We start from the raw sequence: 64,971 nt of genomic DNA, 5'->3' as shown, positions 1-64,971 counted from the left end.
CACGTGACTTTTTTGATCGCTTTTTATTCCGATTTTTGGGACGCAGAATGAACAAAAACCAGCGTTTCATGAATTTCTTTTGGGGGGGTGCGTTTACACCATTCCGCGTGCGATAAAATTGATAAAGCGGTTTTATTCTTCGGGTCAGTACGGTTACAGCGATACCTCATTTAGGTCGTTTTTTTATGTTTTGTCGGTTTTACGCAATGAAAACTATTTTATATAAAAAATAATTATTTTTGCATCGCTTTATTCTGCGAGCTATAACTTTTTTATTTTTTCGCTGATGATGCTGTGTGGCAGCTCATTTTTTGCGGGACAAGATGACGTTTTCAGCGGTACCATGGATATTTATATGTGTCTTTTTGATCACGCGTTATTACACATTTTGTTTGGCAGTATGAAAATAAATAAATATTTTTTGCTTTGTTTTTATTTTTATTTTTTAAGAGGTTCGCTAAAGGGGTTAACTAATGGGACAGTTTTATAGGGCGGGTCGTTATGGACGCGGCGATATCTAATATGTGTACTTTTATTGTTTTTTTTTTATTATTTCCAAAAAATGGATTTATTTGGGGGAATATTTTTTTCTTTTTTCTAATTTATTTGGTGATTTTTTTAAATTTATTTTAAAACTTTTTTTTAGTTTTTTTTAACTTTATTAAATAGTCCCAGGTGGGACATCACTGTCCTGTGACAGATCGCTGATCTGTCACATCACAGATCACTGTGACAGATCAGCGATCTGTCACAGGCACTGCAGAAGGCTTCCTCATGCCTGCGCTTTGCAGGCACTGAGGAAGCCAGCTTCCTGCAGGCCCCCGAAGGCCTCCGTCGCCATCTTGGATTCGGGGGCCTGCAGGAAAGGAGCCCCCCGCAGCAGCGCTGCACATTGCGCTGCCGTGGGGGGCTCAGGGAAGCACGGAGGGAGCCCCCTCCCTGCTGATGCTTCCCTTTAACCCCCGGTACACCGCGATCATGTTTGATCGCGGTGTGCAAGGGGTTAACGTGTCGGGGACGGTCCGTGACACATTGTGCCGGGTGTCAGCTGTGATAATCAGCTGACACCCGGCCGCGATCAGCGGCGCTCACCACGTGGGCGCCACTGATCGCGGTAGACGTACTATCCCGTCCATGGGCATAGGGGCCCGGGTCCCATGGACGGGATAGTACGTCTGATGTCAGGAAGGGGTTAAAGTAAGATTTATATGATACCGTTACCTGCTCAGATCTATAAACTACAAAGCCAAATAACAGCGTACGTAGAATGTGCTGACAGTGTTCAGAAGGGAAGGAGCGCCATTTAGCTATTTGAATAAAGATCTTGCTGAAATAGTTTGCAGACACAATTAGTGATGAGCGAGTATACTCGTTGCTCGGGTGTATTCCAAGTATTTTGGCGTACTCGGAGATCTAGTTTTCGTCATCTCAGCTGCATGATTTGTGACTTGTAGACAGGACAAATACATGTGGGAATTCCCTAACAAACAGGCATTACCACATGTATTCAAGCTGTCTAGCAGTCGCAAATCATGCAGCTGAGACGACAAAAACTAAATCTCCGAGCACACCAAAATACTCGGAGGACATCCGAGCAATGAGTATACTCGCTCATCAAAAGATATCCACCATGAACATGCTTGGCACTACCTTCTCTGCTTTACATATCCCAAGGATTGCCTTGCTCATCGCCCTTTAACACCGTTACATGGACCTAGACTTACACAGGGACCCCTAGGCTTGGACCATGGTGTTACCTGCTATTCCGTGGTATTAGATGGCAAGAAGAATAGTCAGGTAGCTGGGTCAGACCCAGAAGGACAGAATACAGAATCAGAAGACACAAGAGTTGTCAGTAAACGGGCCACGGTCACAGCAGAAAACAAATACACAAGCCGGGAGCTGAGCACAGAGGACTGAACCAGAGGAGAACAACGCTGTATCTGGCAGATTCCGGCCATGTGCTTTGGGCTTTAGTAGGGTGAGGTACTATCCAATTGGCTGAAGTAGGGAGCAGATTACTCCAGCTGGACAGCAGGAACAGATCCCAGACGAGATTAGACACACCATATGCAGAAGCCCTAATATAACTAAATGAGGCTGGTTTCACATTTGCGTTTTTTTTTGCGCTGGAAAAAACGCATACGTGCGCATGCGTTTTTTCCCCTATATTTAACATGGGTGCGCTTACGTGCGCATTGGCATACGCACGTATGCGTTTTTTGTGCGCTGCATTTTTTGGGGTGTGCGATTTTATTTTCAAGATGCAACATGTTGCATTTTTTGGTCCGACCAACTGCTTAAAAAGAAACGCATGCGCACGTTTTGCGCAAAAATTGACCATTATGGCCTATGGATGAGCATACGTGCGCATTAGCAAGCGCATGTATGCGTTTTTTTGGCGCATGCGTTTCTTTTGGTGTCCACTAGTTAGACTAGTTATAAAATTCCCAACCTAAAAAAAGGCTATATAAAGGAGGTGTCTGCCAACACTGTACCACAACTATACAGACACACTGGAGAGCAGAAATTCTGCAAGAAACGAACCCATCTTCAATCCCAGCTTCAGCGTCAAGAATGTGAGTATTATTACATATAATAATGTATGCCTGTCCTTTTAAATTGTATATGTACTAATGCGTTTTATTATTTTTACATGCAGTATGTCTTCGGAATCTGAATATTCCCCATCCCGGCAGGAACTGGCGCAAGCAGACCGTGAGGTGATTATTTTCGTGCGTTTGGTAAGTATATCTGCTGCTTCTCCAAATCTCTTACGTTTTTTTTTTTTTTTCAGACATCGTCATCTTCTGCGGACGTGACTACTGAGGGCGAACAGCAGGAGCAGCCAAGCCAAGTCCCGGTGGTGATACGTAATGTAAGTATCAAATTATTTGTGATGTTCTTTATTTTTTATCTTCTATATTTCCTCTTTTCTGTATCTCTTTTGTAACTTTTTATTCACTCAAAATTCGAATATTCTAATGAATGTGTTTTGTCTAGGTTCCACAACGAGATGAAGACGTTTGCCTGGATAATGAGCAGCTTATCCGCCTGGTCCAGGAGCGTGGTCCGTTGTGGGACAGCTGTGACCGGCTGTACAAGGACAATGTGGTGACCCGGCGGCTATGGAATGAGGTGGCCGCAGCATTGATGGATGGCTGGGACAGCGCCACTGCAGCCTCCAAAAGGGCGTTTTACCTTTGTTATGCTGCAGTGACTAAATTTCATGGGAAGCCTTGGTAACTTTAGGCTGAAACCCCGGGGCCCCTGCGGTGTCCCTCAGACTAGGGGAAACCCTGTCTGTCCCTCAACCCAGGGTTTATACTGAAGGTGTGCCTGCCTGGGCCTCCACCCTGTCCTTGTCTCCTGTCCAGCCCTAAGCTGAACCCTCCACCCAGTGAGGAGACCAAACACCAGACCCCACAAATAAGTATGGACAGGGATAACGGAAATACACCACACCGCGTACACACAGGGGAATACAGTAATGTGCAAGGGCAACCAAATAATACAACACAGGGAGGCAAAATGGCAACAATGGAAAAATACTACTCCAGCAACCGTATGCTCCTTAGACCACCACTCCAGACCGGTATCGCTTAGCACATGCAAGAGCTATAGTAGGCGACGCCCATAGTCACACAGGGCAATTTAAAGACAGAGGGCGTGGCTAAGCCCTCAGCCAGAATGACAACCTGGTTAACCCAATCCAAGCCGGATCGGAAGACCAACCAGCGCCGCTGAGAACCATGTGGTAGGATGGGGTATTACCACTGTCTGCCGGACACCCTGGTGCGAACAGTATCCGACATGACAGTACCCCGCCTTCTACGAGGGACCCCAGGAACCTCACAATGTCGAGGACCCGGCTTGTCCGGATGGCGGCGATGAAACACTGTAATCAGTCGGTCCGCATGTATGTCCGAGGCCAGCACCCAAGTCCTCTTCTCAGGACCATAGCCACGCCAGTGGACCAAGTACTGTAGAGTGCGACGCACTACCCGAGAGTCAACCACCTTGGACACCTCAAACTCCAATGTGCCATCCACCAAGACGGGAGGTGGTGGCACGGGAGAAACATCAACAGCACCCACGACTTTCTTAAGTAACGCCTTGTGAAACACATTGTATCTTGTATACGGCAGGTAACTCTAAATGAAATGCCACAGGGTTAATAATTGCGGAGAATGATCCTAAAAGGACCAATGAACCTGGGCCCCAACTTAAGCGATGGTATTTTGAGTTTGATGTTCCTTGTAGACAACCACACCCAATCACCCACACACAGGTCCGGACCAGGCACATGTCTACCGTCAGCCACACGTTTATACCTAGAACCTACATTCAGCAAGCGCTGCTTTACTCTCCTCCAAACGGATGACAATTGTGCTCCCAACTGGTCCTCCTCAGGGACACCTGCAGAGCTCCCTTGGCGCAAGGTACAGAATTGGGGATGTTGACCATAAACACAAAAGAAAGGAGATTCCCCAGACGATTCCTGATAATGATTGTTTATCGCGAATTCAGCCAGAGGAAGAAACGCCGACCACTCTTCCTGATTGTCAGACACAAAACAGCGTAAGTATTGTTCTAGGTTTTGGTTCATACGCTCAGTATGCCCATTTGACTGAAAGCCGATGAATGAGACAATTTAATCCCTAGGCGTGAACAAAAAGCTCTCCAAAATTTTGCCACAAATTGTGTACCTCTATCAGATACAATGTCAGACGGGACACCATGAAGTCTGACCACCTCGCGAATAAATACCTGAGCAAGGGTCTTCGCATTGGGCAAAGATGGTAAAGCAACGAAATGCGACATTTTAGAGAACCGATCAACTATTACCAGAATGACCGTGTTCCCAGCCGAGGAGGGCAAATCCGTAATGAAATCCATGGAAATCTCAGTCCATGGCTTACTGGGCACACAGAGAGGATGCAATGTGCCAGCAGGACGGGAGCGTGGTGTCTTGGCCCGTGCGCACGTGGTACAGGCTGACACATATGAGGCCACGTCCTGACGGATTTTGGGCCACCAAAAACGACGTGATACAAGTTCCAGAATGCCCTTAACTCCTGGGTGACCTGCCAGGACAGTATCGTGATGTTCCCCTAACACTTTTAAGCGTAGGTGTAGTGGCACAAACGATTTATTAGGAGGCAGATCTGGCGGTACCTCCTCCTGAGCATCAGCAATCTCTGCCTCAACCTCTGTCGTGAGAGCCGAGACCACAACTCCCTTTTGGAGGATAGGCACCGGATCATCACGTGGCTCTCCACCCGGGAAACATCTGGACAAGGTATCCGCCTTAGTATTCTTAGAACCTGGTCGGTGTGTCACAAAAAAATTGAACCGGGTGAAGAATAACGCCCAGCGAGCCTGTCTGGGGGACAGGCGTTTAGCAGACTCTAAATAAAGCAGATTCTTATGGTCTGTTATAACAGTAATATGATGGACAGCCCCCTCCAAGAAGTGTCGCCATTCCTCAAATGCCAACTTGATGGCCAACAATTCCCTGTTACCAAAATCGTAATTACGCTCGGCCAGCGACAGTTTCTTGGAGAAGTAGGCACACGGATGCAATTCGCCCAAGGATGGACCCTGAGACAGTACCGCCCACACACCAACCTCTGATGCATCCACCTCCACGGTAAATGGTAGGGAGACATCAGGCTGAACCAAGATGGGAGCTGAAGCAAAACTGTTTTTGAGGAATTCAAATGCGCGCACAGCAGCCTCAGACCAGTCAAAAAAATTGGTACCTTTTTTAGTCATGTCGGTGAGCGGTTTAGCAATCATAGAAAAATTCTTAATAAATTTCCTATAATAGTTGGAAAAACCCAGGAATCGCTGAAGAGCCTTGAGATTATCAGGCCGATCCCACTGCAGCACCGCTTGCACCTTAGCGGTGTCCATTTTAAACCCTGAGGTGGAAATTACATAACCCAAAAAAGGTAATTCTTGGACGACAAATACACATTTCTCAAGCTTGGCATAGAGCTTGTTTTCCCTGAGCAACTTCAACACCTGCCTAACATGCTCTATGTGTGCATCACGGTCGCGTGAGTAAATAAGACTGTCATCAAGGTATATAATAACAAATTTCCCCAAGAGATGAGAAAAGACATCATTTATGAAATGTTGAAATACTGCTGGCGCGCTCGTCAACCCAAATGGTATCACCAAATTCTCAAAATGACCCTCAGGGGTATTAAATGCCGCCTTCCATTCATCCCCTTGACGGACTCTTATGAGATTGTACGCCCCCCTGAGGTCAAGCTTGGAAAACCATTTGGCACCAGACACCTGGTTGAACAAATCGGGTATCAGTGGCATCGGGTAGGGGTCATGAACCGTAATCTGGTTGAGTTCCCTGAAATCCAGACGCGGGCGTAATCCGCCATCTTTCTTCTTGACAAAGAAGAACCCCGCCGCCAATGGAGATGATGAAGGCCTGATGTGCCCTTTGCTTAGACTTTCTGCAATGTATTCTTTGAAAGCTTGCCTCTTAGGACCTGAGATATTAAACATCCTGGCTTTTGGTAACTTGGCCCCCGGTTTTAACCTAATAGCACAGTCATAGGGTCGGTGCGGTGGCAGCTCTGAACAACCTCTTTCAGAAAATACATCAGCAAAGTCCAGCAGTGGCTCCGGGATGCTGGGAGTCACAGCGAAGATACACGTGGCCAGACAACTCTCCTAGCAGTATCTGCTCCACTGAATTATGTCCTGGGTTTTCCAGTCAATCACCGGATTGTGCATAGACAACCATGGAAACCCCCGAACTATCTGAGCAGGTAAATTACTGAGCACCTTACATGTTACCCGCTCAGAGTGTAGGACCCCAATGTGGAGTTTTACATCAGCCACAAACTCTTTAATCTCCCCTTGTGAGAGAGGGGAGGCATTGATGGTAACCACCCGGATAGGATTAGGCAGCGTCTCCACCTTAAATCCCGCAGTACGCGCAAACTTTTCATCAATGAGATTAGCGGCTGAACCACTATCTACAAATACAGTAATCGACAGCTCTTGGCCCCCGATAACTACCTTGGCAGGGAGCATACACTGGGAGACCACCACGGAGGATATGCAAAGGCTCAGACTAGACTCCTCCAAACCCTCTGAGCCTAGCAGTTTTCCGCCGGCATGTCTTTCTTAGGTACCAGGGGGCAAGCATTAATAAAATGTCCTTTTTTGCCACAAAAAAAACAGACCCCTTGCTTTCTGGGCAAGGGACATTAATGCTTGTTATTATGTGTATGTGATATACCAGCAATCTGCATAGGTTCCACGGATTCACCTGGGGCGACCTCACCAGAGACTGCCCCTCCCCCCACAGGCTATGTCTCCTGCGACCTCTGACGAAAACGGCGATCAATGCGTACTACAAGCACCATAGCAGCCCCAGAGAGGCGGGAGTCTCATACATTAGCAGAGTTTGTTTAACCCTTCCAGAAACCCCATGCAAAAATTGACTCCTTAGTGCAGGGTCATTCCATTGAGTGTCCACAGCCCAGCGACGAAATTCCGTACAATAATCCTCCGCCAGTCGCTCACCCTGGAGTAGAGAGTGTATTTTAAACTCTGCTAAAGCCAGTCTGTCAGGATCGTCATAGATTAAACCCAGAGCAGAAAAAAAAGGTCTGCAGACTCAAATGCTGGTGAATCAGAAGGTAGTGAAAACGCCCATGCTTGTGGGTCACCACCCAGCAAGGAAACTACCAAGCCCACACGCTGAGCCTCATTTCCTGAGGAGAGAGGACGCATGCGAAAATACAATTTGCAGGATTCACGAAATACAACGAACTTACAGCGATCACCAGAGAATCGTTCAGGGAGAGGTAACTTAGGTTCAGCTGCCCTGGCTGCTGCCTCAGTTTGCACAGCTGGAACTGAGAGGCCTTGTTGCTGGACCGCCCCCCTCAGTTCAGTGACCTGAATGGACAGAGCCTCCAGCTGCTTGGTTATGGAGACTATAGGATCCATGGTAAATAATCCTCTTTTTTTTTTTTGGGCCGACTATAATGTCATGGGAAGCCTAGGTAACTTTAGGCTGAAACCCCGGGGCCCCTGCGGTGTCCCTCAGACTAGGGGAAACCCTGTCTGTCCCTCAACCCAGGGTTTACACTGAAGGTGTGCCTGCCTGGGCCTCCACCCTGTCCTTGTCTCCTGTCCAGCCCTAAGCTGAACCCACCACCCTCCACCCAGTGAGGAGACCAAACACCAGACCCCACAAATAAGTATGGACAGGGATAACGGAAATGCACCACACCGCGTACATACAGGGGAATACAGTAATGTGCAAGGGCAACCAAATAATACAACACAGGGAGGCAAAATGGCAACAATGGAATATACTACACCAGCAACCGTATGCTCCTTAGACCACCACTCCAGACCGGTATCGCTTAGCACAAGGCAAGAGCTATAGTCGGCGACGCCCATAGTCACACAGGGCAATTTAAAGACAGAGGGCGTGGCTAAGCCCTCAGCCAGAATGACAACCTGGTTAACCCAATCCAAGCCGGACCGAAAGACCAACCAGCGCCGCTGAGAACCATGTGGTAGGATGGGGTTTTTCCGCTATCTGCCGGATACCCTGGTGCGAACAGTGTCCGACATGACACTATTGTCCTTGATGGCACTGTTGGGTTTCGGGCTAGATATATTCTAGCAGGAAACCCAACAGTGTCATCTTGCTCAACAGTGACTGCTTTGGGTATTGTATTGCTGTATTTTGCCGCTGTGACTATTGTCCTTGATGGCACTGTTGGGTTTTGGGCTAGATATATTCTAGCAGGAAACCCAACAGTGTCATCTGGCTCAACAGTGACTGCTTTGGGTATTGTATTGCTGTATTTTGCCGCTGTGACTATTGTCCTTGATGGCACTGTTGGGTTTCGGGCTAGATATATTCTAGCAGGAAACCCAACAGTGACTGCTTTGGGTATTGTATTGCTGTATTTTGCCGCTGTGACTATTGTCCTTGATGGCACTGTTGGGTTTCGGGCTAGATATATTCTAGCAGGAAACCCAACAGTGTCATCTGGCTCAACAGTGACTGCTTTGGGTATTGTATTGCTGTATTGTGCCGCTGTGACTATTGTCCTTGATGGCACTGGTGGGTTTTGGGCTAGATATATTCTAGCAGGAAACCCAACAGTGTCATCTGGCTCAACAGTGACTGCTTTGGGTATTGTATTGCTGTATTTTGCCACTGTGACTATTGTCCTTGATGGCACTGTTGGGTTTCGGGCTAGATATATTCTAGCAGGAAACCCAACAGTGTCATCTGGCTCAACAGTGACTGCTTTGGGTATTGTATTGCTGTATTTTGCCGCTGTGACTATTGTCCTTGATGGCACTGTTGGGTTTCGGGCTAGATATATTCTAGCAGGAAACCCAACAGTGTCATCTGGCTCAACAGTGACTGCTTTGGGTATTGTATTGCTGTATTTTGCCGCTGTGACTATTGTCCTTGATGGCACTGTTGGGTTTCGGGCTAGATATATTCTAGCAGGAAACCCAACAGTGTCATCTGGCTCAACAGTGACTGCTTTGGGTATTGTATTGCTGTATTGTGCCGCTATGACTATTGTCCTTGATGGCACTGTTGGGTTTTGGGCTAGATATATTCTAGCAGGAAACCCAACAGTGTCATCTGGCTCAACAGTGACTGCTTTGGGTATTGTATTGCTGTATTTTGCCGCTGTGACTATTGTTCTTGATGGCACTGTTGGGTTTCGGGCTAGATATATTCTAGCAGGAAACCCAACAGTGTCATCTGGCTCAACAGTGACTGCTTTGGGTATTGTATTGCTGTATTGTGCCACTGTGACTATTGTCCTTGATGGCACTGTTGGGTTTAGTGATAGCATATGTCGTGCATGAAACACAATTGTTCATGTTGTTGGTTTGTTTTTCCAACAGTGGACAAAGTCCGAACACGTTGGCGCTCGATCAAGGACCGCTTCAACAGTGATGTTCGTGCTGAGGGCCAGGTTCGCAGTGGATCTGCGTCAAGGACAAGAACAAGATACCGTCACTATCACGCGTTGCAGTTCCTAAGTCCGGTCCTTGCCACCAGATCGTAAGTATTATAATTTTTGGGTTTTTATTTATATTAATCTGTGTTTTTCTAATCCACAGCTGATGCTTCTTGTAAAGGCATGATAGTAATGATTTTCCTTTCTTCCACAGCACCTGGAGCAGCACCCTGCAACCTGGCCCTGGAGCGGTCCTTCATCGGACGTCCTCTGACCTGTCCCAGCCATCCGACAGCCAGGAAGCACCTTGCAGGTCAGCCACACAGACAGCTAGTGACCAGGAAGCTGGTCCATCAGGTGTTCCCCTGTCCCAGGTCTCTGCCACTGGTTATGCAGGCACTATCTGCCAGCGGCAGAGGGCCTTGGACAGGAATGTCTTGCCTGAGTTTATGCACTTGAGCGAGGCCTTTAATGCCAGCCTCAAGTCGCTGTCCGACAGATAGGAAAGCGGTTTTTCACTCATGGAACGTGGTTTTAACCACATGCAACACCGCTTCCTGTCGAACAGCGCCTTGACCGTCTGGAGGCCGACCTCAACAGACCAGCGCACCATTTTTTTAGTAAGATTGAAAAGGGCATGGCGGAACACCTTAGTCCTGAGCAACAGCTGATTGTGCTGCAGGCCTGCAACAATGCTTTCTTGCAGGCTATGCAGCATAATCGGTATGGGCAGCAGTCAGTGGTGTCATTTCCACCTGTGCCACCATTGACTCGCTTCACCTCACTACCGACTTGTGCTGCATACCACTGCACGGACACCTCTATTCAAAGCCAGGACACCCACCGTTACACCACCACAAGTCTGAGTGCAGCTGGTCACTTCACCAACACCACCATGGCAAGCGCTGCTCCTGTCTGGAGCACCACCGCCACCCCCATGCATGCTTGGAGCACAGCCACCACTACGCAAATGTGGAACAGCCCTGCCACAAACACTACAACATGTAGTAGCCCTGCCACCACCACTCCGCAAACCTGGACCATCACTGCCGCCACCAGTCCTCCTGCAAGGACGAGCACTGCCACTGCCACCATAGAGCATCAGCAGCTGCAGCAGCAGCCACAGCAGCAGCCACAGCAGCAGCAGCCACAGCAGCAGCAGCCACAGCAGCAGATGGGGGACCCACATTCGTTATTTGCTCCAAGTTCAATGCGCCAACAATCAAGGTGGGCATTGGGCCCAAATAGGTCCAGGAAGAAAAGTTTGTGTAAACAAGCACTTCGGACCAATGTACCTGAACCTCTTTCATCTCCTCAACCTTTTCTACTTCAAGTCCCATAACTGGACTCCCTTCCCCCACAAGTTTTGTTGCCCCTTCCCCTAGAACACCTTCTTCAACTGTAAGTTCTGCATCTTCCCTGCATACCACCAACTTGCAACCATATACCCCCAAACGCAGAAAAAAATAAAGTTTTGTTTAATTTTTCTGTTTCAAAATAAATTAAAATTTCTGGTTCACCATAAGTTTGATTAATGTTTTTGGCGCCGCTCACACACACTGCACCGTACACACAATGCGACTTTAACTTTGCAAGGTGTCATAAAAAGTGTTTGGAGGATTGGCTGTTTTTACCATCCTCATTTCACTTACTGTGATTCTAGGCAAGGGGGATTATTGATATACCTTGTAATTAACAACATACTCTTGTGTGTTGAATCCACTCATGGGTAAAATACACATCATATGTTAAATACCAAGGCATAGTATAGTCATACCAAGGCCTAGTATAATTGTTAAATACCAAGGCCTAGTATTATAACTAGAGTTTTAACGACTAGGATCTGGTTTTCGGGCCAAAAAAAGGCAAGTTTATTGCGAAACATTACCACAATGGGAAATAAAAGTTGGAATTGAGCTGATTACATTCATCCACTCAATGCAGACTTTTATTCCCCATTGACTTGCATTCGGGTTAGGTTTTGAACAAATCCTTTTTTAACACTAGTTGTACAAGTTTCATTTGAAAAAAATTTGGTTTCCTGAAACCCGATCCTACCAAAGTCGCTCAAATGTCATAATCATAACTATTTATCTATCAATCATGGCCTGGTTATATTGATCAATCATGGCCTGGTTAATACACATATCATATTTAACCTGCAGCTTTGCTTACGTACCAATATATTTCACGCAGACTAGCGATGCTGCATTTTAACTCATATGTGTATTTACCTGCCCAGGTGTGAGAACATCATGAATTCACAGGTATACATGGGAATTTTTTTATTTTATTGGAGTGTAAAAAGCATAGTGCACTCGGTACTGGTAGCAAATCAGGTTTTTTATTAACATTAACAAACAAAAACATTTACACCATTTCATCTTGCCAGTGCACCCGTCCTACATCAGAGACAAAGTAGACCGCAAATTGGTCCCTCATTTGGCCAACTTCAACGGATGACCTGAGAGGGTGCTGAGTGAATTCAGGCAATGGGTTAGGAGCATCATCATCGAGTTCAAAGGTCGGGTGCTCTTTAGCTATCACAAAATTATGTAGAACCACACAGGCCTTCACCACCTCATCGACTGTTTCAAGTTTAAGATTAATGGCTGTGCCGAGAATTCGCCATCTTGAGACAAGAATCCCAAAAGCACACTCGACAGTTCTTCTGGCCCTGGTCAGCCTGTAATTAAATATTTTTTTGGTGTGGTCCAAGTCCCGGCTGGAGTAGGGTTTCAATAGGTTTGCGCACATTTGAAAAGCCTCATCCCCAACCATTACAAAGGGCAGTGGCGGAGCTTCGGTGTGGGGAAGAGGCCATGGCATAGGGAAATTAAATTGTTTGCCATACAACCTCCGGCCCATGTCTGAGTTTTTAAAAGCCTGTGAGTCATTACCATGGCCAAATGCTCCAATGTCCACTGCTACAAACATACATCCGGCATCCGGATGTCTTCCAGGTGCAAAAATTAAAGATGTGTCTGACAGGATATCAGGACTCTTCAGACCTACAGATGACTACCCATTCCTGCTACTACATGTGGGGACAAATGACACGGCAAGAAATGACCTGGAAACCATCTGCAGAGACTTTGAAGACTTAGGCAAGAAAGTGAAAGAACTGGGAACGCAGGTGGTCTTCTCTTCCATCCTCCCAGTGGATGGCCATGGAACAAGGAGGTGGAATAAGATTCTGCAGGTGAATAACTGGCTACGTCGATGGTGCCATCAGCAACGATTTGAATTTCTGGATCACGGAGTGAATTACCTTTACGATGGACTACTTGCTAGAGATGGGGTGCACCTTACGAAGACTGGAAAACATGTATTTGGAAGTCGCCTTGCTACACTTGTAAGGAGAGCTTTAAACTAGAACAACATGGGAAGGGAAGCAAAAGACCAGAAAAAGCCATACACCTGACAAATGCTATTGAGAACTCTGCTATTAGAAGTGGAAAGGAAGAACAAAGACGAAAGAATCTAATTAATAAAAATATTGGAGAAAGAGAAACCAATCACAAACTATAATGTTTCTATACTAATGCACAAAGCATGGGCAACAAACAAGGAGAATTGGAACTACTAACACAGGAAAAGAAATATGATGTCATTGGAATCACTGAAACTTGGTGGGACAATACACATGATTGGAATACAAGACTAGAAGGATACAACTTATTTGCAAGAAACAGACTTGATAAACGAGGAGGAGGTGTTGCATTGTATGTTAGAAACGCGTATATCTGCACAGAGATTGAAGCTTCAGAGGGAAGAATACAAGGATAGAACAATGGAAAGGACACCATTGTAGGCATTTACTACAGGCCGCCTGTGCAAGCTGAAGATATGGATGAACTCTTTATGCATCAAATGGCCAAGTTCTCCAAAAAATATGACATAGTTGTCATGGGAGATTTCAACTATCCAGACATTTGTTGGGAATCTCTCTCAGGCAAAACTAACAGGTCAAGGAAATTCTTATCCTCTCTTGCTGACAACTTTATCTTCCAAAAGGTAGGGGAGAAAACAAGGGGAACTGCTACCTTGGATCTAATCCTTATAAACAGGGAGGAAATGGTTGAGGAGGTAAAAGTGGCTGGGACCCTAGGAGGTAGCAACCATGCTATTTTAGAATTTTGGATAACTAGAGGAGGAAGACCTGTGAAGACTCAGACGTCAAGGTTAGACACCTCGCCACAGCCGGAGATCTAAATAAGCCTAAAGAGAGAAAAGGGAAAAACTGACTGCCCCAGAGCAGACCCCAAAGCAATAGGCAGCCCCCAACATATAATGACGGTGAAATGAGATGAAAACTCTAACACAGATAGAAAGATAGGTTGAGCAAATGATGGGGCCCAAGCTAACTAAAAAGGACAGGACAGAAAAGCTGCTGTCTGCAATCCGAGAAAACCCTGCTAAAAATATTACCAACACAACTAATAAGCAAAAAGGATCCTGAAGTCACTAGACTTCAAACCCTATATCAGCAATCAGAATATTCTGAAAGCAGAGCAAAAGAGAACACTGATCAAGGAATAAGAATACAGCACATCCCCGGCCGGGGATGGCTGAACTCAAAAAACAAGGTAAACAAAACCAAAACTAATAAGTTCAATAGCAGAGCAAAAACTTATCTTTGAGAAGCAGAAATCAGACTGGTCTCCAAGAATCCAGCAGAGAAATCACCAGCCACTCAGAAGGGCGTCGGCTGCCTTATATCTAATCTGAAGTTCCTGTTACCCAGTCACAATCCACCTGATCAGGTGTTTGATTTCTTTCATCCAAATCAGCCTCACTACATTCCTTCACCAGAAGAGGGTGATCCTCGGACACAAACGGTGAATGTACAGATAAGCTCACAACAGAAAATCTTGAAAAATGAAATTCTCAAAGCACAATTGTTAACAATTCCAAAAAGACGGAAGAATAGGAAGCATTTAAGGAAACCAGGATGGATGAACACAGAACTTAAGCACATGCTAAAAAGGAAGAAAAAAATGTTTATAAAATGGAAAGAGGGAGGCATATCTAAAGAAGAATATAATGCTGCCTGCAGAACCTGCAGGGCACAAATCAGATTAACTAAAGCTGAAAATGAATTGAGGCTTGCAAGAGATGTCAAAAGCAATAATAAAGGATTTTGGGGATATGTCAAAAGGAAAAGAAAAGTCAAAGATGCTATAGGATTTTTACAGGATGAAAATGATGAAATGGTAAGACAGGATGTTGAGAAGGCCGAAATTTTAAATTCCTATTTTGCATCTGTTTTCTCTCAGAAAGGAAATGTAACATCAACTGTTCTTCACTGTCCTATTAAGGGAATAGAAGAATCCAGGATATCTATAAACAGAAAGAAAGTGAGGAAACACTTAGCTAACCTATATGAATTCAAGTCTCCAGGTCCAGATGAATTACACCCCAGAGTACTGAAGGAGATAGCAGAAGAAATTTTTGAACCCCTCTCTATAATCTTTGAAAATTCTTGGAGAACAGGAGAAGCCCAGAAGACTGGAGAAGAGCAAATGTTGTTCCTATCTTCAAAAAGGGGAAGAAGGTGGACCCAGGCAACTCTAGGCCGGTGAGTCTGACTTCTATACCAGGAAAGATGTTTGAACAAATTATTAAACAACATGTATGTCAGTACCTTGATAAGAATGAAGTGATTAAACAGAGTCAGCATGGGTTTGTAACTAATAAGTCATGTCAGACTAACTTAATTTCCTTCTATGACGGAATCACTGATTGGATGGATCAAGGAAATGCTGTAGATATAGTATATCTTGACTTCAGCAAAGCATTTGACAAAGTATCGCATACAATCCTTATTGAAAAAATTACTAAGTATGGAATGGACAAGGCAACTGTTAGGTGGATTCATAACTGGCTTAGTGATCGGACCCAAAGAGTGGTCGTAAATGGCTGCACATCCAGTTGGACGAAGGTCTCAAGTGGGGTACCACAGGGCTCTGTCCTGGGCCCTGTATTGTTCAACATCTTTATCAATGATTTAGATGAAGGAATTGAGGGTAAACTGATTAGATTTGCTGATGACAAAAAGCTAGGAGGGATAGCTAATACTAGAGAAGAGAGAGAGGATTCAAAAAGATATAAATAAACTGGAGAAGTGGGCAGCAACTAACAGAATGGTTTTTAATAGGTTAAAATGCAAAGTACTACATCTGGGCAATAAAAATGAAAAAAGCATATACAGAATGGGAGGAATAGGGCTAAGCAACAGCACATGTGAAAAAGACTTGGGTATACTAATAGATCACAAACTGAATATGAGTCAACAGTGTGATGCAGCAGCAAAAAAGGCAAATACAATTCTAGGATGTATTAACAGAAGCATACAGTCTAGATCACGTGAAATCATTATTTCCCTCTACTCCTCTTTGGTCAGACCTCATCTGGAATATTGTGTCCAGTTTTGGGCACCACATTTTAAAAAAGACATCAAGAAACTGGAGCAAGTTCAGAAAAGAGCGACCAGAATGGTGACCGGTTTGCAAACCCTGTCTTATGAGGAAAGATTGCAGGATTTGGGAATGTTTAGTTTGCAAAAGAGAAAACTGAGAGGAGACTTAATAGCTGTCTACAAATATCTAAAGGGCTGTCACATTGTAGAAAGATCAACTTTATTCTCATTTGCACAAGGAAAGACTAGAAGCAATGGGATGAAACTGAATGGGAGGAGACACAGATTAGATATTAGAAAAAACTTTTTGACAGTTAGAGTGATCAATGAGTGGAACAAGCTGCCACGAGAAGTTGTGACTTCTCCTTCAATGGAAGTCTTCAAACAGAGGCTGGACAGACATCTGACTGGGATGATTTAGCGAATCCTGCTTTGAGCAAGGGGTTGGACCAAATGGCCCAGGAGGTCCCTTCCAACTCTACGATTCTATGATTCTGAAATGGCCATGAGTACTATTGAAAAGTACTTTTTGTAATTATAGTACTCAGATCCCGTTCTTTGGGGTTTGATGATCCGTATGTGTTTACCATCAACAGCTCCCAAACAGTTGGGGAAATTGCAGCCTGTCCAGAATTTGTCAGCAATTTCCATCCACTTTTCAGTGGTGGGCAGGGGCATAAATTCTGGACAAAGAACATTCCAGAGAGCCCGGCAGGTGTCCGCAACAATTCCAGACAAGGTAGAGATTCCAATACGGTACTGGAAGTGGAGTGAAGATAGGGTTTCTCCAGTCGCCAGGAATCTGCAAAACAGAGAAAGAATTAAAATTAATATTTCTGTATATGGTTTTGTAAAACTATAAAATAAAATATTAGTACATTCACGAAAAATAATTAGCCAAGATTTTGAATAGTACATGTAAAAAAAAAAACTATCAGACCCCACCACTTGGTTTTTAAAAATATTACGTACCGTAATGTCACCAGTAGCCGTTCCTCAGGAGGAATCGCACGACGGAACTGTGTGTCCTGTCTCCGTATGGATTCTTGGACACGACCAAGCAAATCCCTGAAGCTTTCTTGGGACATCCGGATATAATCTGTTAATTTCTCCGGGTTTGCCTGTAGCTCACTGTAGAGGGTGTGGTATGCGCCATGGCTCTCCCGGAGTTCAACAATCGGATGTATCCACATACGCCACCGCTGCCGTCTTCACTGCCTCTCTCTCTTCCTTTGTTCATGGCAAGCAACTGCATACGCCTGAGCCATCGCGATGTCCAAATCCAAGTTGAAGTGAAAACTCTTCCAGCGCAGATCCATGTTGACACGAGAAAAATCAAGCAAATGTGAAGAATACTGTAGACAGAGTCTATATATTAACATACCACACAGCCACTGACGTCCCATTGGTCGGGTGTGTTGGCAGATTGTTTTTTTTTTTTTTTGGGTGTGGACAAACAATCTTGAAAAAACGCATATGCACTAAAAACGCACTAAAAACGCATACAAACGCATAAAAACGCTGCGTTTTTTCCTGCATGCGCTTAAAAATGCTTGAAAAAAATGCAGCGTTTGTATGCGTTTTTTCCATGCGTTTTTATGCGCAAAAAACGCGCAGCAAGAAAACTCAAGTGTGAAAGTAGCCTGACAGAATAGTCAAAATCCCCATAAAGTGATTCCATTTTATAAATGAATTCACTGAGGGTTATAATCTATACACATGTGGTCAAAATTGTTGTTACCCCTCATTTAATGACAGAAAAACCCACAATGGTCACAGAAATGACTTGAATCTGACAAAAGTAATAATAAATAAAAAATCTATGAAAATGAACAAATGAAAGTCAGACATTGCTTTTCCACTATGCTTCTACAGATTTTTAAAAAAAAAAAATAAAATACATGAAATGGGCCTGGACAGAAATGATGGAACCCCTGAAAATAATGTGACAAAAGGGACATGTTACATCATGGTGTGTCCACTAATTAGCATCACAGGTGTCTACAATCCTGGAATCAGTGAGTGGCCTGTATAGAGGGCTACAGATACTCACTGTGCTGTTTGGTGACATGGGGTGTATCACACTCAACATGGACCAGAGGAAGCGAAGGAAAGAGATGTCTCAGGAGATTAGAAAAAAAATTATAGACAAACATGTTACAGGTAAAAGTTAAAAGACCATCTCTAAGCAGCTAATGTTCTTGTGAGTACAGTTGCACATATTATTCAGGAATGTAAGCTCCACGGGACTGTAGCCAACATCCCTGGACGTGACCGCAAGAGGAAAATTGATGACAAATCAAAGAGACGGATAATATGAATGGTAACAAAAGAACCCAGAAAAACTCCTAAACATATTAAAGGTGCACTTCATGCTCAATGAACATCAATTTCACATTGCACCATCCATCAGTATATGAGCCAAAGTGGACTTCATGGGAGACGACCAAGGAGGACACCATTGTTGAAAATAATCATAAAAAAGCCAGACTGGAATTTGTCAAACTACATGTTGACAAGCCACAACGCTTCTGGGAGAATGTCCTATGGACAGATGAGACAAAAATTGAACTTTTTGGCAAAGCACATCAGCTCTATGTCCTCAGACAGAAAAATGAAGCATATCACGAAAAGAAGACTGTCCCTACTGTGAAACATGGAGGAGGCTCTGTTATGCTCTGGGGCTGCTTTGCTGCATCTGGCACAGGGTTTCTAGAATGTGTGCAGGGAACAATGAAATCTCAAGACTGTCAAGGGATTCTAGAGAGAAATGTGCTGCTCAGTGTCAGAAAGCTTGGTCTCAGTCGCAGGTCATGGGTCTTGCTACAGGATAACAACACAAAACAGACAGCTAAAAACATGCAAGAATGGCTAAGAGGAAAACAATGGACTATTCTGAAGTGGTCTTCTATGAGCCCTGACCTAAATCCTATTGAGCATCTTTGGAAAGAGTTGAAACATGCCGTCTGGAAAATGCAACCTTCAAACATGAGACAGTTGCTCTTGAGGAGTGGGCCAAAATACCTGTCGAGAGGTGCAGAAGTCTCCTTGGCAGTTACAGAAATCGTTTGATTGCAGTGATTGCCTCAAAAGGTTGTGCAACAAAATATTTTAGTTAAGGGAACCATCATTTCTGTCCAGGCCTATTTCATGAGTTTTATTTTTTTAAATTCTGAGGAAGCATGGCTGAAAAGCAATGTCTGACTTTCATTTGTTAATTTTGATAGATTTTTTATTTATTATTACTTTTGTCAGATTCAAGTTATTTCTGTGACCATTGTGGGTTTTTCTGTCATCAAGCGAGAAGTACCAACAACTTTGACCACGTGTGTAGGAGGAGTGAATATTTTGACTCCACAGCCACTTTCCAGAAATGAATACGCAGTGGATGTTGGAGAGTGAAAATCACACATTTGCCATTTTCTTACCCAGCACATAGTGCCCAGATTGTGCTCCAGGAGACACACACCGCAAATTAAGCAGATTCTTCTCACTATAATATTACTAAATACAGGGATCCTAAATGTTGTTTGCGCACACTGCAAGACTCCGAAGTGAGAGCGGATTTTGCTGGATTGGTTTATGGAAACCTTGTTGCTTTTCAACAGCCTTTGAGCCACTAATAGTGTGGGAACCTCTGTTTTTCCATTGACAGATGATGGACCTGAGTGGGGACTTGTTTTTTGTGAGATGAGAATTGGTATTATTTTCGCCTACATAACATTGATTGGTTTCTTTTTATTCAATATTTGGGAGGCAGAATGAACAAACAGTTGAACACCGCACACTACTGGTTCATCCAACAAGGTTTTCTATTAGACTGTGAACTGTCATGGTCTTGATAAAAATAAATAAAGTTTTTTACATAACTTGCCATTTTTATGGACAGTGTAAGCAGAAATGTTCAAAAATATAAAACTGGGATATTTTATTAAAAATAATAATTGTATTTTATCTTAGCAGATGACTGTACCAGGAGATCAGAGGGACAGCTGACATCTTCAATTTTTAAATCTGATGATCTTGAGATCCTACAAGATACAACTGAAGTGATTGATATTACTCCAGATATACCATCATCCATTCACAGCAAAGATCTGTTATCTGATCCTATGAAACAGGTCCCATCTTCAGATTCATTACCGACTACTAAAGAAAATCAAAGTCACAAAAGAGGCAATAAAAAACAAACTGCTCCTACAGGAAAGAAGTCATTTTCATATTCAGACTGTGGGAAATATTTTACATGGAAATCACATTTTGTTAACCACATGAGAATTCACACAGGGGAGAAGCCTTTTTCCTGTTCAAAATGTGAGAAATGTTTTGCACGTAAATCACATTTTGTTACTCACCATAGAACACACACAGGGGAGAAGCCTTTTTCCTGTTCAGAATGTGGGAAATGTTTTAACCAGAAATCACATTTTGTTAATCACCAGAGAACTCACACAGGGGAGAAGCCTTTTTCCTGTTCAGAATGTGGGAAATGTTTTAGCAATAAATCAGATTGTGTTAATCACCATAGAACTCACACAGTGGAGAAGCCTTATTCTTGTTCAGAATGTGGGAAATGTTTTGCACGTAAATCACATTTTGTTACTCACCAAAGAACTCACACAGGGGAGAAGCCTTTTTCCTGTTCAGAATGTGGGAAATGTTTTAACAATAAATCAGATTGTGTTAAGCACCAGAGAATCCACACAGGAGAGAAGCCTTTTTCCTGTTCAGAATGTGGGAAATGTTTTAACAATAAATCAAATTGTGTTAAGCACCAGAGAATCCACACAGCAGAGAAGCCATATTCATGTTCAGAATGTGGGAAATGTTTTAAATGGAAAATAAGTCTTGATAGCCATCAAAGAACCCACACAGGGGAGAAGCCTTTTTCCTGTTAATGTGGGAAATGTTTTAACCAGAAAGTGCTTCTTGTTAGACATCAGAGCAGTCACGCAGAGAAGCTTTTTTCATTTTCTTAATGTGGAAAATGTTTTACTTGGAAATCAGTTGTTAATAAACATTAGAGACTTCACATGGGGAGAAGCCTTTTTTATGTTCATAGTGTTGGAATAATTTTAACCAAAACTGAATCTTCTTAAATGGGTTGTCTCTTGTCATTCCTCATGTTTGCTGACAAAAGGATAAAACTAAACTTTATTCCAAATGTAAAACTATACCCATAATTCACCCCCTGAAGGTTAGTCAGTAGGTGACTAATAGAAAAAACATGTACCCCACAGTTCAGTATATAGGGTGAGGTGACGTATACACACTCACTCTCCAAGCCTCTCATTTCTACGGGTTTCATCGTCCTCACCAAAGATGACTCATCAGGAGACTATTTAATATTGACCTACATTCAAGCGAGACTAGACAAAAAAAACTAAAATCATGTATCATGTTATCCGAAACAGTCAGAAAACTAGACACATATTGGCAGATCCCAGACCTCAAACTATATACTGTGTAAGTTTATAAGCTCCTCCAGTGTCAGGAATAGATAGAATGTGACAATACAGTATAATTCTTGTGTTTTTCTCCTATAGGGACTGCCCTAGTTTGGTAATGTAACTGCTGTTAATTAGTAGTGCAGACAAATTGTCCTAGACTAAACTCAGTCTTCAGACGGCCCAATATGTACCACTCAGGAAAACTTACCTGCTCCAAAGATCATTAGCAGCTTCTAACTAATGGCCATGCTGCGGTCTGTCAGGGAATGAGTGCAATATCGTTATAAAGACTAGAGATATGTGCAGTCATAATGTCTGGGAGATCTGTGCCATTATTTAGTATGAATATGGAAATTATCTCTGAAAGGTAAGTGTTCCCTGAGTGGTATATACTGTATTGTCACATACTATCTATTCCTGACACTGGAGGGGCTTATAAACTTACACAGTATATAGTCTGAGGTCGCCCAATATGAGGCTAGTTTTCTGACTGTTTCGGATAACATGATACATGATTTCCGGGTTTTCTTCGCCTAGTTCCGCTTGAATATAGTTCAATATTAAATAGTCTCCTGATGAATGAATGAATCCAATGAATATTCATTTCTCTTAAGTAGCGGCACACGTGACCGCCGGCGGCAGCAGCAGGAAGCCAGTGGCTGACACTGCGCGCTACTGAAGAGCAATGAATAATCACCGCTATCTCCAATGAACAGTCCCGGTAAGTACTCCGGCAGCTGTGCTCTGCTTATGAGCAACGCATGATGTCCCTGCCATGTGCTGCTTACAAGCATGAGGCTGTGTGCCCAAGTTGCATTTTTTAAGCGTTTCTGCCTCGGCGGAAAAACTTAAAAAACGCTATAAAAACGCATTCCCATGCAATCCTATGGGAATCACCAATTGCTGTGCCCATGCCGCATATTTTTTCTCTACGGAATCACATCGCGGTAAAATCCGCAGCATGTCCATTAATTTTGTGGAATCGCGGCAATTGCGCCACCATAGGATTGCACTGAAACGCTCACTTTACGCATGTGGCTATGCCCACCATGCGTAAAGTGAGCGCTTCATGTGCGGATGGTACCCAGGGTCTGGAGGAAAGGAGACTCTCCTCCATGCCCTGGGTACCATATTCCTGTGAAAAATAGAAGTAAAATAAAAAATCGGGATATACTTACCCTCTGTCAGCCCCCGGAGTCCTCCCGGCCCTCAGCGGCGTGCCAGCAAGTTCCGTTCCCAGGGATGCATTGCACAAATGACCTTTGCAACATCACGGTGACATGACCGCTACGTCATCAGACATCATTCGCGCAATGCATCCCTGGGAACGGAAGTTGCTAGCAGCATCACTAAGGACCGAGAGGACTATGGGGGCCGACAGAGGGTAAGTATATCTCTATTTTTTTAAAATTATTTACTGAACGGTAAACCACTGGGTAAATCTGACATGGAGAAGGACTTGGGGATCCTAGTTAATGATAAATTTACCTGGAGCAGCCAGTGCCAGGCAGCGGCTGCCAAGGCAAACAGGATCATGGGGTGCATTAAAAGAGGTCTGGATACACATGATGAGAGCATTATACTGCCTCTGTACAAATCTCTGGTTAGACCGCACATGGAGTACTGTGTACAGTTTTGGGCACCGGTGCTCATGAAGGATATAATGGAACTAGAGCAGGTACAAAGGAGGGCAACAAAATTAATAAAGGGGATGGGGTAACTACAATACCCTGAGAGATTAGCAAAATTAGGATTATTTAGTCTAGAAAAAAGACGACTGAGGGGCGATCTAATAACCATGTATAAGTATATAAGGGGACAATACAAATATCTCTCCGAGGATCTGTTTATACCAAGGAAGGTGACGGTCACAAGGGGGCATTCTCTGCATCTGGAGGAGAGAAAAGGTTTTTCCACCAACATAGAAGAGGATTCTTTACTGTTAGGGCAGTGAGAATCTCGAATTCCCTGCCTGAGGAGGTGGTGATGGCAAACTCAGTCGAAGGGTTCAAGAGAGACCTGGATGTCTCCCTGGAGCATAACAATATTGTATCTTACAGTTATTAGGTTCTGTAGAAGGACGTAGATCTGGGGATTTATTCTGACAGAATTTTATAGGCTGAACTGGATGGACTAATGCCTTTTTCTGGCCTTACTAACTATATTACTATGTTACTATGTTCTCCACCCAGAGTCTCAAGATACATTTCTTAGCTGCCAGCAGAGCAATATGTACAGCATCGGGAGCAGAACAATATGTATGGCATCGGGAGCAGAACAATATGTGCGGCATCGGGAGCAGAACAATATGTACGGCATCGGGAGCAGAACAATGTGTACGGCATCGGGAGCAGAACAATATGTACGGCATCGGGAGCAGAACAATATGTACGGCATCGGGAGCAGAACAATATGTACAGCATCGGGAGCAGAACAATATGTACGGCATCGGGAGCAGAACAATATGTACGGCATCGGGAGCAGAGCAATATGTACGGCATCGGGAGCAGAACAATATGTGCGGCATTGGAAGCAGAACAATATGTACGGCATCGGGAGCAGAACAATATGTACGGCATCGGGAGCAGAACAATATGTACGGCATCGGGAGCAGAACAATATGTGCGGCATCGGGAGCAGAACGATATGTACGGCATCGGGAGAGGAACAATATGTACGGCATCGGGAACAGAACAATATGTACGGCATCGGGAGCAGAACAATATGTACGGCATCGGGAGCAGAACAATATGTACGGCATCGGGAGCAGAACAATATGTACGGCATCGGGAGCAGAACAATATGTACGGCATCGGGAGCAGAACAATATGTACGGCATCGGGAGCAGAACAATATGTACGGCATCGGGAGCAAAACAATATGTACGGCATCGGGAGCAGAACAATATGTACGGCATCGGGAGCAGAACAATATGTACGGCATCGGGAGCAGAACAATATGTACGGCATCGGGAGCAGAACAATATGTACGGCATCGGGAGCAGAACAATATGTACGGCATCGGGAGCAAAACAATATGTACGGCATCGGGAGCAGAACAATATGTACGGCATCGGGAGCAGAACAATATGTACGGCATCGGGAGCAGAACAATATGTACGGCATCGGGAGCAGAACAATATGTACGGCATCGGGAGCAAAACAATATGTACGGCATCGGGAGCAGAACAATATGTACGGCATCGGGAGCAGAACAATATGTACGGCATCGGGAGCAGAACAATATGTACGGCATCGGGAGCAGAACAATATGTACGGCATCGGGAGCAAAACAATATGTACGGCATCGGGAGCAGAACAATATGTACGGCATCGGGAGCAGAACAATATGTACGGCATCGGGAGCAGAACAATATGTACGGCATCGGGAGCAGAACAATATGTACGGCATCGGGAGCAGAACAATATGTACGGCATCGGGAGCAGAACAATATGTACGGCATCGGAAGCAGAACAATATGTACGGCATCGGGAGCAGAACAATATGTACGGCATCGGGAGCAGAACAATATGTGCGGCATCGGGAGCAGAACAATACGTGCGGCATCGGGAGCAGAACAATACGTGCGGCATCGGGAGCAGAACAATACGTGCGGCATCGGGAGCAGAACAATACGTACGGCATCGGGAGCAGAACAATACGTACGGCATCGGGAGCAGAACAATATGTACGGCATCGGGAGCAGAACAATATGTACGGCATCGGGAGCAGAACAATATGTATGGCATCGGAAGCAGAACAATATGTACGGCATCGGGAGCAGAACAATATGTACGGCATCGGGAGCAGAACAATATGTATGGCATCGGGAGCAGAACAATATGTGCGGCATCGGGAGCAGAACAATATGTACGGCATCGGAAGCAGAACAATATGTACGGCATCGGGAGCAGAACAATATGTACGGCATCGGGAGCAGAACAATATGTACGGCATCGGCAGCAGAACAATATGTACAGCATCGGGAGCAGAACAATATGTACGGCATCGGGAGCAGAACAATATGTACGGCATCGGGAGCAGAACAATATGTACGGCATCGGGAGCAGAACAATATGTACGGCATCGGGAGCAGAACAATATGTACGGCATCGGAAGCAGAACAATATGTACGGCATCGGGAGCAGAACAATATGTACGGCATCGGGAGCAGAACAATATGTTCGGCATCGGGAGCAGAACAATATGTTCGGCATCGGGAGCAGAACAATATGTGCGGCATCGGGAGCAGAACAATATGTACGGCATCGGGAGCAGAACAATATGTACGGCATCGGGAGCAGAACAATATGTATGGCATCGGGAGCAGAACAATATGTATGGCATCGGGAGCAGAACAATATGTGCGGCATCGGGAGCAGAACAATATGTACGGCATCGGAAGCAGAACAATATGTACGGCATCGGGAGCAGAACAATATGTACGGCATCGGGAGCAGAACAATATGTACGGCATCGGGAGCAGAACAATATGTATCGCATCGGGAGCAGAACAATATGTACGGCATCGGGAGCAGAACAATATGTATGGCATCGGGAGCAGAACAATATGTATGGCATCGGGAGCAGAACAATATGTACGGCATCGGGAGCAGAACAATATGTACGGCATCGGAAGCAGAACAATATGTACGGCATCGGGAGCAGAACAATATGTACGGCATCGGGAGCAGAACAATATGTTCGGCATCGGGAGCAGAACAATATGTGCGGCATCGGGAGCAGAACAATATGTACGGCATCGGGAGCAGAACAATATGTACGGCATCGGGAACAGAACAATATGTACGGCATCGGGAGCAGAACAATATGTGCGGCATCGGGAGAAGAACAATATGTACGGCATCGGGAGCAGAACAATATGTACGGCATCGGGAGCACTGTATATGTTATTATTTGATTCACCTATCAGGCTAATGAAATGAATATCACATGCCTGTACATTTTTGGGTATCCCACCCTTCCAGATTCTCTGCGTGTATTTAATTACCTCGGCCCAGAATCTTTGAATAATTGGACATTTCCTCAAACCATGTAATAAATTGGCCCTGTGTAGACTACATTTTGGCAACTAGTAAGATAGTGAGCAGGTGCACAATTGTAGGTAAGATTAACCCTAGAACGCATAACCATAGAAATCTACACTTTCACATATCTGGGGCCTTTTAGGCCTGTGTGCAAATAACATGGAATAACTCAAATAAAAATATTTTTCAAAGTTTATTTGAAAATTGCAAAGTAAGGATGCATTCCCACTAGCGCTGGGGTCCGCCAGGAGGGGATCCGTAATGGATCTGACCTCCTGGTGACCCCAGCTAAAGCTGGCGGAATCCTGGCATTCCAGAAGCCTTAACTGGAGTTACCAGAAGGTCAGATCCATTACGGATCCCCTCCTGGCAGACCCCAGCGCCAGTGGGAATGCAGCCTAAATTGTGAATATTTCAAAACATTATAATTATGCGCAAAAAATAACAAAAAAGTAAGTACACGGGCTTAAAACACCCAATATATGCATTCTATATAATTCTTTATAATAACAATTTTTTTGGTCTAAATGTTTTTTATATAAAAGTTGTAGTACAAATGGTGCAGGAATATTTCTGTTCAAACTTTCCTTTTCAACTTTACTGATGACCCCAACAATTTTCACATGTTATCTGTTCGGAAGAATGTTCCTTGCAGACATTTTGTCCACAAGTAGTACAGACACGCTCTTATTTCCTTTCCTTCTTTGCTGGACAAATATAACAACGCTTTCTTTTTTTTTCTCTTGACTCTGGATGTTCCTGAAAATGTATACCACATCGGCTCATAGCTTCCGTAGATTGCCTTGGCAAGCATTTCTTGTTGCTTCGCTCCATCATGGTAGGCATTAAAAGTTCATAGCAAAGTTCCGTCAAGAATAGACGTCTCTTATCCTTCCTGTTGTCATGGAATTCTAGATGAGTTTCACTATAAACAATATAGGTGTTGAGGGCTGACACACCAAGCATAATGTAAAAAATGACTACAGGCCAACATTTTGTCTGCCTCTTGCACGAAAACTCTCCAATCATTTCGTCCTTCTTGTCGTTGTAGTCCAACTTTGGTGCATTCTGACCTGTGTCTTAAGTCTCTGTCTCAGTTTGTAATACTGTGTGAAGATGTCTTTTTAACACTGTTTTGTACCAGTAAAGCAAGATTTATACCTAGTTCTTGTTATATTTATGGATTTTTTGCTCCATTTTTTCTTGTGTGTTTTAGTTATTTGGGAGCTCCATAGGGAATTATTCCCCATTTATATCCTGGGGTCACACCAGTATTTATTGCCATAGAGAATATATATTCTGTACTTGGGATCAAGTTATTTATTTTCCCCTAAAGGCAAGAAGTTGCACTGTCACTAGAATGGTAAGGCTTTGTACAGTTCTTGATAAAAAGATTCCAGATGTAGCTAATAGGGGCTAATTTACAGTATCTGTTTCCAACCTCACAGGACGAGTTCTCTTATCAACAAAACGAAGGCTTCTCCGAATATTCTCAAATCTATGGACTGACATTGTAGCTTTATAGTGGGGATCTGAAAAAGGGTCCAGGAATAATTCTCTGATTGGAAGGAACATTGTACGGTTTTGTACACCCTGCCAGAAGAGTAAGGGCAACATAAGCATACAGTTCCTCTTTTGTTATATTTTTCCATGTTTTTTTTCTTCCTGAAGCGATACGTTTTCCTTCAAAGTTAGTACACAAAACTACCTCATCTACAATATCATCTGAAAAAAATGTACAGAAAACATCTCTTTTGGGCAAGAATTGTGGAATTCCTACAGCTCCTTGAGCAACTCTTGCAATATTATGTGATGGGTTGCCTCCAAGAACCCCAGCAGTACTGTTCCAAAAAACATTAGTTTGGGATGCTCTATTTATACGTTCTGCTGGATCCACTACTTCTTCATCATCTGTAGAATCACTGGACGATGAAGTAGAGACATTATCTGGTGGCATGTACTCTTCATCAGACAAAGAAAGTTCACTGTTTTCATCACTTTCAAAAATGATTGCTTCAATTTCTTGGTCAGTCAAACCCCTGGATGTAGACTGCGCCATTGTAACATTAGATGTCAGTAAACTAAAATGAAAAAAAATAATGATTACAATTTACAATTAGGGTTGTACACTCTTTGTTAGCGTGTGTGCTAAGGGTAAAGTGCAGACCCCTCCTCTCACCTTCAGCAGGTTACCACTTTCTTTTAGGTGCAGTAGAAGCCTCTGGATTTTTGTATCTCAGAAAGTTTCTTTTTCCTGAAACAAGAAAGCTGACGCCTTCCTCCAAAGTCTCTTCAGCAAGTAGCACACAATGAACAGGATGTTGTCTGTCCTCCTGCTCCTGTGTGTTCAGGACCTGTGATGACATCGGAGACGCATGACTTTGTGAGGGAGCCTCCTTCCCAAGATCACATGACCATGTAGTCAGGCAGAATACACACTCTTCACAGCAACAGCAGAGTCATAAAGACTGAGCTATAAAAAAATACAAAGTTGTCAGGAACACCGCACTGAACTTGCTCACGAGCCAGTGCGTATGTCCTGAGTAAAGCAAACAGTGCTCAAAGATACCTGTGGAGCAGGCAGCAGTCAAGTAGATGTGTACTTCATAGCCGCAGGACCTGAAGCACGTGACTGCTAGGGGCGTGGCCTAAACTCCACAGAGCTAGGAGCTGCAAGATAACCCCTAGCAGGGTAACTGCGAGACAAAGTTACCAGGGGGCATAGACAGGGAGAATAGTCAAGACTAGAGTTGAGCGAAATGGGTCGAAAAATTTAAAAAGTCGCCGACTTTTGGCAAAGTTGTGTTACATGAAACGAAACCCGACCCTAGGATGAGGTCGGCCACGAGGTCGGCGACTTAAGGGCCAAAGTCGCATTTCAAAAGTTTGTTTTGCGCTCTTTTTCAGCCAATCAGGATCCACGGACACTGTGGGCAACGTGATGACATAGGCAGGGGTCACCACCATCTTTCAGAAGGGCATGCAAGTGATTGGCTTGCTTTGGTGGGTGTTACAGGGGGTATAAAAGGGCGTGCACGCCGACCGCCATGTTACTCATGCTGATCTCAGAATAGGGAGAGCTGCTGCTGATGATTTTGTAGGCAGAGCGTTAGGCAGGGAAGAAGACACCAAAAACTGCTTCTGCTGCTAGCGATTTTGCCTGTACAACACACCAGTCACTGTGTGTGCAGTGCACGTGGAGGCTATATTTTGCTGGATCAGCGGTGTTGGTTGTTAGGCTGCCTTCTAAGGCTTCCTGACAGCTGCATTGCTGTTTACCCACTGCTCTGCAATCTGCTTTTTTAAAAGCAATCCCAATTTTTTTTTTGTCCTGGTGAGGTACTGAGCGTGCATTTTTTCACACCATACAGTGGTGTACACTCCTCACACAGTACCATGTAACAGCTGTTATCACAGCCACAGTGAAGCTATCTGTGTGTCACTCTGTAAGGATAAGTCGAGGACATGTTCCGTTCTTACAGACCTGCACCTTCTAGTTTTGTCGAGCTTTCAAACAGTTAAATATATTTGCTGTTTGATCACATTCAAAACTATAGAGAGACAGTGTGTGTCAGTCCGTATACTTAAAAAACACGGAGCTTGACAATTTTATGTACACCGGACAGCCGTGTACATGCACGCTCCTCTCTCAGTACCGTGTAACGGCTGTTATCACGGCCACAGTGAAGCTGTGTGTCGCTCTGTAAGGATAAGTCGAGGACATGTTCCATTCTTACAGACCTGCACCTTCTAGTTTTGTCTAGTTTTCAAGCAGAAAATTTATTTGCTGTTTGATCACATTCAAAACTATAGAGAGACAGCGTGTGTCAGTCCGTATGCTTAAAAAACACGGAGCTTGACAATTTTACGTACACCGGACAGCCGTGTACGTGCACGCTCCTCTCTCAGTACCGTGTAACGGCTGTTATCACGGCCACAGTGAAGCTATCTGTGTGTCGCTCTGTAAGGATAAGTCGAGGACTTGTTCCGTTCTTACAGACCTACACTCTAGGGAGATTCCTATTCTGCCCAATTCTATATACACCTTGTAGTTTCTCATACACTAGCCAATTTCTGCCTGTGACATAGCGCTGTGATATTCACTGGGCCTCACACAATCCAAAAGTGTCCAGTGTCCACAAGTGTGTGCTGAAATTCAAAATCTCCGTTATCCTCTAGTCACATTTTTCACACCTGCGACATCAAGCCTGTGACATAGCGCTGTGATATTCAGTGGGCCTCACACAATCCAAAAGTGTCCAGTGTCCACAAGTGTGTGCAGAAATTCAAAATCTCCGTTATCCTCTAGTCACATTTTTCACACCTGCGACATCGAGCCTGTGACATAGCGCTGTGATATTCAGTGGGCCTCACACAATCCAAAAGTGTCCAGTGTCCACAAGTGTGTGCAGAAATTCAAAATCTCCGTTATCCTCTAGTGACATTTTTCACACCTGCGACATCGAGCCTGTGACATAGCGCTGTGATATTCAGTGGGCCTCACACAATCCAAAAGTGTCCAGTGTCCACAAGTGTGTGCAGAAATTCAAAATCTCCGTTATCCTCTAGTGACATTTTTCACACCTGCGACATCGAGCCTGTGACATAGCGATGTGATATTCAGTGGGCCTCACACAATCCAAAAGTGTCCAGTGTCCACAAGTGTGTGCAGAAATTCAAAATCTCCGTTATCCTCTAGTGACATTTTTCACACCTGCAACATCGAGCCTGTGACATAGCGCTGTGATATTCAGTGGGCCTCACACAATCCACAATCTAAAAGTGTCCAGTGTCCACAAGTGTGTGCAGAAATTCAAAATCTCCGTTATCCTCTAGTGACATTTTTCACACCTGCGACATCGAGCCTGTGACATAGCGCTGTGATATTCAGTGGGCCTCACACAATCCAAAAGTGTCCAGTGTCCACAAGTGTGTGCAGAAATTCAAAATCTCCGTTATCCTCTAGTGACATTTTTCACACCTGCAACATCGAGCCTGTGACATTCAGTGGGCCTCACACAATCCACAATCTAAAAGTGTCCAGTGTCCACAAGTGTGTGCAGAAATTCAAAATCTCAGTTATCCTCTAGTGACATTTTTCACACCTGCGACATCGAGCCTGTGACATAGCGCTGTGATATTCAGTGGGCCTCACACAATCCAAAAGTGCCCAGTGTCCACAAGTAACATAGTAACATAGTTATTAAGGTTGAAGGGAGACTTTAAGTCCATCTAGTTCAACCCATATCCTATCCTAACTTGCCCTAACATGTTGTGTGAAGAAATTCAAAATCTCCCCTGTCCTATAGACACCTTGTACCTTGTTTTACATTACTATATAGTTTGTTGGATTTTATCTACATTTCTACCAAAAATGGGGAAGGCTGGTGGAAGAGGCCGTGGAATTGGGCGGGGGTTGGCAGCTGGTAATGATGGTGTTGGTGGTGGATCTGATGGTAGTGGCAAAAGCAAAATAGGACCGAATGCAGGAGGTGTTAAGCCTGCGTCATCATCTGGCTCCACAAGGCCTCGAAGGCTTAGTTTTCTAGGAGTTGGCAAACCGCTTTTAAAGCCAGAGCTTTAGGAAAAAGTTTTGTCTTACATTGCTGACTCAGCCTCCAGCTCTATCGCCTCCTCTTCTGAAGTTGTAAAAAATAAAAGCACTGAGTCGTCATTGGAGGCTCATGTTCATGAACCACACCTTTCCTTGTATCCTTCACCCCAACCAAGATTGAAGGATGACGCAGGCCATACTAATGATTACTCCATGGAGCTGTTTTCACATACCATGCCTGGATTATCAAGTGAAATGGTGAATTACCCAGGCCAATATGAATCTGACATGGAGTGCACTGGTGCACAGCCACTGATAGATGATTCTGCTGGTACATTCACTCAGAGCACTACATTGTCCTCGCAGTGTACAGAGCCAGATTCTGACCCTGATGAGACTCAGGTGCCCCTTCCCGCACACTATACCACCATACACGGTGACACAGAGTTAGGTGCACATGACATTGAAGAGGAGGTGATGGATGACCCAGTTGTTGACCCAGATTGGCATCCATTGGGGGAAGAGGGTGCTGCTTCCAATAGCTCAGATGAGGAGGAGGAGCATCCACAGCAGACATCGACATCGCAACAGCTGTTATCTGGCAGGCCCAGATCACTCCAAAGACAGGTTCCAAAAATCAAAAGAGTTGCTGGACAGCTTGTCCATAGGGTCAAAATATCACAGCGTGCTAGGGCGCAAAATGTCTGCCAAAGTAGGAAGAGTGCAGTGTGGCACTTTTTTGAACAATATCCTCATGATCAGGCCAAGGTTATCTGTAAGAAGGGCGCAAAGACCCTTAGCCGAGGGAAAAATCTGAAAAATTTGAATACCAGTTGCATGCTTAGACATTTAACCAGCATGCACTTGCAAGCGTGGACACAACACCAAACCTCAAGTACCACATGTGCAACTGATCACAAAGAAGGTAGTCAGCAACGCTACATTGTTTCCCCCACTGTAAGCCCACCGGTTAGCACAGCAGCAAATGTTGAGGTGTCGTTGCAAGGCCACAGCAGTCAGGGAATCCCACTGTTATATCAACAAAAGACTGAATCTAGGCCATCAGAAAGAACACCAACTCCATAACCATCATCAACCCTCTCTCAGTCCGCCCTGTCCACCGCTACTTCCACCATATGCAGCTCTCAAGTCCAGCTCACCCTCCCAGACACTACGAGTAGGTCAAGAAAGTACTCAGTCTCTCATCCGCGTACACTGGGTTTGAACGCCCACATTGCCAAACTAATCTCGTTAGAGATGATGCCCTATCGGTTGGTGGAAAGCGCAGCTTTCCGCAAACTCATGGCCTATGCAGTACCATGCTATGACCTACCCAGTCGCCACTTCTTCTCTCGCAAAGCCATCCCAGCCCTCCACCATCATGTGAAAGACCGCATTGTCCATGCACTCAAGCAGTCAGTGAGTGGAAAGGTGCACCTCACAACTGATGCATGGTCCAGTCGGCATGGCCAGGGCCGTTACGTGTCCATCACTGCGCACTGGGTTAATGTGGTGGATGCAGGGCCCACAGGGGACAGCGGTGGTGGGACAGTGCTGCCTAGCCCACGGTATAGGAAACAGTTGACTGTAGGCGTTCGGCCCTCCTCCTCCTCCAGAAGCGAAAGCTCGTCCACAGAGCGCAGTCGTACGAGCACTCCATCTGCAGCTGCTACTGTTACACACGAGGTGTCCCCCCTATCGAGCAGCTAGTGGAAAGCGTCAGCAGGCTGTGTTGCAGATGATGTGTTTGGGCGACAGACACACCGCCAAGGTGCTGGCCTAGTACTTCCAGCGACAAGCTGAGTCATGGCTGGGCAGTGTACATCTTGAGGCAGGCAAGGTAGTTAGTGATAACGGCCGTAATTTTGTGGCAGCCATAGCCCTTTCAAAACTCAGCCACATACCTTGCTTGGCTCACACCTTGAACCTGGTGGTGCAGTGCTTCCTCAATAATTATCCGGAGTTAACAGCCCTGCTCCAGAAGGTGCGAAGACTGTGAGCACACATCCGCCGGTCGCCTGTACACTCCATTCGTATGCAGAAGCTGCAGCGATTGCTCCACCTTCCCAACCACCGCCTCATTATCGACATTGCAACAAGGTGGAACTCCACCCTGCACATGGTTGAGCGGCTGTGCGAGCAGAGGCAGGCCATAATGCATTTGTGGGAGGATACACGGCCAGGCACTTTGAGAGCAGACATGGAGTTGACAGGTGTGCAGTGGTCGAAGCTGAAAGACCTCTGTAAAGCCCTTCAGTGTTTTGAGGAACGCACATGGCTGGTAAGCGCAGATGATGCCATCCTAAGCATGAGCATCCCACTTATGCGTCTGCTCATGCAAACTTTGACGCATCTTAAGGAGCAGGCGTCTGCAGCCAATGTTGATGAGGAGGAAGAGGTGGAGGGAATCCTTGATGACATTCAGCCATTGTCTGCTCAGGGACCTCTCCTGGACGAGATGGAGGAAGAAGAGGAGGAGGAGGATGATGATGGGGATGATTACTTAGGGGAGGAGAATGCATCTCGTGGGGCAAGTGAAAATGTTGGCGTGGCAAGGTCTGGTACAGGGTTTGTGCGTGACTGGAGGGATATGGATTTGCCAGAAAGTGCTCCTCCACCCAGCACTCGCAGTGCATCATTGACACTGGGAACATTGGCCCACATGTCAGATTATGCCTTGCAGATCCTAAAAAGGACCCACGCATTGCCAAAATGATGAACGATGACGACTACTGGTTGGCCAGCATCCTGGATCCACGCTATAAAGGCAAATTACAAAACATCATGCCACAGGAGAACCTTGACCTAATATTGGCTACTAAACAAGCAACTCTGGTTTCATGACAATGTTGTGGACTGATTTTTCACGGACCGCTCACACAACTGTTAATACAGCATCGATGGAATGTGACAGGAGACAGCAGTTGTCAACTATGGTTAACAACTACTTTTCCTCCCATATCGATGTTCTCCCGCACAGGTCATTCCCCTTTGACTATTGGGCCGCTAAACTGGACACCTGGCCTGAATTGGCACAATATGCCTTACAGGAGCTCGCTTGCCCAGCTGCAAGTGTGCTATCGGAAAGAGTCTTCAGTGCAGCTGGATCAATCCTGACAGAAAAAAGGACCCGTCTGTCAACCCAAAATGTGGATGATCTAACCTTCATTAAAATGAACAATGCATGGGTTTCCAAGGATTTTGTCCCACCTTCCCTTGATGACACATAGGTTGCCAGAAAAATGGCTTGCTTTGGTCCTCCTCCTATTCCGCGAACTTGACCTATTTCGCCTTTTGCAGAAGCTGAATGACCCACATCTACATATGCCACTTTGTAAACCTCCCTAAGTGGGCGCCCCCCCATGGCTGGGGTCACCACCTAGCGCACAAAACCGTGCGAGTGCCGTTGCCCTGGACAGGTGGGTAGGCCGACTCTTGGGCGCGGGCACTGGCATAGGGTCCCTCATAGTGCAATCAAGTGTCTCTGACAGTGGTGGTGCACACCCGCCGTCAGACACACCGCCGTACTATGAGGGGCCCAGTGCCAGTACCGACGCCCACGAGTGTGCCCCCCTTGCTTGGGCAGGGCCCCAGCATTTGCAATGTTTACCTCTCCCTGCTCCTCCGCTGTGTAGTCTGGGCTGTCAAATCCTTCACTGGGACTGCCACTACAAATTGATTGAACTGAACGATGATGGTTAAGATGTAGCTATGCCCTGTCCTGCTGGCCGGGCTCTAGCTCCAGATGATCAGTGGCTTCCATTTCTTATGGACGTCGACTCACAATTACATGCAGTGGTGGTTTATCATCAGCTTTCACAGTTTTCCTACTCACAAACATGTGACATTCCGGCGCACATTTCAAAATGTGCCCTCTCATGCCAATCAAATAGAATCGCCTACGGCCTGTGGCTTCTGTCTTTTGCACTCCAAAGATACGTGACAGATCATGATAGCCAGTCAGCACCATGTTTACATCGCTCCCTGTGATAAAAATTGGATTGAGATGAGTAACAGTAATGGAATCAACGGAAGTGCGATACAGCAAGACTTTATTCACAAAAAAAATGTTTTCACTGTCTCAACACACAAATTAATTGAGGGTCAGCATCGCCAATGAGAATTGTGACAGAAGTTTTTCCCGTGAATAATAATTCCTAGATTTCTGCAATCAATAGCCTTTATGTCACTAATTGTATGCATCTCATTTCCTATTGCGGAGAGGCTGGACTGTATTACTGAGACAGAAATATATATGAAGATTTAAAAATAACACCAAAAGTATATAGTTGTGTATGCCTCAGATGCATTTCCTTTTTTCCACTTTTTAGATTGCTGTGTAATCCATACTGAGAACACGGAGATTTTACATGTTTAAACTATGCTATATATACCTGCTATCCAGTGATAAAGTACCCTTTCTCAACTTTGTACTATCTGGTCAAATCCATACTGGGCCTGAGAACATCTGAGTCTGCCTCCTGATCTATAGACATATATTTTTAATGTGTAAACTAGGCTACATATATACGTGTTATCCGGTGAAACTGTACCCTTTATCAACTTTCTACAATGTTGTTGAATCCATACTGGGCCTGAGAACGGCTGCCGAGCTGTTAAGCACGCTACAGCACCTGTGGTTTGGACACGTAATTTTTTCAGGAATGACGGTTAGGCCTAACTCCGGAATTGCGGTTGACCTGAACTTACTGGGAAATCATTGTTCGCGGGGAATAATCTGAATCCCAGATCCCCATCACTAACGGAGTTCAGCAGGTTATCTGCACCTGTAAGCGACAAAAGCTGGTCCTTTCAGTGTAGCGTGCATGCAGCCCCAGACATGTACTGGAATGCTAGACCTGTTATTGCTCGATCTCACGTGCCACAGCCTCGCGTATCCCTCTAGTAAGCTTGACGCGTACCGCGGGGCCATGCCGGAGTCTCGGTCGTTAACGGAATAAAGCTGAGAAATCGCTAGCACAACTACAAACGGACATACCACACCACACACAGAATCAACAAAGCTTGCAATCTGTCCATCTTTTCTGTAGCTTGTATGGTAGTGGTTTCCCGGGTACAGTCCAATTAAGCCACAGGCTCCACTCCTGGTGGTGCCCTTTTGGACATTCCTTTAAGCTTCAGCTTTGCAATCATACTGCCCCCGGAAACCAAAAACTTTGCCTTCAGGGACGCTGTTTGGAGGTTCGTGGGAATAACGCCACCCGATCAGCAGTCGGCATATGGATCGCCCTCCCAGGGCTGTGGGGTACTCGGTACCGGGCCGGTGTCAGTGGGATGTGTCACAGCAGCGGTGACCCGGACGGTGGCCCTGGGCTCCCATGTAAATGGCGTGGTATAATGGTAAAGAGTTTATATAGATAGTTTGACGCCACCTGTGGTGTTTGGCAACATAGATGTTAGGCCGACGCTGCATGCAGATCCTCTGGGACTGATGGTGTTGTGCAGCAAAGATGGTGAAGCTCCCCACAGGTGGAGCTGGAGTCCCAGGGAAGTGTAGATGTAGTGATGGGGAAAGGCACAGGTGGTGTAGGTGCTGGTACCCAGATGTAGCGGTACTGGAATAACTGTAGGACACCAGAGCGTGCAGTTCCAAAGCTTTACTCACAGTCTGCAGGTTACACAGATGCCTGCCTCCGTGCTGTGTCCTCCGGGTCAGGACCACTGCCAACCTCCGGGACCAGAATGAAAAGCTCCCTTCCAACACTCCGCCAACATGTACCTTCCTGAACGTCTCCTTTCTAGCGCTTGTGGGGGAAGCACTCACAGGACCGTGGTTCACTGAAACGCCTCCTGTCTAACAGATGTTCCTCAGACTTTACTTGTATGGCAGACAGCTTTAGCCTTTAACTTCTGCCTCGCACACGTCGATGCTGGGGCCTCCGAGCCTTAGTTGGGTACAGAGCATTTATAGCTGCTACTTCCCCCGGTTTCTGCTGCAGGAACGTCAGTGTCCCTACAAACTCGGAGACCGGAATCCGGACCATGCGCTCCAGCTAGGAGTGAGCCTTAACTCTGCTCATCCTCCAGCTCCCCTTCTCACGTCCACACACTTCCCCTTCCCTGCACAGAGTGCCATAACTTACCTCCTCCCGACCACAGAGAGCAACTCCTCAGCAGTCAGGTTCAGAGGTCTCCCTGCTGGCCTGGAGTGGGAAATGTGTTGTGTGTTGGTTTCACTGCTAGAGAGATCCTTCGTTGCTCCCAAGCTTGACAACACACTCCCTAGGAGGAAGGCAATGCCACAGTGGCGACCGTACTCTTGGGGACGCCACAAGTGCACTGAGGCCCAGCCACTGCTGGATGATGCTGCTGGTACACTGACCCAGACCACTACATTCCCCTAGACCACTACATTCCCCTCGCACTCTACACAGCCAGAATCTGACCCAGAGGAAACTCAGGTTCCCCTTCCCGCATACTATATCACCTTACACGGTGACAAAGAGGAAGGTGCAGATGAAAGTGCAGGTTCCTTGAGCAGGTGGGGGGCATACTCATGGGCGATGGCACTGGCACAGGGCACCGCATAGTACGCAAAAGTGTCTCTGCCGGTGGGAGGGCCTAAACAGCCAAGCGCAGTGAGATGGAAGATGGGGACGACAAGGAGTTCAGAGTAGTGCAGGGATTCCCTAGCAAGGAGACTTATGTAATTGTTTTCAATGTTGGGACAGCAATTTTTTGGGAGCACTATACTCTGGTGAATGATATATGGGGCCCACCATACACTGGAGCATTCCAAAGGTGGACATCAGACACTGGAGCAGCATTTACAGGGCCCATTATACACTAGAGCAGTAGAAATGGGGCCCATTATATATAGAGCATTATTTGGGCAAATAAGACAGTGGAGCTTCATCCATTGGGACCAACATATACTGTAGCATTATGTGGAGCTCATCATATACGGTTTGAAACATTATATGGGAATAATGATTCCGTATAGAGAAATATATGGGCCTCATTACTCTGTATAGCGCACTAAGCGCTGGCCATAATACTGTATGGAGTTATATACTGTCCGTTTTTGGAGGTATTGGAGAATTTAAAATGGATATCAGTCTTGAGATGTAAGAAGTGAAGTATTTTTCATTGTACTATACTGCTATTTCTCTGCCGTATCGGAGCATCATGAGTTGTGGTATGTGTTAAAGGGGCGCTCTTTGGCCCTGGGCCCATGAAAACCTGGAGCCAGCCCTCCCCCCCACAACTGTAGCCAAATAACCCCCATTTTTCAGTGCGTAACTAGCATTATGAGGTTAATTAAGGTTGACAAGCTTCAGTAACAAGAATTTATGCTTTTGGCATTCAAATGGGCACTGTTGGTGTGTTTCCTGTCCTCCTCTCACTGCCGACTTTAATTCTCCATTGACTTACATTGGGTTTCGTGTTTCGGCACGACCCCGACTTTTCCCTATAGTCGGCCGATTTTGCTCGACCCGACTTTTGGAAAAGTCGGGTTTCATGAAACGAAACTCGACCCTAAAAAACCAAAAGTCGCTCAACACTAGTCAAGACGTAGCCAATGAGTCACACACAGAGATAGCTGCAAAGGTACAAGAGGGGCGAGCAGAGAGTAGTCAGGTCACAGGCAATGAGTCATACACAGAGATAATAACGCAGTACAAAATCAACAGGCAAACTCACATCGGGAAACAGAACCGGGTCAGAACCAAATAAACAAGCTATAGCAACAAACAGGCACACAGGGGTCAGCACACTAGGCCAAAGGCAAAAGTATAACTGGCAGGGATTGAAGCTTCCCAGGGGTTTAAGAAGCTCTCCCAGAACCAGAAAGAGGCCACAATCATTAACCCCAGGTCTGCAGGTCAAAACCTGCACCGAGCTCCAGACATTAACCCCAGGAGTGCAGCTCAAAAACCTGCACTGGGATCATGACAGTACCCCCCTCTCAACGGGGGGCCTCTGGACCCCCAGGCTTCCCCGGGTACTTGGCATGGAAAGCCCGAACCAGGTGATCTGCATGTACCGAGCGAGCAGGGACCCATGAGCACTCCTCTGGTCCATATCAATTCCAGTGGACCAGGTACTGCAATGACCAGCGCCCCCGCCAAGAGTCCACAATATGTCCGACCTCATACTCCAATTGACCCTCCACCAGCACTGGAGGAACAACAGACTCAGAGTTCTCTTTGACCGATCCTGCGGGTTTCAACAGAGATTTATGGAACACATTAGATATTTTTAAGGAGGCGGGGAGACGCAACCTATATGCCACTGGGTTGACTATCTCCATAATCTCGTACAGACCAATGAACTTTGGTCCCAACTTTGCTGATGGTACCTTTAAGTTGATGTTACGTGTGGAGAGCCAGACCTTCTCTCCCACCTGAAACATGTCTGCCGAGGCTCTCTTTTTGTCAGCAAAATATTTGTATCTCCCCTGGGCCCGAGAGATATTACGCCGGACTTCCGCCCAGAGGTTTTTTAACCGTTGAATGGACCCCTCTGCCCCTGGACAACCGAAATCCACCTGAGAAAACTCCCCAAAATGCGGATTAAACCCATAGTTAATCAGGAATGGGGACATGTTGATGGACTGACTCACCCGGTTGTTAAAAGCGAATTCAGCCAACGATAACGCATCACACCAATCCTCCTGTCTGGCGGAGGTCAGACACCTGAGAATTTGTTCCAGGGATTGATTGGTGCGTTCTGTCTGACCATTACTCTCCGGGTGATATGCCGACGAGTAGGAGAGTGAGATGCCCAATTTCATACAGAACGACCTCCAAAATTTGGCCACAAACTGCACACCTCTGTCAGACACAACATTCAGGGGTACCCCATGCAATCGGACCACATGCTGCACAAACAACCTTGACAATGTTTCTGCTGAAGGTAATGCTGCCAAGGGAATGAAATGGGCCTTTATAGAAAACCTATCCACCACCACCCAGATCACGGTATTGCCCGTGGAAGGTGGAAGGCCCGTAATAAAATCCATGGAAAGATGAGTCCATGGCCTATCAGGAACCGGTAAAGGTATGAGTTCCCCAGCCGTTCGGTTATGCGAGCTTTTGGAATGGGCACACATGCCACAAGCAGAAACAAATTCCTTGACATCGGACCTTAATGAAGGCCACCAAAAACCCCTGGCTACTGCCTCTCTAGTGGCCGTGATACCTGGATGAGCACTCAGCCTAGACTCATGAAACTCCTGCAGAAGTCTAGGCTGCAATGAATCTGGAACAAACAGTTTATCCCCTGGCCTGGTTGCCGGAGCTAGGACCTGAGCCCTTAGAATTTCTTGTTCCAACTCAGTTGAGACCCCTGCCACTACCACCCCTGGGGGAAGAATGGAGGACGGCGGCTCAGGGGGAGACACTGGATCAAAACTTCTGGACAGGGCATCCACTTTATCATTTTTGGACCCCGGTAGAAAAGTAATGGAGAACTGAAATCGCGAAAAAAAAGTGACCAACGGGCTTGTCTAGGAGTAAGCCTCTTAGCAGATTCAAGGTATGCCAAATTTTTGTGATCCGTGACAACCGTGATAGGGTGAGCCGCCCCTTCCAAAAAGTGCCTCCATTCCTCAAACGCCAGCTTGACTGCAAGAAGTTCCCTATTGCCTACATCATAGTTTTTCTCAGCTGAAGAGAACTTCTTGGAGAAGGCACAGGGTTTGCGATTGGTAAGGGTGGCTGGACCAGCACAGCCCCCACCCCCACTTCAGAAGCATCCACCTCCACAATGAATAGTTTGGACGGGTCAGGTTGTACCAACAACGGGGCAGACATGAAACATTTCTTAATCGCTGAGAAGGATTCCTTAGCGAGTACAGACCAATTCTTTACATCAGCACCCTTCTGGGTAAGATCCGTGAGTGGTTTATCCACTTGTGAGAAACCTTTAATGAATCTCCGGTAATAGTTCGCAAATCCTAAGAAGCGCTGGAGCGCCTTGAGATCTCGAGGCTGAACCCAGTCAGCGATCTCCAGCACCTTCTTAGGATCCATACAAAACCCCTCACAGGACACAATCAACCACAAAAAAGACAGCTCCTGTACAAAAAACGAACATTTTTCCAATTTAGCGAACAATTGGTTCTCCCTGAGTCTCTGGAGAACTGTCTTTAGATGTTGCAAGTGAGATTGACTGTCCGGGGAATACACCAAAATGTCATCCAAACAAATAATAACAAAATGGCCTATCAGATCAGAAAACACAACATTGATGAAATTTTGGAAAATAGCGGGTGCATTAGTTAACCCAAACGGCATTACCAGGTTCTCAAAGAGTCCTTCTGATGTGAGGAATGCCGTTTTCCCCTTCCCGAACCCTTATCAGATTGTAGGCCCCCCGCAGATCTAACTTGGAGAACCATTGGGCCCCAGCTAACTGGTTACATAAGTCTGGGATGAGGGGAAGAGGGGAAGAGTTCCTAACCGTTATCTTGTTCAGTTCCCGAAAGTCGAGGCACGGCCGCAAAACAACCATCTTTTTTCTTCACAAAGAAGAACCCTGCTGCCACAGGTGACACAGAAGGCCTGATATGCCCTTTGCGGAGGCTCTCAGCTATGTACTCCTTCATGGCTTGGTTCTCAGGCCCAGACAAATTGAACAATCGAGCCTTAGGTAACTTGGCTCCCGGGTACTAAATCAATGGCACAATCGTAGGGTCTATGTGGTGGCAGCGCCTCAGCCTCACTTTTGGAAAAAACGTCTTTGAAATCCTTCAGGTACTCCAGAATACCTTCCAGACCGACAGACTACACAGACACGGATTTAACAGCGTTAACAAGAAATCCCAGGTTACCACATGTATTATTGCATCCCCATTGAGTGATTTCCCCTGTAACCTAATCAATGGTAGGATTATGGCATTGAAGCCAAGACATCCCCAGTACCAGTCCTGCAGGCAAGTTATCTAGCACAAGACAACTTAGTTTTTTCACATGAGTGGAACCCATTTTTAGAGAAAAAAGTTCAGACCTGCAACAGATACCGCCCTGGGTAAGAGGAGATGAGTCAATTGCCACAAGTTTAACAGGATCGTGAAGCCTGACTGTCCCTATCTTATTAAGAGTCATAACCTTGGTATCAATCAGGTTCACAGCAGAACCGCAGTCAATAAAAGCAGTAGTCTGAACAGGACCATAACCAAGTTCCACCTGCAGCACCATTTTTGCACATGAGGAAAATTGTACCTGAAGGTCTGGGTAGCCTCCTCGACTACTACCCAGACCTAGTCGTTTCCCGCCATCTTGGAGAATGACGGACAGGAGGGGCAGTCCTTCTTCCAATGTCCAGATTTCCCACAATAGAAGCACAACTGCTTTACCCGGCGGCATCTTCTTTCCTTTCCCTCACAGGTGACAGCGCTCACCTCGATAGCCATAGGAAGAGTCCGGGTCTCATCTCCACTGAAGAAAAATGGTGTTTCTCATTGCATAATGCCTTTAGCCCGCAGCCTGCGATCCATGCGAACCGTTTGGATCATGGCATCCTCCAGGGAGTCAGGCAGAGGATGAAGTGCCAAAGCATCCTTCAGACGTTCACACAGGCCTCTGTGGAACAGCCCCCGAAGGGCGGCATCACTCCAGGAAATCTCGGCTGCCCAACGTCTGAATTCAGTACAGAACCATTCGGCCGAGTGCTCCCCCTGACAGACACTCATCACCTTGTCCTCAGCCAACCGCACTCTATCAGGCTCATCATAAATAAGCCCTAAGGCTTCAAAAAAACGCATCCACAGACATTCTCTCAGGGGCAGAAGAGGAAAGCGAAAATGCCCAGGCTTGTGGGGACCCGCTAAGCAGGGACATCACCACCCACACCCTCTGTTTCTCATCCCCAGAGGAGGGGGGTCTCAAAGAGAAAAAGAGCTTACAGCCCTCCTTAAATGCCCTGAAATCATCCTTGTTACTAGAAAATGTATCTGGCAATTTAACCGGGGATTCGGGTGGGACCAAAATGACATCTCTATTCCCCACCTGCTGGAAGCCTGCGGAAAGCACCCCCTAAACTGAGTCCTCCACCCGCCGTTGGGACTGGGCCAGAGCTTGGTGTTCCAAACTTAGCATCTGCAGCGACTGAGTCAAGCATTTCACCTGCTCAGATAAAGCACACATTGGGTCCATGCTGCAGAAGTGAGGAGAGAAAAAAAAATTGTAGGCCAGTTATAATGTCAAGAACACCGCACTGAACTTGCTCACTGAGCCAGCACACGTGTCCTGACTCCTGAGTAAAGCGAACAGTGCTCAAAGATACCTGTGGAGCAGGCAGCAGCCCAGTAGATGCGCACTTCAGAGCCGCAGGACCTGAATCACGTGACTGCTGGGGGCATGGCCTAAACTCCAGAGAGCTAGGAGCTGCAAGAGAACTCCTAGCAGGGTAACTGCGAGACAAAGTTACCCATGAGGCATAGACAGAGAGGATAGTCAGGACATAGCCAATGAGTCACACACAGAGATAGCTGCAAAGGTACAAGAGGGGCGAGCAGAGAGTAGTCAGGTCACAGGCAATGAGTCATACACAGAGATAATAACGCAGTACAAAATCAACAGGCAAACTCACAACGGGAAACAGAACCGGGTCAGAACCATATAAACAAGCTATAGCAATATACAGGCACACGGGGGTCAGCACACTAGGCCAAAGGCAGAAGTATAACTGGCAGGGATTGAAGCTTCCCAGGGGTTTAAGAAGCTCTCACAGAACCAGAAAGAGGCCACAATCATTAACCCCAGGTGTGCAGGTCAAAATCTGCACCGAGCTCCAGACATTAACCCCAGGTGTGCAGCTCAAAAACCTGCACTGAGATCATGACAAAAGTCTTCCCTAGCAACAGTAAAGACAAAAAGACTGAGGATCACATGTAAACCTGGTACAGGCCTAAAAGGCCCCAGGTATGTGAATGTGGGGTATTCCCAAAAAAGAGTTGTTATACCGAAATGCCTGTAACAAAAATATATGAATAACTGGAAATTACTAACAACTATATACCTGAAGAATACCTAAAGTTTCAGAATTCTATCTAAAGTAATCTTGCAGAAAATAGAAAACAATTAACCTAGCAGGTCTGCGAGGCCCCCGGTATGCGTTCTAGGGTTAAAAGCGTCTATCGCTTGGTGTATCAGTTTGTAATGCATCTCTCTCCACTGCTCATTAATCATTACCTTTCTTATTTTTTCCACCCGATCAGTATTTTGTTACCTAAGTCTTCATCTGGAATAGATTTATACCAGGTTGTAAATCTTTTTGAGCACCATGGTGACTGAATCTGGACACGAATACAGTCATAGATGCTGGAAAGCGATTCCAGGTCTGCACTCTGCCCCATCATGGAATCAAAATTGTTTATTCTTTCTACCTTCCCCAGGCCTTTCACCAAATTTGTGTAATGTTTGGTGATTTGTATAAATTGTAAATATTGATTATTTTGTATTCCAAATTTGCCCGAAAATTCCGACCAACTCAATAATCTTCCCTCTGCCGGTTGTAAGATATCCCCCAGAACCCAGATTCCTTTTTCCTTCCATTATCTAAAAAGTTTCTGTGTTCCTTGTGAAAAGTTCAGGTCTTTCCAAATCATCAAATATTTGGAGACACAGAAAGGGAGAGAGAACAGTTTCCTAATAGCTTTCCATGCCCCCAATGTGTCTCTGAGCAAACTGCTCGCTGTTACAGAGTTCGGTAGATGGGCACATTCTGTATGTGAGATTGTGCTGAGGTACAAAGGACCGGCTCGTCCCTTCTCCAGCACTAGATTGGAATAATCTGATGTGTCCTGTAGCCAGTCTCTAATGTGTCTCATCAAAGCTGCCAAATCATAGATTCTAATCAAGGGCACCTGCAATCCCCCATCATCTTATCTCAAAGCCAGTTTACTGTAAGCTATCCTTGGCCTTTATAAACCTAGTGAAGGCCGATTGTAAGGTTTTCGTGTCAGAGTGCTTTAATAGTAATGGAATGGTCTGCATTGGGTATAAAAGTCATACAAAGTTAACCATTTTTAGCAAGTGCATTCTCCCAAACAACGAGAGGTTTAGATTTCTCCATCTTTCCAATTCTAACAATATTTTTTCAACTAAACTAGAATCATGTAATCTATATAGAGATCTCACATCTCTCCCTATTTTCACCCCTAAGTAGGTTATATGTTTCTGTGCTACTGAGACTCCAGCAGTTATCCCAGGATCAGCTAATTTTTGTGTCAGATATAAGGGCTGGCATTTACTTACATTTACTTTGTATCCTGAAAATGAGCCAAAATATGTCAATTTATCGAGTAATCCCTGCAAGTGTCTCCCCGGGTCTGCCATAAACAACAGCATATCGTCTGCAAAACATGTATAACTTCTCCATCCCCCATCTTTATGCCTTCAAAACACTCTGAATTAATCAAAAATCGGGCAAGAGGTTCTATGGCTAAGGTGAACAATACCGGTGATAGTGGCGCCCCTGCCTTGTTCCCTTTATGCAGATGAATTGTCTCAGATAGAAAACCTGGGGGGTAAATCTTGGCCTGCGGTGCAGTATACAAAGCAGTAAGATAATTTCTACAAGTCCCTGTTATTCCAAACTTATCCAATACATTACATAACCATCCCCATTGTATGTTATCAAAAGCTTTCTCAGCATCTAGTGCCAAGAGAGCGGAATTTTCCATCCCTTTCCCTTCCCGATACAGACGATCTTGGACCGCTAATACTGTTCTAATATTAAATACCGCTGCCCGTTTTTTATGAAACCTACTTGATGTGAGCCGATCAAGTCTGGGAATAATTCAGCAAGTCTATCTGCCAATATTTTTGACAGAATTTTTATATCCTGGTTTATCAGCAAAATCGGTCTATATGACCCTGGCTCTTTGTTAGGCTGGTGGAACGCACCAAATAACAAAATGATATTGAGGTGCGTCCGCAGCCTGGGGTCCACTGTGCAGAGATGGAATACTGCAGCTAAGTAATGGCAGATACTATATGGCGGTATAATAAGCGAACACACGCGGGTTAACGTCACCCAGTGTGTACAAGGCAGACTCTGTTGCCTCACAGAGCCGCACTACCGCCGAATATAAGTGCCGAAGCACGTTAAGCTCACAGAGCTCGGCGAAGTGAGCACTGGTGTAAAGTCACAGGACTCTGCCCCAAGACACAGGGTCGGAGTCCCTTTAGACTCACCAGCACTCGGCGCCACAGTAGATGGGGTACTTTTGTGTCTTGCGCTGGATGGCACAATATGGCGCTATGTGATATGCTGACCAGGAGCACTGTGGCCTAAAGCCTAGCCACTGACAGGCGCTGACTCTAACCACTAGACCCTAACAACAGGCACAACCAAGGGTAGGGGTTTCCAATGAGTCAGTCACCAGATACATGCATCCATCATCATACACACCTTAAGCATAAGAGTCTATACTAGTGCATGGTCGAGCGGCCATGTGACTCTTTTATAGCGGGGTCCTTCCGGGACCTGCCCAGTAGTGGAGCAATCAGAGCAGGAACGGACCTGCGCTTGTTACCTCCGACCTCCAATGAGATGTCGTCCCACGGGCATGCTCAGTAGGCAAAATACAGGACATAGTCCCTGGAGCGTCTGCTTGCTGCTGACTCAAGCATGGTGTTGCAGCAGAGCCTAAAGGAGCAACCAGATGCCTAGCATTATCCTGGGCAAGACGTCTGGACCAACGCCTCTGCTGAGCAGGAATCTCTGCAGCCACAGAGGAATGGGAGACCGCAGAGGACATGGCTTGAGATTCCCCCTGTGCAGTGGGAGAAACTCGACGCCTAACACTCTTTCTCATCTTTTCCTTGTTTGTGGAGAACTTTAATATAAGCCACGTTTCCTGAGTGTAGCAAAATTTTGTTTTGTAACGTGAAATTAAAAACTTTGACAAGAGTATTAGTTATATCATCCTTAAGCAATTTATAGAATTCCCCTGGAAGTCCATCCGGGCCGGGGCCTTATTACTCTTCACATGTGTCATCGTTTTGACTAGTTCTTCTCTCTTTATTAATCCGTTTATCTTCTCTCTGTCTGTTTCATTAAGCTGAGGCAATTGTAAGGAGTCAAGAAAGCGAGTCCCCTCCGCCATATTCACGTCTCCTTCTTTGTATAAGGGTGAATAGAAATTGCTAAGAATTTTAGTTATTTTTTGGGGTCACCCTGTATAATACCCTCAGAGTCTCTTAGATTATATAAGGGATGAGCCTTTTACCTCTAGCCATTTTTGCCATAAGAGATCCGGCCTTATTCCCAAATTTAAAGAATTCTGCCAATTTTCTTTGCCCCTTTAATTTTTATGACCTTTCCAACCAAAGGTCAAATTCTGATTTGGATTGTAACCTTCTATCTCTATTGGAAACTGGCGGATTATTGATATATTCTGTGTAACTTACTCTAGTTTTCTGACTTGCTTCATTATCGGCTATCCTTGTTTTCTTTTATAAAGAATTTATATCTCCAATTATTCTCCCCCTCACAACAGCCTTTGCTGTATCCCAGTATAAATGCACTGAACCCCTATGTTCTCTATTATCTAAGTCAAACTCTAACCACCAATTTTTTATGATTTTTTGAACATTTTCATCTTGTGCCAAGAACGTCGGAAATCTCCATAAGATATCAGAGCCTTTTGGGAAAGTGTCCTGCAAGGATAACGAGACCGGGGTATGATCCGAAATTAGAGTTGAACGACTTTGGTCGGATCGGGTTTCGTGAAACCCGAATGAAACAAAATTTGAGTCAGAAGAAACTGGTCCGACTAGGGCAAAAAAAGTCGGAGTTTCGTCCGAAACCCGACCTCAATGCAAGTCAATGGGGAATAAAAGTCGGCATTGAGTGAATGAATGTTTCGGACGAAACTCCGACTTTTTCCGACAAATTTTGTTTCATTCGGGTTTCACGAAACCCGATCTGACCAAAGTCGCTCAACTCTATCCAAAATAATTAGATCTAGAATGTTAATATCATTCAGCCTATTCACCAAGTCTTGAGAGATCAGAAAATAATCTATTCTAGACCAAAAGTTGTGAACCTGTGAAAAATGAGTAAATTCTCGATCTATTGGATGAGATGTACGCCAGATATTTATCAACCCCGTGCTAGGAATGGTGCCACCACTCTGTCACTTGATCTACTACTGTCTGTCTGTTTCACTCTAGATCTATCTTCAATGTTACTCACAACTGTGTTATAATCACCACCAATGATTATCTTTTCCTCCTCGTCATCCAATATTTGAGTTTCCAGCTCTCTAAAAAAAGCTTTATTGTTCCCATTTGGAGCATATATGTTATATAATCTAACCCTGCCCACCGGGGTGCCTAATAATACTCTTATCTTCCTTCCATATTTATCTGAATCCCAAGATATTACTTTACACTTCGCCTGTTTGCTTATTAAAATAAGTACACCTGCTATCCTATTCACCGACGGAGATCCCAAAACAGAACCCACCCACATTATATCCATCCTGCAGAAATCTTGCTCTTTTATGTGCGTTTCTTGTAGCATCGCAATGTCTACTTTAAGTTTCTTAAGGTGTCTGAAAACCATCGTTCTTTTATGTGGGGATTGAAGCCCTTTGACATTCCATGTTACTACTTTCATATTAAATGTATAAAAAGAAATTAAATATTTTTGAACGAAACAGTCTGTTGAATTAAACAGTTTAAAACCTAAAGAGTATTAAGTCTTTTTTTGACCTCACTTTATTCGCACATGTATCTGTGGGCACTCTGTAAACCCAGCCTTTCACCAAAGCTAGACTTTCCCCCCTCCTTTAGAACTCAGCCTCCATCTCCTCCATTTTAACCCCCAAAATCAAACATATCATACAATTTATTATTTTGCAATGCATGCCTTAGGAGAAAAAAAAGAAAAAATGTGCCATCTTCTAACAGATTTTGCCATCACCTCTTAATACGACAGATTGTTATAGTCTCTCTCCATCTGGGTCTCATCCAGGGACTCATCCGCCATTATTCTGAAGCAACTTCTTTATATATTCTCTGGCCATGTCCGGTGCATTAAAGCATCCTCTACCTCCTTCTGGGGGAAATATCTTCAGAGTAGCAGGAAATTGCAGCGCGAATCTGACCTTTTTTCCCACCAGTTCAGTACACAGATCACTAAATGCTCTCCTTTTCTTTGTGACTTCTACGGAATAATCGTTGAATAATAAACCTTTGTAGCCCTCTAATATTGATTTGAGTCGACTTTTTTCTGTCATGTTTTAGAAGGGCAGATTTATCCACAAAGTCCAGATATTTCACAATTACCGGCCTCGGTCTACTAGAAGGAGAGGGAGAATTGTGCTGCTGCGGCAGAGGTGGACCCACTCTGGGGGCTCTTTCTACTTTCATACTGTTTTCTATCCCCAATGATCTGGGAAGTTCCTCCATACAAATCTTCATTAAATGAGTAGGGGGGATAGATTCTGGGAGACGTATTATCCTTAGATTGTTTCTCCTCGATCTGTTTTCTAGATCATTTACTTTTTCAGACAATTGCAGGCTCAATTTTGTGGCTTTTCTCAGCTTTAGTTGTATATTCTGAAGTTCATCCTCTGCTGCACTCAATCTGTGCTCAGCTATATCAAGCCTTCAGAGTGCTGGGTGATGGAAGCCTGCGGCTGCTGCAATGATGCAGAAACTGTTTGTTCGAGACTTTTTTATGTCTGGTGCCAATATTTTAGCCACCTCTGCAGCCAGAGCTTTATATGGTATATTAAGTCCTGCTGGTAGTTCCCCCTCTTCCTCCCCCGTCTGTATCGTATGCGGTGCTGTGCCCGGGGACTTACTAGATTTCTTTGCTTTTGGTGCATCCGGCGCCATCTTGTTGCACGCCTCTAGTGGTGTGTGGGGATTAAAACTTTTCCGGGACCCGCTTCTGTTAAGAAATCTCTCCATACGCCGATGGAGATGTCTGGAGAGTCTCACTGACAGACAATTAGCCAGTCGCAAGGTTGAATAGGTCCCAGGAATCACACTGGCAGAGGCTGGTTTACGGAGCTCTTGTCACACCGGAAGTTCCTGATATGTGTTTTAGCGCATTTATAAATATTTATATCCCTGTTCATTTTAGTTAACATTTAACAAAATTCAGTAAAAATACCTATTTGAATAAAAAGCATAGTGAGCTCCTACTTCACTGCCAGAAGAGCAAGCACCGAGAACGGAGAAAAAGAAGGAGCCGATCGCCACATCAGATGGAAGCTCTGGGAAGGAATTCCCCTTAGTGCCGAGCTCAAAGAGTAAGATCAACTCAATTCAATAATGTCTCACATTTCACTCTGCTCACAACAGCATGAACAGGAAACCAGAGAGGTAATATACCAGGGTCGTGGACAGGAAACCAGAGAGGTAATATACCAGGGTCATGGACAGGAAACCAGAGAGGTACTATACCAGGGTCATGAACAGGAAAGCAGAGAGGTAATATACCAGGATCATGGACAGGAAACCAGAGAGGTAATATGCCAGGGTCATGGACAGGAAACTAGAGAGGTAATATACCAAGATCATGGACAGGAATCCAGAGAGGTAAGATATCAGGATCATGGACAGGAAACTGGAAAGGTAAGATATCAGGATCATGGACAGGAAACCGGAGAGGTAAGATATCAGGATCATGGACAGGAAACAAGAAAGGTAATATACCAGGGTCATGAACAAGAAACCAGAGAGGTAATATACCAGGGTCATGAACAGGAAGCCAGATAGGTAATATACCAGGGCCGTGGACAGGAAACTAGAGAGGTAAGATACCAGGGTCATGAACAAGAAACCAGAGAGGTAATATACCAGGGTCATGAACAGGACGCCAGATAGGTAATATACCAGGGCCGTGGACAGGAAACTAGAGAGGTAATATAACAGGGTCATGGACAGGAAACCAGAGAGGTAACATACCAGGGACATGAACAGGAGACCAGAGAGGTAATATAACAGGATCATGGACAGCACACCAGAAAAGTAATATACCAGGGTCATGGACAGGAAACCAGAGAGGTAATATACAAGGGTCAAGGATAGGAAACCAGAAAGGTAATATTCTAGGGTCATGGACAGGAAACCAGAGAAGTAATGTACCTGGGTCATGAACAGGATACTAGAAAGGTAATATATCAGGGTCATGGACAGGAAACCAGAAAGGTAAGATACCAGGATCATGGACAGGAGACCAGAAAGGTAATATTCCAGAGTTATGGACAGGAAACTAGAGAGGTAAGATACCATGGTCATGGACAGGAAAACAGAGAGGAAATATACCAGGGTTATGGACAGGAAACCAGAGAGGTAAGATACCAGGGTCATGGACAGGAAACCAGAAAGGAAATATACCAGGGTCATGGACAGGAAACCAGAGAGGTAAGATACCAGGATCATGGACAGGATACCAGAAAGGTAATATACCACGGTTATGGACAGGAAACCAGAGAGGTAAGATACCATGGTCATGGACAGGAAACCAGAGAGGTAATATACTAGGGTCATGGACAGGAAACCAGAGGTAAGATACCAGGATCATGGACAAGAAACCAGAGAGGTAAGATACCAGGATCATGGACAGGAAACCAGGGTCATGGACAAGAAGCCAGAGAGGTAAGATACCAGGATCATGGACAGAAAACCAGAGAGATAATATACTAGGGTCATGGACAGGAAACCAGAAAGGTAATATACCAGGGTCATGGACAAGAAACCAGAGAGGTAATATACCAGAGTCATGGACAGAAAACCAGAGAGATAATGTACCAGGGTCATGGACAGAAAACCAGAGAGGTAATATACCAGGGTCATGGACAGGAAACCAGAAAGGTAATATACCAGGGTCATGGACAGGAAAACAGAAAGGTAATATACCAGAGTCATGGACAGGAAATCAGAGAGGTAATATACCAGGGTCATGGACAGGAAACCAGAAACGTAATAAACAAGGGTCATGGACAGAAAACCAGAGAGGTAATATACCAGGGTCATGGACAGGAAACCAGAGAGGTAATATACCAGGGTCATGGACAGGAAACCAGAAAGGTAATATACCAGGGTCATGGACAGGAAAACAGAAAGGTAATATACCAGAGTGATGGACAAGAAAAAAGAGAGGTAATATATCAGATTCATGGACAGAAAACCAGAGAGGTAATGTACCAGGGTCATGGACAGGAATCCAGAGAGGTAATATACCAGGGTCATGGACAGGAAACCAGAAAGGTAATATACCAGGGTCATGGACAGGAAAACAGAAAGGTAATATACCAGAGTCATGGACAGGAAATCAGAGAGGTAATATACAAGGGTCATGGACAGGAAACCAGAAACGTAATAAACAAGGGTCATGGACAGAAAACCAGAGAGGTAATATACGAGGGTCATGGACAGGAAACCAGAGAGGTAATATACCAGAGTCATGGACAGGAAACCAGAAAGGTAATATACCAGGGTCATGGACAGGAAAACAGAAAGGTAATATACCAGAGTCATGGACAGGAAATCAGAGAGGTAATATACCAGGGTCATGGACACGAAATCAGAGAGTTAATATACCAGGGTTAGGGACACGAAATCAGAGAGGTAATATACCAGGGTCATGGACAGTAAGCCAGAGAGGTAATATACCAAGGTCATGGACAGTAAGCCAGAGAGGTAATATACCAAGGTCATGGACAAGAAACCAGAGAGGTAATATGCCAGGGTCATGGACAGGAAATCAGAGAGGTAATATACCAGGGTCATGGACAGGCTACCAGAGAGGTAAGATATCAGGCTCAAAATTATGAGGTCCAGAATAAATGTTTGAATCATTTCTTATGTACTGATGTGTATTTTTGTGGCAATTTAAATGTATAAATATTTTAACCATGTTAATGTTATGTAGATTTTATTTTAGTTGTTTATAATGAAAATAATTATAAACTCAAACTTCACAGTGTGAGGAGCAGGTGCAGAGGGCAGTAAATCACCAGAATGAGCCGAACGCTGCATCACTTTCGAAATTGAGGTGAACGGAGTTCAATATTTTGGGAATTCGTTCTGCTCAGTAATAGCAGTATGAATGGGAGACCAGAAGCACAGTGTACTAGGGCACAGAGAGAAACATGGGTTCCAGGACATATGGGCCCCCAATGTCCTGTTAAAAAACTAGAAATCAGGAATATCAAGGAATTTATGGAAAAAAGAAGACAAGAGAAAATGCTGATGGGTAAGTTTTTCATATTAGGCTCAATATATACTTGGCTTGGTTTTAATAAGGTGGAAATATAATTTTCCCACCAGGTTCAGGAATTGTCAAGGAAGTTATCGATTGTAACCAGAACCTTTGAAATTTCGGGATATTACAGACCCGCTTTTTAGTTTGACATATGTTAAATCTACCGATCTGAAAGAACAGCTGCCCATAATAATATATGCTATTCACAATACTGGACGTGAGGCACCATGTATCTTATCAATGGTATCTAGTGGAGCAGAAGCTCCAGAAACACAGACCAATATAGTATATCATTAATCTGCAGATAGCTTATCACTATAGTCGGATGGTAGATATATATCTAGATGGGAAAAGATGGCTGGGGGGGAAAGGGTGAGGATGGAAGTAAGATGGGGAATTGTGGCCAGGGAGAGAGCACAGTAGGAGCTCATCCGCGCTGATTCTACCGGCAAGAATCTTCTTATGGGAGACAAAGAGGGGGAAATACAATATATTTGATCATATATATTATATTTATACCTAATTTATAACCCACTTGCTGATTGTCTCTTAGGCCAGACACATCCACAATCACAGGGAGTGAGTGTGAAGACAAAATAGTATTGTGACCCGGTCACTGCTTCACATAGAGTCTTCATTGCTAGTGCACAAATCCAGAAGCAGGAGAACGTGGCGAACCCCACAATGTCCACATACCAAAGAGGCACACACAGACAAGACCGATCTATAGAGATGGAACATTACCCAGAGGCGCTCTTTTAAGCACGTTTCGCTTGTAATGCTTCCTCAAAAAGGGGTTTCTACAAGAGAAACGCGGGTAATGTGCAGTTTGCCCCGTTCTGCTGCTTCTGGATTTATGCACCAGCAATGAAGACTCTATGTGAAGCCGTGACCATGTCATGCCCATAATGCCACACATGCCCTATGGAATCGGCTTTATTACATTCATTGTTTGTACTATTTTTTGATTGTTTCCATGAGCACTGTCACTTTATGAGTCTACAATTTAATATTTATTCATGTGTGGATTGTAAACCCGTTCTATATATTCTTTGTATCTGGGTTTATTGTGAATTGCTATTTACAATTCGGCGGAGACCTTACACCTGAGATATGTGACGATATAGGATGATATGCTATATACAGTGCCTTGCAAAAGTATTCGGCCCCCTGGAACTTTTCAACCTTTTCCCACATATCGTGCTTCAAACATAAAGATACCAAATGTAAATTTTTGGTGAAGAATCAACAAGTGGGACACAATTGTGACGTTGAACGAAATTTATTGGTTATTTTAAATTTTTGCGGAAATGCAAAAACTGAAAAGTGGGGTGTGCAATATTATTCGGCCCCTGTAACTTAATACTTTTTTGTGCTCCCTTTTGCTGCGATTACAGCTGCAAGTCGCTTGCGGTATGTCTATCAGTTTTGTACATCGAGAGACTGAAATTCTTGCCCATTCTTCCTTGGCAAACAGCTCGAGCTCAGTGAGGTTGGATGGAGATCGTTTGTGAACAGCAGTTTTCAGCTCTTTCCACAGATTCTCGATTGGATTCAGGTCTGGACTGTGACTTGGCCATTCTAACTCCTGGATACATTTATTTGTGAACCATTCCATTGTAGATTTTGCTTTATGTTTGGGATCATTCTCTTGTTGGAAGACAAATCTCTGTCCCAGTCTCAGGTCTTTTGCAGACCCCAACAGGTTTTCTTCAAGAATGGTCTTGTATTTGACTCCATCCATCATCCCATCAATTTTCACCATCTTCCCTGTCCCTGCTGAAGAAAAGCAGGCCCAAATCATGATGCTGCCACCACCATGTTTGACAGTGGGGATGGGGTGTTCAGGGTGATGAGCTGTGTTGCCTTTATGCCAAGCATATCGTTTGTTAGTGTTGCCAAAAAGTTTGATCTTGGTTTCATCTGACCAGAGCACCTTCTTCCACATGTTTGGTGTGTCTCCCAGGTGGCTTGCTGCAAACTTTAAACAACACTTTTTATGGATATCTTTGAGAAATGACTTTCTTCTTGCCACTCTTCCATAGAGGCCAGATTTGCGCAGTGTACGACTGACTGTTGTCCTATGGACAGACTGTCCCACCTCAGCTGCAGATCTCTGCAGTTCATCCAGAGTGATCATGGGCCTCTTGGCTGCAACTCTGATCAGTCTTCTCCTCGTTTAAGATGAAAGTTTAGAGGGATGGCCCAGTCTTGGTAGATTTGCAGTGGTATGATACTCCTTCCATTTCAATATGGTCGCTTGCACAGTGCTCCTTGGGATGTTTAAAGTTTTGGAAATAATTTTGTATCCAAATCCGGCTTTAAACTTCTCCACAACAGTATCACGGACCTGCCTGTTGTGTTCCTTGGTCTTCATGATGCTCTCTGTGCTTCAAACAGAACCCTGAGACTATCACAGAGCAGGTGCATTTATACGGAGACTTGATTACACACAGGTGGATTATATTTATCATCATTAGTCATTTAAGACAACACTGGATCACTCTGAGATCCACAATGAACTTCTGGAGTGAGTTTGCTGCACTGAAAGTAAAGGGGCCAAATAATAATAATATTGCACGCCCCACTTTCCAGTTTTTGTATTTCCACAAATATTTAAAATAACCAATAAATTTCGTTCAACTTCACAATTGTGTCCCACTTGTTGTTGATTCTTCACCAAAAATTAACATTTGGTATCTTTATGTTTGAAGCATGATATGTGGGAAAAGGTTGAAAAGTTCCAGGGGGCCGAATACTTTCGCGAGGCACTTTAATTGTTATACTTCTTCCATATGGACTTTCCACTTACAATTATATATATATATGTAAAGGATTTTTCTAAACTATACTTTGGGGCAGATTTAGATACGTTTTATATACATACCTGATGATTTTTCTCTGCATAATCTCTTCTTTTTACATTTTTTATGTGTTTTGTTGAAATACAGATATATTTCATACTGAAATGTTGTTTATGGGAGTAACGTTTGTAGGCTGTGTTGTTGTTTTCTACTACTGAATATATGGAGGACCTCATTTGGGCTTTTTATATATATGGTTAGACAAACGAACTACATATAGCAGCAAAAGGTGTATACATGATAACCTCATACTGCAGGAAAGACATGTATTCTAGAATACTAAAGAAAGTGATAATACAAAATGACAATATTTAGGAGTATTTCACCAAACTCCATTACAGTCCATAAATCTCCATGTCCCTTTTATCTAATGTCATTACTCACATAACTCTTCACATATTGACTACTGTATTGTCCTCATCACAGACACTACTTACTACCATGTGACACCATTATTTACTCTCACAATGCCCTGCAGCTACTCCTATTAACCCTTGTGTATGCCAACCATACCTGCTAATGGCTCTGATGTCATTTATGTCGCCATTCTGGCTAGAGCTCCCATAAGGTCATCTCATTAGCTGCAAAGTTAGTTAGCGAAAGTTTTTCTAAGATGGCAGCTCAGTCTGACATGGCTGTTCAATATATTTACTACTGATCATTCTCGTACAATGAGTGCTTTTTAACATGGCCAAACATGAGGAATGACAAGGGGTGTTAGGAATCTGGGTCATTCTGTTATGGAAATATATATGTATTTCATATAGATCTCACTTGCCTGCTATAGGCTATATACTCCATATACTGCTATATACTCATGTATTCTTATATACTCATATATACACAGATGCATATTCACAGTTTGAACCTTGTAACTAGTTGGTGGAAATGACCTACTGCCCCCCCCATGAGAGAGTCTGGGGAGCAGATGGTATCTTATGATAGCATTGTCTTGTGATATTTGTCCCAGACATAGAAAGAGGAAGTTTAGGCCAGATGTGCCAGCCGATATCAGAACATTGCTGACATTGTAAGACAAAGAGCAGTATATCATCTGATGCTTAAGTCACCTTAGGTCGACACCCATATATGTTTATGCATTAAAACTGACCAATTAGCTAAGAAGTAAAGCCTTTCTGTACAACTGATAAAACCAAGTATATTGAATAAACTTCCAGAGTTTTGCTGGGAGGTATTGCTGCCAACCACGTCTGGCATCTTTCCTTCTTTGAGCGCTCAATAAGACTCTGTCTAATTAGGACAGGCCACAGTATGCACAGGGGTAAATCTACCCAAATCAAAAGTAAATCCACAACAATTCTATGCTTATGCAGCAACCCAGATTCTCACATTTGTCTCCAGAGGCTAAGTCCTTTTTCCCTGCTACTGAGCATGCTCACGGGACGAGCTCTCACTGGAGTTCAGGAGTCAGGTGCTCAGGTCCTGCTCCTGATTTGATTGGTTATGCTCGGGGCTCTGGAGATTTCCGGCAGGTCCCGTACGCTATAAAAAGTGCGCATGGCCGCTATGCCATGCGCTAGTATTTTCTATACTTGCTGCTGTATGTTTGTTGATGGATGCTTGGTCTGGTGTATGACTTATTATGAAACCCCTTCCCTCGGTTATTACGAGTATGTGAGTGATTGGGTCAGCCAGTAGCAGCGCTAGCGCCAGCACGCTCAAGCTTCAGCCATCTCAGCAGCAAAGCGTCCTGCATCGCGCTTGTGTTATTACGGTTGCAGACTTCTGTGGCGTTCGCAGTTGCGACGCCGTGCACACGCTCATTCACGGTAAGTCCATTTGGTTGTAGTGCAACTTTAACTACTCCTGTGTTCAGCTACCGTACGTGTGCCGCTGTGTCCCTGTGTGTTTAACAAGCTCAGCGCTACCTTTTCCTTATTTTTCTGTTGTCCTAGTAGTGGCCAACACCTTTAAGAAGATACAATTTTGAGGTAAAATATTTCCAACATTTTGAACATGAAAAAAGCTTCTCCCCGTATGACTTCGCTGATGTTTATTAACCCCTTCCTGACATCAGACGTACTATCCCGTCCATGGGACCCGGGACCCTATGCCCATGGACGGGATAGTACGTCTAGCGCGATCAGCGGCGCCCACATGGTGAGCGCCGCTGATCGCGGCCGGGTGTCAGCTGATTATCACAGCTGACACCCGGCACTATGTGTCAGGGGCGGTCACGGACCGCCCCCGACTCGTTAACCCCTTGCATACCGCGATCAAACATGATCGCGGTGTACCGGGAGTTAAAGGGAAGCATCGGCAGGGAGGGGGCTCCCTCCATGCTTCCCTGAGCCCCCCATGGCAGCGCAATGTGCAGCGCTGCTGCGGGGGACTCCTTTCCTCCAGGCCCCCGGATCCAAGATGGCGACGGGGGCCTTCGGGGGCCTGGAGGAAGCTGGCTTCCTCAGTGCCTGCAAAGCGCAGGCATGAGGAAGCCTTGTGCACTGCCTGTGACAGATTGCTGATCTGTCACAATGATCTGTGATGTGACAGATCAGCGATCTGTCACAGGACAGTGATGTCCCACCTGGGACTATGTAATAAAGTAAAAAAAAAATTAAAAAAAAGTGTAAAAATAATTTAAAAAAAATCGCCAAATAAATTAGTAAAAAAAAAAAAAAATATTCCCCAATAAATTCATTTTTTGAAAATAAAAAAAACCCAAAACAATAAAAGTACACATATTAGGTATCACCACGTCCGTAACGACCCACCCTATAAAACTGTCCCATTAGTTAACCCCTTTAGTGAACCCCTTAAAAAATAAAAATAAAAACGAAGCAAAAAATAATGATTTATTATCATACCGCCAAACAAAAAGTGCAATAACGCGCGATCAAAAAGACGCATATAAATATCCATGGTACCGCTGAAAACGTCATCTTGTCCCGCAAAAAACGAGCCAAACACAGCATCATCAGCAAAAAAATAAAAAAGTTATAGCTCGCAGAATAAAGTGATGCAAAAATAATTATATTTTATATAAAATAGTTTTCATTGCATAAAACCGACAAAACATAAAAAAACGACCTAAATGAGGTATCGCTGTAACCGTACTGACCCGAAGAATAAAACCGCTTTATCAATTTTACCGCACGCGGAACGGTGTAAACGCACTCCCCCAAAAGAAATTCATGAAACGCTGGTTTTTGTTCATTCTGCGTCCCAATAATCGGATTAAAAAGCGATCAAAAAATGTCACGTGCCCGAAAATGGTACCAATAAAAACATCAACTCGTCCCGCAAAAAATAAGATCTCACATGACTCGGTGGGTCAAAATACGGAAAAATTATAGCTCTCAATATGTGGTGATGCAAAAACTATTTTTACAATAAAAAGCGTCTTTTAGCGTGCGACAGCTGCCAAAAATAAAAACCGCCATAAATAGTAAATCAAACCACCCGTTATCACCCCCTTAGTTAGGGAAAAATAATAAAATTTAAAAAATGTATTTATTTCCATTTTTCCATTAGGGCTAGGGTTAGGGCTAGGGTTAGGGTTAGGGATAGGGTTAGGGCTAGGGTTAGGGCTAGGGTTAGGGCTAGGGTTAGGGCTGAGATTAGGGTTAGGGGTGTGTTGGGGTTCGGGTTGGAGTTATAATTGGGGGTTTCCACTGTTTGGGCACATCAGGGGCTCTCCAAATGCAACATTGCGTCTGATCTCAATTCCAGCCAATTCTGAGTTGAAAAAGTCATATGGTGCTCCTTCCCTCCCAAGCTCTGCCATGCGCCCAAACAGTGTTTGACCCCCACATGTAGGGTATCAGCCTACTCAGGACAAATTGCAAAACAATTTTTGGGGTCCAATTTCTCCTGTTACCCTTAGGAAAATAAAAAATTGGGGGCAAAAATATCATTTTTGTGGAAAAAAATGATTTTTTTTATTTTCACGTCCGAGCGTTATAAACTTCTGTGAAGCACTTGGGGGTTCAAAGTGCTCACCACACATCTAGATAAGTTCCGTGGGGGGGTCTAGTGTCCAAAATGGGGTCACCTGTTGGGAGTTTCAATAGTTTAGGTACATCAGGGGCTCTCCAAACGCACATGACTCCCGCAGACCATTCCATCAAAGTCTGCATTCCAAAATGGCACTGCTTCCCTTCCGAGCCCCGACGTGTGTCCATACAGTAGTTTTCTCCCACATATGGGGTGTCAGCGTACTCAGGACAAATTGGACAACAACTTTTGCGGTCCAATTTCTACTGTTACCCTTGGGAAAATGAAAAAATTGGGGACTAATTGATCATGTTTGTGGAAAAAATACGATTTTTTTATTTTCATGCCCGGGCATTATAAACTTCTGTGAAGCCCTTGGGGGTTCAAAGTGCTCTCCACACATCTAGATAAGTTCCTTAGGGGTTCTCGTTTCCAAAATGGGGTCATTTGTGGGTGTTTCCACTGTTTAGGTACATCAGGGGCTCTCCAAAGGCAACATGACACCCGCAGACCATTCCATCAAAGTCTGCATTCCAAAACATCACTACTTCCCTTCCGAGCCCTGACGTGTGTCCATACAGTAGTTTTCTCCCCCAGTTGGGGTGTCAGCGTACTCAGGACAAATTGGACAACAACTTTTGGGGTTCAATTTCTCCTGTTACCCTTGGGAAAATAAAAAAATTGGGGACTAATTGATCATGTTTGTGGAAAAAATACAATTTTTTTATTTTCATGCCCTGGCATTATAAACTTCTGTGAAGCCCTTGGGGGTTCAAAGTCCTCACCTCACATCTAGATAAGTTCCTTAGGGGGTCTAGTTTTCAAAATGGGGTCATTTGTGGGGGGTTTCCACTGTTTAGGTACATTAGGGGCTTTCCAAAGGCAACATGACACCCGCAGACCATTCCATCAATGTCTGCATTCCAAAACGTCACTACTTCCCTTCAGAGCCCTGACGTGTGTCCATACAGTAGTTTTCTCCCACATATGGGGTGTCAGCTTACTCAGGATAAATTGGACAACAACTTTTGGGGTTCAATTTCTCCTGTTACCCTTGGGAAAATAAAAAAATGGTGACTAAAAGATCATGTTTGTGGAGAAAATACGAATTTTTTATTTTCACGCCCGGGCGTTATAAACTTCTGTGAAGCACTGGGGGGTTCAAAGTGCTCACCTCACATCTAGATAAGTTCCTTAGGGGGTCTAGTTTTCAAAATGGGGTCATTTGTGGGGGGTTTCCACTGTTTAGGTACATTAGGGGCTCTCCAAAGGCAACATGACACCCGCAGACCATTCCATCAATGTCTGCATTCCAAAACGTCACTACTTCACTTCCGATCCCCGACGTGTTCCCATACAGTAGTTTTCTCCCACATATGGGGTATCAGCATACTCAGGACAAATTGGACAACAACTTTTGGGGTCCAATTTCTCCTGTTACCCTTGGGAAAATAAAAAAATGGTGACTAAAAGATCATGTTTGTGGAGAAAATACGAATTTTTTATTTTCACGCCCGGGCGTTATAAACTTCTGTGAAGCACTGGGGGGTTCAAAGTGCTCACCTCACATCTAGATAAGTTCCTTAGGGGGTCTAGTTTTCAAAATGGGGTCATTTGTGGGGGGTTTCCACTGTTTAGGTACATTAGGGGCTCTCCAAAGGCAACATGACACCCGCAGACCATTCCATCAATGTCTGCATTCCAAAACGTCACTACTTCACTTCCGATTCCCGACGTGTTCCCATACAGTAGTTTTCTCCCACATATGGGGTATCAGCATACTCAGGACAAAGTGGACAACAACTTTTGGGGTCCAATTTCTCCTGTTACCCTTGGGAAAATAAAAAAATGGTGACTAAAAGATCATGTTTGTGGAAAAAATACGAATTTTTTATTTTCACGCCCGGGCGTTATAAACTTCTGTGAAGCACTGGGGGGTTCAAAGTGCTCACCACACATCTAGATAAGTTCCTTGGGGGGTCTAGTTTCCAAAATGGTGTCATTTGTGGGGGGTTTCCACTGTTTAGGTACATCAGGGGTTTTCCAATCGCAACATGGTCTCCGATCTCAATTCCAGCCAAAAACGTCAAATGGCGCTGCTTCCCTTCCGAACTCTGCCATGCGCCCAAATAGTGGTTTACCCCCACATGTGGGGTATCAGCATACTCAGGACAAATTGCACAATAACTTTTAGGGTGCTGTTACCCTTGGAAAAATAAGAATTGAGGGTGAAAAGATCATTTTTGTGGAAAAAATATGATTTTTTAATTGTACGGCTTTATGTTATAAACTTCTGTGAAGCCCTTAGGGGTTCAAAGTTCTCACCACACATCTAGATAAGTTCCTTAGGGGGTCTAGTTTCCAAAATGGTGTCATTTGTGGGGGGTTTCCACTGTTTAGGTACATCAGGGGTTTTCCAATCGCAACATGGTCTCCGATCTCAATTCCAGCCAAAAACGTCAAATGGCGCTGCTTGCCTTCCGAGCTCTGCCATGCGCCCAAATAGTGGTTTACCCCCACATGTGGGGTATCAGCATACTCAAGACAAATTGCACAATAACTTTTAGGGTCCTGTTACCCTTGGGAAAATAAAAATTGGGGTGAAAAGATAATTTTTGTGGAAAAAATATGATTTTTTAATTGTACCGTTGTACGTTATAAACTTCTGTAAAGCCCTTGTGGGTTCAAAGTTCTCACCACATATCTAGATAAGTTCCTTGGGGGGTCTAGTTTCCAAAATGGGGTCACTTGTAGGGGGTTTCCACTGTTTAGGTACATCAGGGACTCTCCAAACGTGACATACTATGAAAAGTATAATATTACAGGGTATATACACTAGTCTCCTTAATATTGCGTTGATCCAGGGAGCTAGTCTGATTGCCGTATGTGGAGTCGGGAAGGAATTTTTTTCCCCAATGTGAAGCTTACTGTTGCCACATGGGTTTTTTTTGCCTTCCTCTGGATCAACATGTTAGGGCAAGTTAGGATAGGATATGGGTTGAACTAGATGGACTTAAAGTCTCCCTTCAACCTTAATAACTATGTTACTATGTTACATGGCGTCCGATCTGAATTCCAGCCAATTTTGCATTGAAAAAGTCAAACGGCGCTCCTTCCATTCTGAGCTCTGTCATGTGCCGAAACAGTCGTTCCCCACCACAAATCAGGTATCAGCGTACTCAGGACAAATTGCACAATAACTTTTGCAGTCCAATTTCTCCTGTTACCCTTGGTAAAATAAAAAAAATTGAACCTGAAGTATTTTTTTTGTGAAAAAAAGTTAGATGTTCATTTTTTTTTAAATATTCAAAAAAATTCCTGTGACGCACCTAAAGGGTTAATAAACTTCTTGAATGTGGTTTTGAGCACCTTAAGGGGTGCAGTTTTTAGAATGGTGTCACTTTTGGGTATTTTCTATCCTATAGACCCCTCAAAGTGGCTTCAAATGTGATGTGGTCCTAAAAATAAAATGGTGTTGTAAA

At 44.6% G+C, this 64,971-nt stretch overlaps 1 protein-coding gene across 1 annotated transcript; it reads left to right on the top strand.

Annotated features, from left to right (window-relative positions):
• Positions 1 to 10,075: 10,075 nt before the first annotated feature.
• Positions 10,076 to 21,428, top strand: LOC141077569 (uncharacterized). Its single transcript, XM_073564566.1, has 3 exons — positions 10,076 to 10,096; positions 10,207 to 10,305; positions 20,377 to 21,428. Exon 3 carries the CDS (start codon positions 20,526 to 20,528, stop codon positions 21,309 to 21,311), a length of 786 nt encoding a protein of 261 aa, XP_073420667.1. The 5' UTR covers positions 10,076 to 10,096; positions 10,207 to 10,305; positions 20,377 to 20,525; the 3' UTR covers positions 21,312 to 21,428.
• The last annotated feature ends 43,543 nt before the right edge of the window (positions 21,429 to 64,971 follow it).

The sequence above is a fragment of the Dendrobates tinctorius genome, unplaced genomic scaffold, assembly GCF_039654945.1.
Source record: "Dendrobates tinctorius isolate UK_male_01 unplaced genomic scaffold, ASM3965494v1 ptg000456l, whole genome shotgun sequence".
Classification (NCBI taxonomy): Eukaryota; Metazoa; Chordata; class Amphibia; order Anura; family Dendrobatidae; genus Dendrobates; species Dendrobates tinctorius.
This window is presented reverse-complemented; position numbering and strand designations above follow the sequence as displayed.

Bases quoted from the DNA above. Each gene is read 5' to 3' on its own strand.
- LOC141077569 (XM_073564566.1), top strand. From the start codon at position 20,526: ATGAAACAGGTCCCATCTTCAGATTCATTACCGACTACTAAAGAAAAT.